Source organism: Perognathus longimembris, chromosome 9 (genome assembly GCF_023159225.1).
Source record: "Perognathus longimembris pacificus isolate PPM17 chromosome 9, ASM2315922v1, whole genome shotgun sequence".
Classification (NCBI taxonomy): Eukaryota; Metazoa; Chordata; class Mammalia; order Rodentia; family Heteromyidae; genus Perognathus; species Perognathus longimembris.
The window spans coordinates 12,895,926-12,967,690 of NC_063169.1; the positions used below are offsets into that span (position 1 = coordinate 12,895,926).

The 71,765-nt window shown below is 44.7% G+C and overlaps 1 protein-coding gene and 1 long non-coding RNA gene across 2 annotated transcripts in view; one reads left to right on the forward strand and one right to left on the reverse strand.

Annotated features, from left to right (window-relative positions):
• The window catches only part of LOC125357092, a 15,166-nt gene extending 14,034 nt beyond the window's left edge, over positions 1-1,132 (reverse strand). Inside the window, exon 1 of the long non-coding RNA XR_007212063.1 lies at positions 940-1,132. This is a non-coding gene — a long non-coding RNA (uncharacterized LOC125357092). The remainder of the gene's footprint in view (positions 1-939) is intronic.
• Positions 1,133-16,763: 15,631 nt separating this feature from the next.
• LOC125357089 (low molecular weight phosphotyrosine protein phosphatase-like) lies at positions 16,764-17,405 on the forward strand. The gene has a single exon (XM_048353749.1). The coding sequence runs from the start codon at positions 16,787-16,789 to the stop codon at positions 17,246-17,248; it is 462 nt and encodes a 153-aa protein (XP_048209706.1). The 5' UTR covers positions 16,764-16,786; the 3' UTR covers positions 17,249-17,405.
• The last annotated feature ends 54,360 nt before the right edge of the window (positions 17,406-71,765 follow it).

Sequence of the window (71,765 nt, forward strand, 5' to 3'; positions counted from 1 at the left end):
TATCTAGCAAGAGCTTTTCCTAAGCCTCCTTTGTTGCTTACATCTGGCCAAAAGACTCTCACCTGCGTTGCCTGTCATTGCACTCTAACATGGAATCAGACCAACTGGTACGACTCAGCAAGGAGGAAAGACCTACCGGGTAACGAGGGACTGTTCAAAGACAAATAGGAGGGAAGACAAACTAGACAGACAAGAGAGTGCCCACCTTTCCCCCAACTAACAAAAGCTGAGAAGTTGAAAAGAAAAGGCCCATAGGTATGAATGCCTGCTGCTGGTGCCCATCTGTCTTCCCACTGGGCAGGAACTTGCACCTGGCCTTTCTATAGCACCAGCTATTTTTATAGCTCTAGGAGAAACCTAGAGGTTCCTTCTCCTTATTGAACCTCACATTAGCTCGTTTCCTCTTGCTTCCAAGGTGTGAAATTAAAAATGGTACAGGGCTGACTCTACTGAAGAGCTGATTGCTAAACTCTGAGTGTAGCTCCTCCACCTTGTTCACGGCTACTACTGGTTACCATCTCTAAAGGCCGCACTCCTACAGCGGTCCCCTGAATCACCTGTGACCCCATCAACAGAGAGCAAGGACAAGGACTCCTAACCTAGGGAGGCCTGTGCCCCGTTCTGCAGGAAGGAGTCCATGACTGGCTCCCACTTGCCATTCCCTGAACGATTTCAGTCTTGAGTCCTTGTGGGGAGGAGCTTGGCGTGTTGGCGAGACTGAAGTGGAGACTTCTTCAGGGCCTCTAGCCCAAGAGGTGGAAAACAAGTTAGACAGCAAGTAACTAGCCTCTGTTAAGATCAAAATAGCCCACCAAGGTTATGGAATGCCACAAGGTGGGTGTTTTCACTACCTCACCCATTTGAGGATTAAAGAAATGTTTCATTCCAGCCTAAAGTAGGTCAACAGATAGTTCCTGGAGCAATAGATCATTCACTTACCCTTGCAAGCAAACTGTGCTCTTGAGGTCAAATGGAATTCTGTAAATCTCCCTCAGACTTGGGACAGTACCTCTGCCCCACTCTATCCTGTGGATTAGACCTGAAGAGGGAATCCAGTACACCAAGCCCTTTCTTCTAAAGCAGCCCTGTATCCCAGTGAAACGCTGAGGCCTGGTGTGTCCTCTCCCCCACAGGCCCCGCCTCGGCCTCCCCCTCCTGCCCACCTGGGCTTCAGCGCCTGACTGAATAGCAGTCAAACCTTGGAATGCAGTTTCACCCAGGTGCCTCATTTCCTGGCCCTGAAGGCAGGCATGTGACACTTGGCTCCTGCTCCCTTTGGGGCGGGGGGAGGGGGGGCGGGGGGGGGGAGGAGGCGGAAGGGGGTACCCATGGATTTGCAGGGACTGTTTTAGAGCTGAGGGTATTTGGAAGTAGGATTGGGGGCCTGACTCTTGAGAGGTTCTGCTGAACAGCCTGATGGGAAATCAAGGCAAGGGATGGCTTCTCCCAGGGCTAAGAGAAAGGCTCAGCTCTTGCCCCTCACAAGGTCACAGGGGAGTGGGGTGAGGGGAACCCAGCCAGGCTCCTCTGCCTCTCGCCTCTAACCTGCCCTCGGCAGTTCCTCCTGCAAACAGGCAGTGAGAGGGGAAAGACGTGCCTCTGAGGGTCTGGACCAAGGCTGAGACCCTGGAGAGGTGGGCAGAAGTCAGTCTATTTCTGATTGCATACTACTCTGAGCACTTCGCATGCTTACATGTAACCTTGACACCAGGAGGCAGCTACTCTGAATATGTATGTATTTTAGCTCTAGCTTCCACACATGAGCAAAACATGACATTTGGCTTTTTGAGCTTGGCTTGTCTCCCTCAAGATGACGTTCTCCAATGACATCCATTTTCTTGCAAATGACTTGATTTCAGCTTTATTATGGGTGTGTAATATTTCACGGTGTTTCCTTGCGTGTGTGTATGTGTTTGCACATATATGTGTGTATATGTATATATATTGTATATATATGTATATTCTACATCTTCTTTATCCATTCATCTGTTGTTGTTGGACACCTTGGCTGATTCCACTGGCTATTGTGAACTGCCATACAATCAACATTCACGCCTCTTTCTTACACATTGATATATTCTTCTTAAGATATACACTCAGTAATAGTGTTGGAGGTGGCTATTCTGATCTCTGTTTTTTAATAAGATAAATGAGACTCAGAGAGGATAGATCACCTGGTAGTCACATAGAAAGTTATGGAGCCATACTGTCTACTATCTGCCTAATGCCCACAGTCTTAACCATTTAATAATTGCTCCACAGAAACCCCATACGTAGAAGGCTCCTTTCAATGTTTGCTTCTTTGCCCCATCTAATTTTTTTTTTTTGGCAGGGGGAGGAGAGACCAGCCAGAAATATCTGTTCTCTTAGGAGATCTAATGCATAGTAGAACGTGGTCAGCTCTCTTTTCTTTTTTGAGGGTGGGGAGAGGAACAACACTGGGAATGAATCCCAGGGCCTCGCAGCTGCTGTGCATGCAGCTCTTTTGTTTTTGAGATAGGCTCTCATTAACTTTGCAGGTCCTGGTGTGAAGGTGCGATCCTCTTGCTTCCACTTCGCAAGTAGTGAGGATCAAAGATGTGTCTTTCTTTGAATTATTGATGAAGTTTTACTTGAGGTAATTTTATACAAGATTAATCAGATCTAGTCTTTCTATTCCCACAATCACTCTGGGGGACTTAGGAAATCTGCTCCTTTTAACAAGCAGTTACATTCTGGACAGAGATATGTTACATCCACCAGTCAGTATTCAGGGTCTTTGAGACTGTCTGGGCTCTTAACTTCTAGGTGGCTTCCGCAATCACTGACTCTCTCTGAGATGTCTCATTGGCTCATCGTAGGAAGGTTTGGGCTGGGCCTTTTTATTTTTAGCTTATTTATTTAAATTTATATTTTATTTTATTTTTTTTTACTTTGTCAGTTCTGGGGCTTGAACTTAGGTAGGACCCAGGTACTCTTTGTGCTCAAGGCTAGCACTCTACCACTTTGAGCCACAGCGCCACTTCTGGTGTTCTGGTGGTTAATTGGAGATGAATTTTTGCAGACTTCCCCACCTGGGCTGGCTTTGAACTGGGATCCTCAGATCTCAGCCTCCTGAGTAGATAAGATTACAGGTGTGAGCCACCAGCACCTGGCACATTTTTTTTTTTTTTGTCCCTGCTAATCCTCTTCTACCATTCACCGCAGGCCTTGATAAAAAAAATTACCTAAGTTCTTAATTTCATCTCAAATTTCATATGAAAGCAGAAGTGCAGATCTGCCTCGGGCCCTGGCACTTGCTGGCCTGTGGCACGTGAGTGCTACCCCTTCCTTCCTTCTGCCTGGCACGCCTGCCTCCCTTGGCTTTTCTGGGTTAGACCAACAAAAGGTGGAGCCATATTTGGCTCAGGCCGGAAACCTGTGATACTCGTTTGGCAGAAGGTAGAGCTGGGCTTGCGGGTAGGAGCAGAAGACACACTGGGTTGTGGAAGAGTTTCAGAGGGTGGAGGAAAAGTGGGAGCTTGGGTACAGGAGACAGACAGGCTCACTGGGTGACAAAACTGGACCCAGTTTGCTGATGGCCTCTGGGCCTGCTTTATCATCTGGAAAACCAAGCCGAAACCATCCAGCTGGTCGTGGTGCTGTGCACAATAAATGAGAGGGACTGAGTGTGGTTTACACACCTGTAATCCCAGTGACTCGTGACGAGGAGGTAGGAGATGGCAGTTTGAAGCTGGCCTAGGTAAAAGTGAGAGAACTTGCCAGAAAAACATGTAAAGTCTAAAAGGTGAGTGGTGGCTTCAGTAGTAACGTGCTTCCCTGAGTTTGAATTTCAGTATAACTGACAAACAAACAGACAAATAAACGACTAAAGCGGAAGAGGAGGTTTTCAGAATTGAGGGCCGAGAGGTTCTAGTGCTAGCTTACTCAGAGGCATTGTCCTAGAACGAGAGCTCCACATCCCAGGAAACGGTAAGGAAATGTCCACACAGGTTTTCTCTTAAACAGTAAACTTCAGTGCCAGCTCCTAGGAAAGTGTGCTATAGGAGCTGTAGAACTGAAATTATAATCACATCGTGGCCTGATTCTTAGAACAACGCCCCCCCCCAAGCTTGACAATTGAAGTTTTGATTATTTTTCTTTGCCCAATTATTTTCTGACAGACTTGTAGAGGGCCATGGTTCATTCCTCTGCCTTGTATTTAATTTTCACAGTACATGCATAAACAAGGTCATTTCTTTGCAAAAATATTCCCTGGCTTTCTCTGTTTTCCCAAGAGTTGCAGCTCCATCCTTTGATATTCAAATGATCTCCTTTGAAGCTCCTGTCTTCCTCTCGCTCAGCTGTTCTCTCCACTTGTGAACCCAGAAAGCTTCCCAGATTCTCATATGCTAATCACTTCATGTGTCTGATTTTAGCAGTTTACCAATAACACTTTCACCCACTTCACAAAAAGTTCATATTTTCCAAAATATGTGTCCCTTTGGCATTTTTTGCACTTACACTATGCAAACCAACATAGTGATTCAGTGTGTGTGCTTGTGTATAACTGTTCTGAGGCTTGAAGTCAGGGCCTGAATCCTGTCCCTTAGCCTTTTTCATTCAAAGCTAGCGGTCTACCATTTAAGCCACAGCTCCATGTCTGGCTATTTTTCCATTGGCTAATTGGAGAAAAGTGTCTCATTTTTGCCCAAGCTGGCTTTGAACTTCCATCCTAGATCTCTGTCTCCTGTGAGTAGCTAGGATTATAGGCATGAGCCACTAGCATCTGACTCCGTGATTTAAAAAATAGATTAAAAAATTTTTTTGAGGCAGGGTCTCCTCCTGACTTGACTTCAGAGTGCTGGGATTATGGGTGTGTACCAATGAGCCCAGTTTAAAAAAATTGTACCGAGCATAACTGATAGCTAGTATAAAAGAAGGCTAAGGAAGGGATTGAAATAGGAAAGTGGTGTGTCCTTTACTGATTTCCTTCCTTCCTTCCTTCTTTCCTTCCTTCCTTCCTTCCTTCCTTCCTTCCTTCCTTCCTTCCTTCCTTCCTTCCTTCCTTCCTTCCTTTCTTCCTTCCTTCTTTCCTTCCTTCCTTCTTTCCTTCCTTCTTTTTTGAACTCAGGACATAGGTGTTGCCCCTTAGCTCTTTAGTTCAAGCCTGGTCCTCTGTCACTTGAGCCACACTTCTACTTCTGACTTTTTGCTGGTAAATTGGAGAGAAGTGTCTCACTGGTTTTTCTGCCCAGACTGGTTTGGAATCTTGCTCTTCAGATCTCAGCCTCCTCCTTAGTAGGTCGGAGTACAGGGGTGAGCTACTAGTGCTTGGCTTTTTTAATATATATATATATATTTATTTATTATCAAACTGAATTACAGAGAGGTTACAGTTTCATACATTAGGCATTGGATACATTTCTTGTACTGTTTGTTACCTCGTCCCTCATTCAGTGCTTGGCTTTTTACTGAATATTTTTGTATTGTGATAGCCTTTGTCTGCTCTGGGCAGCCTTATAACTAAAACTTGAGTAGTGAATGCTCATATAACAAAGACTAAGGGGAAAGTACTCCGCTGAAAATTTAGAGAGGAAGAGCAGATAGATTACAGACCATATCCACCCAGACTGTAGCTATCTGATGCATCCTGTAGAGAGAGGTCCTGAGACTCTTGGGCCTTACTAGGCAAGAAAGTAGCATGTTGGTTGTGGAAAGGGTAAGGGGATACCTATGTAGTAAAGCTGACATAATGCACTGTAAATGGACAGCAAGTAACAATTGTTTTCTCTAAAAATTTGTCAGTATTGAGAGAGATATAAAAATGGAAAAAAAGATTACTATGCAGAGGTGTTTACAATCTGAGGAAAGATAAGGAGAAAACAGAGTTGTGGTAGATACTGCTTGGCCACTAGATTAGCCTCGTGGTTCTTAGGAACACCCGTGTCATTGCTCTGCTGGTTTTTGCTTCTCTGATGCCTTGTTTGGTGGAAATGAAGGTGTAAAACAAGAGCTCTAGGGCTGGGATGTAGCTCAGTGGCAAAGTGCTTGCCTAGCAAGTGCAATGTCCTGGGTTCAATCCCTAGTACCAAAAAAGAAAAGACAAAAAAATAGAGTTAAAAACAAGGGCTCTAAGGAGACGTGTTAACCTCTTATTATAGCTTTGGCTTGGAGTCTAAGGGGTTGGAGATCAGTTCATTGCAGCCCCCGTCCTTCCTGTGTGCTATTGGGAATGTTACTATCTCTCTTCAGCTGTCATTTCCGCATCAGCAAAATGGGAAAAATAATAATGTGAGCATGCCTCCCTGATATGAGAATCACACACTTCTCTCCCAGGAAAGGAGCAGGGTGCCTAGCAAAAAGTGCTAGAAGAGGATGTGTTACGTAGCCCTGGGGTCACCCAGATGTCACTGGGCCAGAGAGGTGATTGACAGATGCAAAAGAGGCTGGAGATCAGTGAGGTTCCAGCTCAGGATGCTCTGCTCCTCCCTAGGCTTCTCTAGGAATGCCATTGTTGCTCATTTCCATTAATTATCTTCAAAGCTAATCAGACGATAGCAGGAAACGCAGCATTCCCCGCATGCCTAACCTTTGCTGAACTCTCTTAAAGCTTTTGTTTGAGAGAAAGTAGTATTAATTCAAATCTATTCCAGCATAGTTTCGGGCTTCTCTGTTGCACCCAAGTTCAGGGTGCACTGATTCTCCCGCCTGTGGGGAGCCTGGGCCATTTAGGGCAGTGGGAGGGAGAGGAAGAAGGAGAGGAGGAGCTGGAAGGAGGGGGGAAGGAGAGGGTTCATTATTTTATAATCTGAGAGTCTGGTGGTGTGTGTGTTTTACTCTCACGTTGAGATTTTTCATGTTAATGTGGAGAATGGAGGGAAGGTATGAAAATTAAGTGGTCAGGAGCAAAGGAGAGAAAAGCTTAAACAGGACACAATTTAAAATACCAGTCATCACTGTTTACAGTCAGAAGGGTCGAAAGATGAATTATGTGAACACTGATTCCTCTCACAACATACATTGTAGATGAGTAGTGCCCTTTGTGGATTGGGTGCACTTACAATTCCATCTTAACAGGTGAGAGTGACAATTATGGTCCACCGTAGAAGGCACTTGGAGGGGGAGGACACTGTGAGTATGTGGAGGCGATGGGATGAGATTTCGCCATCTTCTGGGCTCTTGAGAGGGACAGACCTAGCACCCACTAGTCTGGGCTCTGTCACTTCTAGCTGTTTTACCCACAGGCCATGCCTCTCTAAGCTTTGGCTTCCTTGCCCTTGTCAGTGGAGCCAGACTAAGCTATACCGCCATGCTTCCACTCAATAATGCATACTTGATTGTAATTAGCACTCAGCATTTTATAGTGTCTTGTCTTTGTTTCAGGATAAAACACTTGCCTAGCATCATTTTTGGAAGTAGAATAGCCAGCACTCCAAGCATAGCTTTGTCTATTCAAAATCTCCCTCTCCCTCTTCCTCTCTCCTCCTTCTCCCTCTCCCTCTCCTTCTCCCCCTCCTCCTCCCCTCCACCACCACCGCCCCCCCCCCCCCATTCTGGGGCTTAAACTCAGGGCTTGGGTGCTGTTCCTGAGCTACAGCTCGACTTCCAGCTTTCTGGTGATTAATGGGAGCTAAGTGCTTGAGTAACTCTCTCACAGGCGGAAGCCACGGGCACCATGAAGAGTAAGAGTGGCTGATCAACCAGACTGAAAGCAAGTAATTACCTTGGAGAGTCCCGTGCAGCCTCTTTGGAAAAGTAAACAAAAGGAACATTATTTATGTGGCATATACAACTCTGCACCATTTGTAGCAAGTGTCCATTGCCCTTTGTTAATTGGAGGGATGACTCTTCTTGTACGTTGTGTGGGCTTCCTTTGCATAATCTTACCCACATGGGCTCTGCCTTGAGTGCACGTCATTGGCCCGGCAGCTGTGCTGTGCTTTTAGTCCTGCGCACAAGCCCCTCCCTCTTCCCCCACACCCCATTGCTGTCTAACCCTTTTGGCTGAGACTTAAGAAATGGTGGTTGTCCTGCCCAGAGGAAGTAGCGGGTGCTGGACTGGCTCTCCTACTTCTAAACACACTCTCAGTTACCCAGTCTTCTCAGCTCTGCCTTTTGCCTAATTGCTCTAAAGCTGTGCCCTTTCTTTCTATTTTCTTTCTTTCTTTTGGTGCCAGTACTGTGGCTTGAACTCAGGGCCTCATACTTGGCTTTTTCACTCAAGGCTGGTACTCTGCTTTTATTTGGCTAGTTAATTGGAGAAGAGCCGCATGGATGTTTCTGTCTAAGTAGTCTTTGAACTGGGGTCCCTGGATCTCAACCTTCTAAGTAGCTAGGATTACAGGCCTGAGCCCCCAGTGCTAGTCAGAGCTGTGCATCTTAAACTTATTGTGCATGCGAAGCTTCTAGCAATCTTGTTGAGTGCAAATGCTGGGCTGGGTTTCGGTGTGAGATTCTGTAAGTCCGTCAGGATCTTGAGGGATGCCAGTGCAGCTAGTCCTCAGAGCATGCCCAGATTACAAGACAACACCTAGCAGCATTTCCTTCTGAGGAAACATGGCGCATTCTGAAGCTGCGCAATTCTACAAGAGATTTTAAAAAACAATAATACATGACAAAAAATCTGTCAGCTATCTATGCATAAATAATTTGCTAAAACAATCCACTTCTTAAAAATGCTCTTCCTATGGATGGACCTTGAAAAAAGTCATGTTAAATGATGTGAGCCAAGCTCAGGGAGACAAATGGCGTGTGTTTTCTCTCATATGCAGAAGCTGGATCTTAATACACTGGGACAGGATAATTATATAGGGCTCTAAGCATTCACACACAGTGAGACCAAAGGAGGATACTCTTAGGAAAGGGTCATTCAGGGGCAATGCCTATGTGTATCTGATCATACAAAATAATATTTATCAAAGAAATTCCAGGAAATGGAAACAAGAGGTTTCTTCTTCTTCTTCTTCTTCTTTTTTTTTTTTTTTTGCTCTTTTCATTTTCTTTCCTTTTTTGCCTTGTTTGTTCATTTATCTGTTTGGGGGAGAGAACAAGGGGAGGCAAAGAAATAGTGGGATAAAGAGTAAACAAATGCAGCAGTGGTACTCACTAGACACTATATTGAAAATTAACTATACAACTTGGGGGTAGAGATGAAATGGAAGAACCGGGAGAGAGCGTGGGAAGGGGTTACATTGTCCAAAAAGAAATATTCTCTTTACCTGATTTATGTAATGGTAGCCCCTCAGTATATCACCTTTTATAATAATGATTTTTTTATAAAAGTGAAAAAAATTAAAAATAAAACCACAAACCCAATAGGAAGAAAAATGCCCTTCCTCCCAATATCCAGATAGTACGTTTCGAGTCAGCTGCCATGCCAAGACTTTTTTCTGGGCTCTCTCACCCTGTGTTTTATTTTCACGTGTGCTTAGGTTAGCTTTTGCCTAGTGCCTCCAATGTAGGCCTTTCAGAAAGCAGCGCCTCGAATCTAACCTCCAAATTACCATCAACTGCTCGGGATGGAGAAAGAGCCTGGCGGGAAGATACAAGATGAAGGGCGGGCCCTCTCCTGCCTGCGCCTTGGCAGCTGGTGACAGGTGAAGTGTGGCTCACGGGATGGCTTCCTGAAGAGGAACTCCGCGTCACCTGTTTTTAACCCTGGTAACAAGTTCTATCCGGTACCTGACAGCCGGGCTTTACTTGGAGCCTTCACCTTCTGCTTGCTTCTGTGACTCAGTGGGCTTTGTTTGTCAGCAGGCACTCAGGAGGTTTAGTCCTCTTGTGCTTTTCATATTTTTATTTCCTTCCCCGCACATTTAAGCGACGACCGGCCTGTTTCTGTCAGTCAGACACTCAGCTCCCTCCAAGGGGAAGTGTGGGAAGTTCAGTCACTTTGATGCTCATTTTCTTTACCTGTCTCCCCTCTGACTCATCCCAGCTGGGGATCGGTTGAAAAGGGAACCAGAAGTGAGAAGACCCTCAGAGAGAAACCTGCGCTATGGCTTTTGGGATATTATCTGCCTGGGAGTTTCTTGCTGAGTCTCAAAGCTGCCATCAACCCCTTTACCGCCAGCATTGTGATTGTGGATGTGCAGACTCTCAGCCCTGCAGGGACGGAGAAGGAAGGCTGTGCCAAGTGCTCTGTATGGCCCTGGCACCAAGCTAGGTGTCATGGCAACCCCTTGACACTGGAGATGGGTCGACCAAGGCCTCCTATAGGCCAGCAGCACCCACATTGGTAGCTGCAGGGACAAGGTAATGATAATAATGATAAAAGAATGTTTTCACTCTAGAGGCTGGAAGTCCAAGATCAAGAGGTTGGGGTGCAGGGTTGGCTTCTCCCAGGGCCCCTCTCTTTGGCCTGCACATGGCTGCCCTCCAGGTGTGTGCGTAGTCCAAACCTGGCGTGCTTCGGACCTTAATCCTCCATGTCTCAGCCTCCTGAGTAGCTTGGACCACAGGTGTGAACTGCAGATACTCAGTTTCAATTGTTGACCTTTGAAAGAGTCTTTGCTATTAATTTCTTTTTCAGATTAAAAAAGAGTCTATTTCTAACTTGAACTAGTTTAGACTGAGTAAAGGCTTTACAAGCGATTAGAAAAAAAAAAAAAAGAAAAGAAAGACACCCAAATGTTCATGGTTATAGCCTAAGGAAAGCGCTGGCAGCTTTCTAGACCAGTGGAAGTAACCTGTAACAGCACGCAGGCCTCCCGTGTTCTCATCTGTAAAATGGACTGCTACATCTCCCTTCTTTGGGGTTGTGAGAACTATGAGAACAAACCAACCGGACCCCGGACTCTTCTTCTAAAGGTTTGACTTCACCTGTGGTTTCCGCTCCTTCAAAGCACTGGGGATTAGCTACCATTTAGCCAGGAATGCAGCTCTTTGAGTATTGTGGTGTCTGTTTTCACAGGCATTGAACTTGAACCCCACAGCCTGGGCCTCTCTTCTCCTCGGCAAGCAGGCCCGGCTGATACCAGACACCACCACAGGGCCAGCTCCTACCACATGCCACTACCATGAAACCCCATCTTGTTGCTTTCTGGGTGTGTGGCCTTGGTTAACCACAAACCCGCCTCTAGGCCTCACTAGCAGCTTAGCTGGAAGCCGTTGCTTCTTATCCAGCCCCTCAGGGATATGATTAAGAGAGTTACTTAAATGGTAAGATGTCGGATTCCTCTGGCTCTGGCGGTAACCCAGAGGGACTCGCGGCAAGATGGCTGGTCCAGGGTGCTTCCCTCCTGGGTGAAACAGAAGTCACCCAGGATGGTGAGGTAGCAGGCATGGTGGTGGGAAGAATGGCAGGTGAAACTTGAGCTTTCTGGGCAATTCACTGAGGCGCTCCAAGCAGGTGGCAAAGGAGGAAAACCTTGGCTTTACTTAAAGGGGCAAGTAAAGTTCAAGGAGGAAGGGAAGTGTTGTTATTCTTAATTTTTTATACTCTCTCTGACCCCGGCTTCATTCTACAAATAGCCCAGGATACCGTTTGCTGCCAGCAGAAGTCTATAGATACTGCTGGAACGCCATGAATGATTTACAAGCTGGGTCAATAATTAAGTTGCCTGGGAATGTCTGCAATACATGACTAGTTTTAACTCCATAAATCTTGGAAGATGCTCTCCCCCAGCCTGACAAGAGACCCAATGACAGGAAATAAAACGCTACCTCCACAGGGACGGAAAATGCTTCAGGGGAGTAACATGTTTTCAGTCCATTCTTGGGCTGAGAGATAGATGTTTCCCATCTTGGTCAGTGATGAATTAGTTTTAAGACAAAAGAAACACAGTTGATGGATCAGAGTGTACCCCCTCCCCTTGCCCCCTTTTCCCCCACTCTAGATTTCCTCGGTTCTGGATTTGGAGGGCTGGTGTCTCAGGATCTGACTATAGTCCCCTCAAAGATCTTTCGGGCAAGCCTTTTGTGTTGTGGGTGGCACAGCCCCCCACATTTCCTCTAGCAAATGGCTCAAAAGCGAAAACTCCTGCAAGAGTTGTGCATAGGACGTGGTACCTACATGTAAACTAGAGGAGAGAAGGTCTCGAGGCTGAGACTTGAGAAGGCCTCTCAGGCAGGGCGGGGCCTGGGCTGGAGGACCCTTAGGTAAAGAGCAGGACATAGAGGCAATGTTGTTATTACACAGCCGTTCAGCCGTGGTGCTAGGTGCTGGGCTGTACTGGAAAGAAGGAAGGACAGTGCCTGTATGTCCCTCAAAATTCATATGCCGAAACCTTAACGCTCATTCCTCAGAATATGACTACTTGGTGGTGACTGAGTTTAAGAAGACTTGACAGTGTGGGCCCCCATCCAGTCTTACCTGAAGAGGAACTCTGCACACTCTGAGACACAAGGAACGCGCCGCATCTCCCAGATAACAAGCAAAGAACTCGAGCAAGTGCTAGCCTAGTAAACAGAACAATCATGAAGCCTCTCAGTGCAAGCCCTGGTAGTGGGGAGGGGAAAGCAAATAGTTGGACATTAAAAATGCCCAAAAGCTGTTGTGATTTACCAGTGTTAGAGGCAAATCACTCTCATTGCTGTCCATGGGGAGCCCTGCTGGAATAGCTTGCAGCTACTTTGTGGTTTTGAGTTTTCTCTTCTTTTCCCTGGGCTGTGCAGTAGCTCATTGGTGTGGAGAGGGAAAGAAATCTGCGGGGGACCTTTCAGTAAGTTCTGATTGCTTTCGAAGACCAGATTGTAATGCGTGGTGCTTTACAGACCATCTTGCAATATGTGGTGTTATGGCCTGTGTACCGTGAGGGTTCCAAACCAAACTTGCAGGCAGGCAAGCTCAACCCCTCTCATAAACCAGCCGCCACCTTGCCCACTCAATTAAGCCTCACCTTTGGAAGATTTTAATTAGAGAGGCAAGCATATCCTTTTCCCAAATTCTGCCCTTGTTCATGACCATTTCCACCAGCTGCTTTTTACATATAATTCCATTTAAGATTCATAAAACTCTACCTGGCAGGTTTCCTCATGTTCAATTTTTAAATAAGGAAACGGAAGCTCGGAGCAGATCTGTGTCTCTCTCAAGCACATGCAATTAGTAGAATCAGTGCTACTGACATCATTCTTTGGCAAAACAGAGTGTCCAGGTGAACACCTGTAATCCCAGCTATTAGGGAGTTGTAGATAGGATTGTGGTCTGTGACCAACCCAGGAAAAAATTACCTGCCCAGCCGCATGCTGGTGGCTCACATCTGTAAGCCTAGCTACTCAGGAGGCTGAGATCTGAGGATCACAGTATGAAGCCAGCCCAGGCTGGAAAGTCCCCATGAGACTCTTATCTTCAATAGCCACCAGAATACCAGAAGTAGTAGAGCTATTGCTCAAAGTGGTAGAGCACTAGCCTTGAGTGAAAGAATCAGGGACAGCATTTAGGCCCTGAGTTCAAACCCCATGACTGATTAAGAACAAAACAAAACAAAACAACAACAACAACAATCAACACCAAAAATCAAAAGACAAAAAAACTACCTGCCCAGGGACACTACCTAAAAGATAAACTAAAAGTGTAAAGGCTGGGAGAGGATCTGCCTAGCAACCATAAGATTCTGCGTTCAAACCCCAGTACCACCAAAACCTCAAAATAACAACCAAGAATCCCGATGTGGTGGTCCACGCTTGTTACTGGAACAGTGACTATCAGGAGAATTGTGGTTAAACACCAGCCTGGTTCAAGAAAACTTCATCTCAGGGGCTGGGGATATAGCCTAGTGGCAAGAGTGCCTGCCTCGGATACACGAGGCCCTAGGTTCGATTCCCCAGCACCACATATACAGAAAAATGGCCAGAAGCGGCGCTGTGGCTCAAGTGGCAGAGTGCTAGCCTTGAGCGGGAAGAAGCCAGGGACAGTGCTCAGGCCTGAGTCCAAGGCCCAGGACTGGCCAAAAAAAAAAAAAAAAAAAGAAAAGAAAACTTCATCTCAACAAATGAAAAGTTGGTTGCAGTGGCTTGTACCTATCATCCCAGTTATAGCACAAACATAAATAGAAGAGTCTTGGTCCAGGCTGGCCTGGGCAAAGACTGAGACCCTATTTAGAAAAGTAATAAAAGCAAAAAGGCTGGGGAATGGTCTAATTAATAGAAGAACACCTTGTCTAACAAGGACAAGGTCTTGAGTTCAAACCTTAGTACTACCAGAAAGAAATAAAAAGAAAAACAGTGTCCTGTAGTTTTAAAAAGGAAAAAAACATTTCTCTTAATTCTAGTATAGAACTCCATTTAGATGAGCAGGTGACCAGAGAACACATTGCTTATGTCAAAAGAATTCACCGTGTGAGTTTCGAGTTCTGTGCTTTGTAAACCCCACCCCCATCCTGGTGTGTGTGTGTGTGTGTGTGTGTGTGTGTGTGTGTGTGTATCATTATTTCTAGGATAAGGTCCTTATCTGGCTTGAAGGCAAAGTTTGGCTGCTGGCTGCAGAGCTGTGGTGATGTTTCGGTGCTTCACAGAGAGTTTTGTGAACATTGCTTTACAGAAGCAGGGTTCAAAAGCTTCCTGAACATAGAACCGCCCTACGCGGTCCCTGCGATTCTCTCTCCCACACCTTTCTTGGCCCCTGCAATTTGAAGGGGTGGCAGCTGTAGGTCCTTATAAGCGCCCCCCCCCCTCCAGTGTGCTTTTAGGATTTGGGGTGAGCTGAATAGAGGACCCAGCAACCCTCATTCCTCCAGGGGTCTTGTGTCACTCTAGCCCTCACCTGGATCTGAAAACTGAAATCCACCCGAAGCTGAATGCACAAGAAAAAAGATTTGACTTAACCTTTTTTTTTTGTTGTTGTTCTGGGGCTTGAACTCAGGGCCTGGATGATATTCCAGAGCTTCTTTGTGTCAAGGGTAACACTTTACCAATTGAGCAACAGTACCACTGCCAGCTTTTTCTGAGTAGTTTGTTGGAAATAAGAGTCTCATGGACATTTCTGCCTAGGCTGGCTTTGAACCATGGTCCTTAGATCTTAGCCTCCCAAGTAGCTAGGATTACAAGTTGAGCCATTGGTGCCTGGCTTGTTTTAAAAAAGAAGTGATAAACCTGGCCTCCTAGGTATGAAAATACTGGTAGGTCCCTAAGAGATGGCAGAGTACCTACGCTTTGCAAGGGAGAATTCTATGATGCTTTCCCACGGCAGAGTGAGGGTGTAGGCTTTGTATGGGAGGAGGAAATCCTTTTATCTAAGCCTCCTGCAAATTATCTAACATGACATCTCTATTATTCATACTTACTTCCCATTGTTAAGTACTAAGAAATATAATTGTATGGATGTCAGTATTTCTAGTACATATTTTATTATTTTTATGTGTTGCTTTTATTAACTCCAGTATATTGCTTCATTCTAATATCATACATGTATTCTCTTGCTATAAAGAAATAACACTAGCCAATAAAAGATGGCTGAACTATCAAGATTTTTTTTAATGACTGAGTGACACCAGCTCTATTTGAGCTTCTGAACTGGGCTCCTTGTCCTGGCGGGAATGCAAATGAAGTCCCCTTATCTCTGCCTGGCAGAGGGACTCTATGTGGAGTAGACAGTTACCGTGGGAGGTTTGCAGCAGAGCCTACAGAATGTCATCATGCTTGCTTTAATTTCCTCAATCCTCTCCCTTCTCAAGGAAGACGACTTTCTATTCTATCAATGCCTATACTGAAGGGATAGAAGGAAGAAGGAAAGTTTAAATAAAAAACCACCCTAAAAAAGGAAGTCAAATCACAGGTGAGGAGCTCAGCTTTCTAGAAAGGCCTGGGGGACTATGGGAAGAGATGCCCACTGAAAGGACATGGGGCAGGGGAGGAGGAATTGCTCATGTTGCTGAGTACCAGGTCTTTGTGTCTCTTTCCGGTGATCCAGAACCTCAAGAAAGATTTTTTTTTTTTGTACATGTTCTTATTGAGTGGGGCTCGAACTCCAGGCCTTGAGCTCTTACTGGGCTTTCTTACTCATTGCTGACACTCATCGCTTGAGCCGCTGACATTTTGCTTGTTAGTTGGAGATGGAGTCTTGTGGATTTTTCTCCCCAAAGCTTCAAACCATAGTCCTCCAGTTCTCAGCCTCTTGAGTAGCTAAGAGTCAAAGAGTCATTGGTGCCCAGCTCAAAAACGTTTTTGAATCTTTGAAATTTGTTGCATAGCATTATATTCTTTTGATTATCACATCACCCTAAGACTGGACCCAGTGAATGAATCTTCCTTTATGTAGGTTATATCTGAAAAATATTCCTATGTGCCCTCCATTTCTGGGGCTTTCGATTTGACTCCATTTCTAGGTGTAACATTCTGACCACAGGCACCAGGATTCATGTGGAGTTCCTAAGGTGGATCGTAGTAGCTGGGCTGCATTTACAGTAAGTTTAGACACAACTTGCCTTCAGTTTACTTAACCAAACTGATGTATCAGAGAACTATTGCATTACTGTGAAACAGAAACTTTTAAATTGGAGTTTATTTAAATAGGACATGGTTGGTGATGACAGTGTATGAACTAGAATGATACTTATTAATTAAGCTTTAAACTGTTGCAAGTTTGCTCAGTCCTCTTGTTCAGAGAGCATCAGAAGAAGATCCACTTGGCTTATGGAAGTATAGATGGAACACTTTCTTTCTTTCTTTTTTTTTTTTTAAAGAGTGGCAGTGATGTTTTCCTTTGTCCCTTTCTTGGTGCCTGTCCTGGGCCTTAAACTCAAGACCTAGGCATTGTCCTTGAGCTTCTTTTGCTCAAAGCTAGCACTCTACCACTTGAGCCAGAATTCTACTTCCAGCTTTTTCTGGTGGTTAATTGGACATAAGAGTCTCAACTGAGGTCTTTAGGCGCCAGCGACCACCCAGGAAGATGGTGGAACAGAGTCCCAAATCCGTACTATTTGTGTGTCTGGGTAACATTTGCCGGTCACCCATCGCAGAAGCAGTTTTCAGAAAACTTGTAGCTGACCAAAATGTTTCAGATAATTGGAGGATAGACAGTGCGGCCACATCCGCGTATGAAGTGGGAAATCCCCCTGACTATCGAGGGCAGAGCTGCGTGAGGAAGCATGGCATCCCCATGAGTCACATTGCCCGACAGGTCACCAAAGAAGACTTCATGCTGTGTATGGATGAAAGCAATCTGAGAGATTTGAATAGAAAAAGTAATCACGTTAAAAACTGCAAAGCTAAAATTGAACTACTTGGGAGCTATGATCCACAAAAACAACTCATTGTTGAAGATCCCTATTATGCAAACGACTCCGACTTCGAGCTGGTGTATCAGCAGTGCCTCCGGTGTGGCAAGGCCTTCCTAGAGAAGGCCCACTAGGTTAGCACTGCCCACAGCCAAGCCAACAACTCGCCCACTAGTCCTGTGCCTAAGTGTAGAAGCTTTCCTTAGCCCCAGCCCCTGTTGTTTCTTCAGCTGACTTACTCTTATCTTAAACATAATTGTAGGAGACAAGTTAGTTTTATTTACCCAAGAAGTCAATTGACTTCTTATTTTTTCCTGATTACAAAACAGTGGAACAAGGAAATAGGGAAGAACAAAATACAATCCCGTGAAGTAATAATGACCTGAGCTCAGGAAGACCTGGACAGTGTGGTCTACCTGGCATGTTGCATGCCTAGCACTGCCCAGTGCACCTGCTTACCTTGTACCCTGCTGACCTGGGCTCTTGTAGAGTCACAATAGCTCTATTGATAGCAGCTCCTCTGTACTCAGAAATGTTTTAACTCAGTTTACTCATAGAGCACACTTGTATGTTTAAGATGCAAGGCATGGTGGTGCCTGTAAATCCAGCACTAGGGAGGCTGAGGCAGGAGGATCATAAGTTCAAGGCCAGCCTGGGCTATAACATGCCTCAAAATACAAAATAACAACACAAAATAAGAGGAAGACTGGTGGAATAAATCTTTAGTATTCTTACTACTTGTTGCTTTGTATTTAGTTTATTTCATGGGAGTCAGCTTATTTGCTCCAATTTGAGCCACTTTGCCTTTAAGAATTGAATTCTATACTGGAAGTACACTTGTATGCAGGTTACCTTCAGTCAGTGGAAAGAATGTTTTCCATACACATGCAACTCAAGTGTCCAACCAAAATTGACCAGCCATGAAGTTTTAAAAATTGCAGGGTCCCATTAGGTTGGTGTGCTGTAATGATATGTTGCTAACTATTCTTTCATCAGCATTTAGTAACTTCCAGGCAAACAGGTAACGTTGGTGTACCACCAATTAGCTCACCTCAAATTATAAGGATATTTCAGAAAAGATTGTTTTCAAAATAAACAACTATGGAGTTATATTAAAAAAAAAAAAGAGTCTCACTGACTCACTGGGCTAACTTTGAAGCACGATTCTCAGATTCTCAGATCTCAGCCTCTGGAGTAGCTAGGATAATTGGAATGAGCCACTGGAAAACCTCCAAAGTCTTATGCCTTCAGAAGAATGTGGTGCGGTATTTATTTATAACAGAAATATCTTCAGTAATCCTACCCCCCCCCCCCCACTCGGTGGCTTTTATTAGAGAAGTTGTTCATGCGATGGGTCAGGTACCACCATGCAGCTGGCTCAGCCTGTCAGGAGCGCGCATGGAGTCCGGAATAAATATGTACTTCCCCAAGCTGCCAGGTTGGGGTGTCTCTTTGTTCCTTACTCGAAATGATGTACACTTAATTTGGGAGCAACACGACTCAAATTTTATGTTCACCCAGCTTTTTTTCCTCTCACTCACTATTCTGTTACTTCAACAAGAAGCTTAGGAAAGATGAGGTATTTTATTTTGTTGGCAATACTGGAGTTTGAACTTGGGGTTTGATACTTGCTAGGCAGGTGCTGCCTCTCTGAGCCATGCCTCCAGTCCATTTTTATGCTGGTTCTTTTGAGACAGGGTTTTGCTGTGTGCTTATCCATGCCTGGATAGCCATCTCTCTATTTTATGTTTTCTGCCAAAGCTGGGATGACAGACACTCAGCACCTAGTTTCTTCTATGGAGATGGAGTCTCATCAACTTTTTGCCTCAGAGGTGGAATGACAGGCACATGCCATTGCACTTAGTCACTGATGGTGAAGGGGACTCAGGATCCTCCCAATCTCAGGCTCCCAAGTAGCTGGGATGACAGGTGTCAGCCACCACAACCATTCACAAACTAGAGGCTTGTATGTGGTGGTCACAGCTTCCCTATGGTTTTGAGAGAAACAATAACATATTTCTTTTTTTTTGGAGTCATGTCTTCGCTGCACTCTTTTCATCATTTAGCTGATTCTCACCTCAGTCATCATGCTCCAAAAGATCTGACTTTTTCCCTACTATCCAAAACATTTTTCTCCTCCCACGTTTCCCACTATCTTAGTGTGCATTGTGTTGTGATGCCAGACTCACTGAGTGTGGGTCATTCACAAAGATTTATGTCTGTCTTACCGTTCTGAAGGCTTGGTCATCTTAACGTTGAAGCTGTATCTGCTGAGGGCTTGTGGGAGCTCAAGGGGTTGAACACGCATTTTATAAAAGCTCGCTCTTGCAATAATGAACACATGAATGGGTCATGAGGGCTCACCCAGCACCGTCACACTGGGAAAGGAGTTGATCATTCAGTCTACAACACTGGTCCATTTCCTGGACTTTGAAATTTAGCTGGGGTTTTGCGATTTCTTTTTTTCATTCCTGGTGCTTGAAATCAGGGCCCGAGCACTATCTCTAAGGGTTTTGTTTTTTTGCTCAAGGCTAGTGCTTTACTACAGAGCCACTTCCAGTGTTCCGGTGATTAATTGGAGATAAGAGTCTCATGGGGACTTTTCTACCAGGGCTGGCTTGGAACCGTGATCCTCAGATCTCAGCTTCTGAGTAGCTAGGATTACAGATGTGAGTCTCCAGCGCCCGGATCCTAAATTTTTTTTTTTTTTTTTCAGTCCTGGGGCTTGGACTCAGGGCCTGAGCACTGTCCCTGGCTTCTTTTTGCTCAAGGCTAGCACTCTGCCACTTGAGCCACAGCGCCACTTCTGGCCGTTTTCTGTATATGTGGTGCTGGGGAATTGAACCCAGGGCCTCATGTATAGGAGGCAAGCACTCTTGCCACTAGGCCATATCCCCAGCCCCCTAAATTATTTTTTATGCTGAATTTTTACTGGCACTTCAGAGGACTACAAGACTTTCCCAATGACCTTGGCTTGGGTCAGAGGGACCACATCACTCCCTGCATCCTCGTTTCGTACTTTGTGAGTAACTTATCTCCTCCAGGTTGTTTGCTGGGGCTGGGCTCCTGCCCAGATCAACGAAGGGGCTACAGCTTCAAGGACCAGCTGTGACAGCATCCCAGGTCCACTGGGAGGGTTCGCCTGGATTGTACCTTGGTGAGATAGAGGCAGTGCATTAGTAAAGTACACCCCAGAGCGAGTCTATCTGAGCATTTCCATTTTTTGTGGCACATGCCATTGCAGTCAGTCACTGATCGTGAAGGGGACTCAGGATCCTCCCAATCTCAGGCTCCCAAGTAGCTGGGATTACAGGTGTCAGCTACCGCACCCTGTTGTGAAAGACAAGTCTTAAACCATTAACAAACTAGATGGGTTTATATAATATTCTGGGAGATAAAAGGTAGGAGGTGAGACCTAACGGGAGAAAGTAGCTCACTGGGGGCATGTCTTTGGGGGCTATAATATCTTACCTTGCTTTCTCCCTATGGCCCCTCCCTCTGCTTCCTGTCAGCCACATGACATACATGTTTTGTTTCTGTCTGATCCTGGAGCTTAAACTCAGGGCCTGGGCACTGTCCCTGAGCTGTTTGGTTGTTTTTTTTTTTACTCAAGGCTATTATTCTACCACTTGATTCAAAGTTCCACTTCCTACATTTTGGAAGTTCACTGGAGATAAGAGTCTCATGCACTTTCCTGCCCAGGCTAGCTTTGAACCAGAATCCTTAGACCTCAGCTGCCTGAGTAGCTAGGACTACAGGTGTGAGCTATCAGTACCCAGCAAGGTAATGGATTTGTATCAGATGTTAACCTCATGGTAGATGGGGCCTGTCTGAATGATGTAAACATCTTCTGATGAGTGTTTCAAAATAGAGAACTATTTTAAAACAAAGACTAAGGAAACCACTAGATCAGACATAAGGAATACCAGGGTGTTGAGGATGGAACTCAGGGCCTCAGGTATGCTAGGCATGTATCAGTGTTTCTTTTCCTTTTTTTTAATTTTAATTTTTTTTGCTAGTACTGAGAATTGAGCTCAGGGCCTGTGCTTGCTGTATAAGTGCTCTATCACTTGAACCATGCAGCCAAGGTCCTCTTGTGTCTTAGTCTGTTTTTCAAGTAGGGTTTCATTAACTTTTGCCCAGGCTGCCCTTCTGTATTTCTAGAAGTCAAGAAAACAAGTCTACAAACATAGTCAAGCAAAAATAGTCAGGCAAAATGATTCTTGTTTTGAGATCTAACTAGATGGTAGGCACTTTTTTTTTCTTTTCACTTAATTCTTACAACAGCCCTATGAAATACAGGTTAGTATCCACGTTCTAGGTAAAGAAACTGAGTCTCCCTGAAGAGAAGGTGAGAACTAGGCGGAATGACTTTAGCACCAGGATTCGGACACTGTAATCCTCCAGGAAAAGGTTTGAGGGCAGCGGCATGGGGAATGAGGCGGCAGTAGAGTTAGCAGGAAAAGGGACTTCCTAGCTCGCCTGGGTGGGAACAGAGCAAGCTTGCTGGCAGGGTGCAGTCCTCCGGGAAAGGGCAACTCTCAGAGCTGAACAGGGCAGAAGCAGGCTGGGTCATGGCCTTGGCCTTCTGGTTCCAGACAGTTCCACCTCTTACACGATATACACAAACAGGAAAACAATTTATTTCGAATTATGACTGTTCAGATTATAGTAAGTATACAAAAAAAAAACCCAAGCCATTAGCCTTTGGTGACTCACATTTTTCTTTAATATCCAGGTTGGAGCAAGCCTTCATCCCAAGTTACACGTGGAAGCAAGCTACCACCACCTTTCCAGATTCTTAGGGCTCTTGCACTCGCATGGCTTCCTTGTTCTCCTGGTGTCTGCTCGCATCACAAACACTGCTCTGCTTCCCCTTACTCACTAGCAAACACATCTGGCCACTAATGTTCTGGCAGCACATCTGGCTGACTTTCCCCTAACATTTGACAGTAGCAAGAGGGAATTACAGTTCTGTTGAACCTAGCCAGAAAACATGATCACAAAGTCATACTTGACAAGGTCTTGTAATTACGGTTCTAGCATGTGGTGTTAAGTAACAAACTGCTTTCTCTCTTCCCTGGAAACTCCCTCATCTTGTCATCAAGCACCCTTTTCCTGTAAGTTCTGGGGGCCCTTCGGCCCGCCCCACCCCCCCCTCATTCTTTCTTGGTTCGCTCCTGCTTCCAGACCAAGCTCTGGAGACCTTTCTGCCTAAAACAAACGATGACAGACATGTCAAGTCAGTTTCAAGTCACATGGCAAGTCTTGTGGGTTTCTTTGGCCTCAGTGACAATGGATGAGTTGTGGAGACATTCTGAGCTGAGCACTTTTCCCCTCTTTAATGCTGAAGATCGAACCCAGAATCTCATGTGTGCTAAGCAAGCACCCTATCACTGAGCTGCAGACCCCCAGCCTCAAGGCCTCAGTTTACTTGTCTGTATGGATGTGGGGAAGATGATAACAGCCTTTACTTAACCTTCAGGATTCAAGTGAAGATTTGGTGATCATAAATCATGTTGTACAGGGTCAGAGGTCAATGTCGGATTGTCAGTGTTATTTGCTTGACTTCATAACTTCTGGGGACTTGTCACATAACCTTGGTTTCTCTTTCCTGTGAGGTCCCTCAACCCATCTCCTGCTGGCTGCAGGGAGGTGAGATCTGTGCTAAGTCGTGTAATGACCCCACAGAGGAGGGGGTTGCAGCCAGTCTCATGGCCTGAATGTTTAGCCCATAGTTTGCTCTGGGAGGAAATGGGATGGTGAGGAAGGAAGGAAGGAAATGGATTTTAGCAGTCAAAACTACTAAAGTGAGTTGTGGGAGAGAACTGGTTCATATGAATAAACACAACAGTGTTGGTGGAGACCTTTAGGGAAATGGGGAACAGGACGAGGGGAAGCCCAGTGTCCTTGCTGAGGTGATGGGGGGCGGGGAGTGGGCCCACCAGAGCCAGAGTCAAGGGCTGTAAATCCCCTGCAGGTTCTTCAGAGAAGTTGGATGGCTTCACCAAGTCCTGAAATCTTCCGGGGCTCCTCTCATCCTTCTGAGGCTGGGGGGGGGGGGGTGGGGGGGAGTGTTCCCATCCCCAGGGTCTGTCCTTGGCTGCCTCTCCCAGATATGGAAGGGCATTGTCAACTCAGCCCGTTTCTGCCCTTGCCCTGCTCTGTGGAGGTGACACTCCTCAAACCCTGGGCGTCCGCGTCCAGCAAGGGTTTGTCGGTTCCCGGGCACCTGACCTTCCTGTATGAACACTGGAGGAGAAGGACGGGGCTCCAGTCACCTCTGAAGCCAGGAACCCATAAAATTGGTCTTCTTTCCAGATACTGGCCATCTGTATTTCCTGGAGGGACAGAATACCAGGTGCAGTGCTCTGATACGAGAATAGAGCCAGGAATGACATGCAGGGGCCCCGTTGGGCCGGGATCTCTAACTACACAGAGCAGAAATCCCCTTCTTCTTGTGTATGAAGAGTCAGGGAGTCTGCATACTCCCAGCTGACCTGTGGAAGAAAAGGAGGTTCTGCGGAGAGGACAGCGACCCTATATAGGACCACATATTGGTCCCAAAGTCCTATGTGAATTAGGGAAGGGAAGAGAAAGAAGAAAAGAAGGAAGAAGAGGAGATAGGCTGTTGAGCAACAGCTCTGGGCCAGGCACCAAGGCTGGGCTTCGTGAAAACATATAAAAGATGACATGGCACCTGGTATATCCAAGTCCCTTGGTTTTATAATTATCATTGGCATTACTACAACATGTTGGTCCTCGGGCTTGAACTCAGGGCCCGACCATTGTCCCTGAGCTTTTGTGGCTCAAGGTTAGTGCTTTACCACTTGAGCCATACTCCACTTGTGCCTTTTATTTCTGGTGGTTAATTGGAGATAAAAGTCTCATGGAGTTTCCTGTCCAGACTGGCTTCGAACTGCAATCTTCAGGTCTCGGCCTCCCGAGTAGCTAGAGTTACAGTCACAAGCTACCAGCCTCCAGCAAGGTGAGTATTCTTATCTGTGTTTTACAGATGACAAAGGTTCATTCAGAAAGGGGAAGGTTGATGAGACTGAAATGCAGCACAGCTTGTCTGACTCCAAATCCTGTGGCAGGGAATCAAGTCCCTGCTGGTTCCTGCTAGGCTAGAGCTGGGGGTGGCCAGGGGTCAGTCTGAGATGGGGTAGGGAGAGATGGGGTAAAGTGCGATTTCGTGGGGAGCTAGGAAGGGAGAGAAACTCCCTGGCCAAGTTTCCCACACGGGCTGCACATGAAGCAGGGCGTCCTGAGTGAGGCCCTCTCCCGGCTCTTCAGGAAGCAGGTGTTGGGCGTGGGGGAGCAGTGGCCTCGGAGAGATCACCGAGCCAATGGAGAGCTACGGAAGCTGCAGGACTCCCCCAAGTCTGCGGGACATGTGTCTGGGGCTGTTGCTGCCAGTGTTGTGATTGCGTTCTCTAATTTTTATGCCTTTAGGTTAAAGGAATCTAACAGAACAGACGAGTCAAAATAAAAATGGGCTCACCTTTCCAGGTCAGAGTTACAAGTGTCAAAACTCTCAGGCCTGCTCGGCCAGTGACACGTGACCACATGCAAGGGAAGCGGTGTGTGTTTCTCTCAGCAGTGGAAACACAAATGACTCACTCTGGAAACCTTGGCTGTTCCACTCATTTATTTGATGATGAATGATTACACAAGATCGAGACTCAGAAACCAAATGGCAACCGTGTGTATGTGTGTGTGTGTGTGTGTGTGTGTGTGTGTGTGTGTGTATGCTGAAACTGGGTCTTGAACTCAAGGCCTCCCATTATTGTTTGGCTTTTTCCACTCAAGACTGGTGTTCTACCATTTGGGTTATACTTCCTCTTCTGGCTTTTTGCTGGTTAATTGGAGATAAGCATCTCACGGACTTTCCTGCCTGGGCTGGCTTCCAACTGTGATCCTGAGAAATCAGCTTGCTGAGTAGCTAGGATGACAGGCATGAGCCACCATGCCTGACAATCTGCAAGAATGATTACTATCCATTTCTCTGAGGGTTGGGGGTGAAGCGCAAGTGCTAGAAGCACAAAGCACAAGTGCAAACTATAGTACCACTATTAGAAAGAAGAACAGCTGGGCACTGGTGGCTCACACCTATCATCCTAGCTACTCAGGAGTCTGAGATCTGAGGATCTCAGTTCAAAGCCAGCCTGGGTAGGTAAGTCTGTGAGACTCTTATCTCCAATTAACCAGGAAACCAGAAGTGGCACTGTGGTCCAAAGTGGTAGAGTACTAGCCTTGAGTGAGAAAGCTCAGGGACAGCACCCAGGCCCTGAGTTCAATCCCCAGGACAGGAGGAAGAGGAGGAGGAGGAGGAGGGGGAGGACAAGAAGAAGAAGAAAAGGAGGTGGGGGAGGAGGAGATGTCTTTGTATTTAGATCAGTATGTTGACTGATTAGGAATGCTACAAGGAAGGTGAGTTTATAGTGACTGAAAGGTGAGTTTATAGACTGAAACGGGGAGGAGAAAAACAAATTGTTCTTTCCTTATGATACTCGTGTCAGGCATTTTTTCATAGCAAGACAACATCTGAGTAACACAAATGGGATCGGGCATTGGTTGGAGGAGAGATCAAAGCTAGGTTTTGGGAAACTGTTGGTGTTGTTCCCAGGAGCCAATGCTTTCATGGCTGATGATTCCACACGAATGTTTCCCTCACCCAGGCAAATAGTAAAGACTCACTTCACTTCTCCGGGAGACTCGGGTCGATCCTGTACTGCGGTTGGAGTCAACGTGGAGTCACTGGAGGATCCGAACCACACATGCATCTTGGCGAGAGAATTCTCTCACTTGAAACCATGTTTAAAGCTCAGTTACTGTCATGGCTGGGTATGAGCTTCCGAGTCCTAGTTTTCTTCTGCTGTGCTATGTGGCTCCAAGGAGGCCCCCACTGAGGAAAAGCATGAATGCTCAAGGGTGCCCAGAGCTCATACTATACCGCAGATGCTTGATTCAGCCACCCCGCAGTTTACACCACCTTTCAACTCATCTAACGTCTTTATCGCTTCAATCAAGAATATTTTACCTTGCTTTGGGAGTACGCGGGGCTTTGGGGAGAGGCATATTTTTCACAAAATGAAGGGTAGGAATCACTCAGCAGGTCTCATGGTGCTTTAAGCACAACCAGTGGTGGTGAGGGACTGACTGAGAGCTTCACTCATCCACGTGGGATTGAGCCAGGGAAGAGCAAATGTTTGATTTGGAAAGTTCTTTTTCTTTTTTTTTTTGGCCAGTCCTGGGCCTTGAACTCAGGGCCTGAGCACTGTCCCTGGCTTCTTTTTGCTCAAGGCTAGCACTCTGCCACCTGAGCCACAGCGCCACTTCTGGCCGTTTTCTGTATATGTGGTACTGGGGAATCGAGCCCAGGGCCTTATGTATACAAGGCAAGCACTCTTGCCACTAGGCCATATTCCCAGCCCCAGTTCTTTTACTTTTGACTGAGTTTAAGCAAAACTATGTGTAGCTGGGGGCAGATGGCTCATGCCTGTAGTCCTAGTTACTCAGGAGGCTGAGATCTGTGGATCAATGGTCTGAAGCCAGCCTGGGCAGGAAAGACTCTTAGCTCTAATTAGCTACCAAAAGGAAAAAAAAAAGCCAGAAGTGAGCTGTGGCTTCAGTGGTAGAGCACTAGCCTTGAGCAGAAAAGCTCAAAGACAGCGCCCAGGGCCCAGATTCAAACCTAGAACTGCCATAAAACAAAAACAAGCAAAAAAAATGCCCCCCCAGCCCTATGTGTAATGTATCTGCTAATTTAGTAGGTTTGCTGTATCTCTTTTTCAACCCTCTCACTCACTTCTTAACACCTGTTCCTTTAAGCAAGTCTAGTTTCTGCTCCTTGCCTCAGCGAAGGGCAGGGGAGCAGAAAGCTGGGATACAAAGAGCCATTTGCCCAGCCTCAGAGTTTCTGAGCCTCTGTGGGTGACGAACTCCTGTGTCCGCGGGAGATGTAGAAGATTTCATGTGTATTCACTTGAAGTTCCTTGAGGAAAGGGGGACAGAGGGGTTCACAGGGACAGTCAGAACTGTATAGTCACTAGGGAACTATTTTTTAATGTCAGTTGTGGGGCTTGAACGCAGGGCCTGGGCACTGTCCTTTAATTCTTTTCATCAAGGCTAGCACTCTACCACTTTACCACTCTACCATCGCACCACTTCCAGTTTTTGAGTGGCTAATTGGAGATAAGAGTCTCACAGACCTTCCTGCCCCCGCTGGCTTTGAACTATGATCTTCAAATCACGCCTTAAAGAGGGATTGTGTGTCCCAAGTGAGCGGATGTCAGTTAGTGATAGAGCTCAGTCAGTGAACCTGGAGATGCAAGAGGATGGTCTCAACTCTAGGGCAGAGCCTGAGAGTGTCAGGATGGAAAGAAATGGATTTGGGGTATGTTTAGACAGATGGATCTTTAATGTGTGTTTCTCACACATACCCTCAGTGCAGACTAAAGGCAAATAAAGTGGTCTCTGAGACCCCTGAGAATGGAAGGGATGGGGTGGCTGGTTTTAATGGGCTTAATGGGTAGGATGGAGGGACAGCTCAATTTTTATCTGTATGGATGGATATTATGTTAATGACGTTTCTTGTGGCTGGGACAAACTACCTGGCAGAAATAACTAAAGGGAGGAAATATTTATTTTGGTTCATGATTTCAAAAGGTTCAGCCCATGGCCACTTGGCCCCATGCCCTTGGGCAGAATATTATGGCAGCAGGAACATGTGTGGTGGAATTTCCCCCACTTCATAGCAGAAAGAGAGCTAGGAGAGGGCCAGGGACAAGATATGACTAAAGAGCCACCCTCTGCTTACCTACTTACTCTATCTAGCTTCTACCTCCTCCTACAGTTTCTAGAAGCACTTAAAAGAGTGCCATCCAACACGAGCTTGTGTGGGATATTTCAGATGTCCAAGGCAATGAGAGAACATTGGCTTCAGCAGAAACCAATCTAATGTGGATAGATCACACACACATACACACACACACACGTACACACATGCATGCACACACACGTACCTCGAAATACCTGAACAAAGAGATAACCTTGAATTGATTACTATAAAATTTGGACTCCTTCGGTTAAATGAAAGCTGAGAGGGAAATTAAGTGAAGTTAGAGGGAAAACAATAAAGAAAAAGGTGTGTATCTATAGACTGTGGTTTATGCTGCTACTCTCTAGTGCTAAATGCTGTTGTTTTCTTGAATTTGCTGTAACTCAGGGACCAGCAGATTAAAGACTTAATTAAGCTCTCAAGATTTGAATGCTACAAGTTGTATTTCTGAGGCTGCTTTGGGGCACACTTGCCTTCCCATGTCCTGAGAACGCCGGCCAGCAATGATTAGAGTAGCCCTTGTTTCTAGGAAGAGCAAAGGGCTGGGAAATGAGCATGCAGTGTCTCAGGGCCAGGCCTGCCCTTGAAAATCCCCTAAGAGGATGTCCACAGAAAGTGCTTAGATCCCCTAGCAGAAGAACAGATAAAGCGAAGTTGTTCAACATGTCGATCGGGCACAGAAAAGCAGAGAAATTGCATAAATATTGTGTAGAAAATATCCTGGAATCCCAAACCTGGGCATAGGCCTGGGACATGAGGTTTGCTGAGTGAAAGAGGAACTGCTTGCTGAGCATGGTGATACATGCTGTAATCCCAGCCCTCAGAGGCAGAGGCAGGAGAATTTAAAGTTCAAGGCCAGCCTGGGCTATATAGTGAGACTATCTTTAAAAGGAAGGAAGGAAGGAAAGAAGGAAGGAAGGAAGGAAGAAGGAAGGAAAGAAGGAAGGAGGGGAAGGAAGGAAGGAAGGAAGGGAAGAAGGAAGGAAGGAAGGAGGGGAAGGAAGGAAGGAAGGAAGGAGGGGAAGGAAGGAAGGAAGGAAGGAAGGAGGGGAAGGGAAGGAGGAAAGGAGGAAATGAGGGAGGGAGGAAAGGAGAAAAGGAGGGAAGGAAGGAAGGAAGGAAGGGAAGGAGGGAAGGATGGAGGGAGGGACGGAGGGAAGGAGGGAGGGAAGGAGGGAAGGAGGGAGAGAGGAAAAAGGAATAATTGCTGGATTCAGTTTTACAGGTTGTCTCTTTGTGCTTGCATGCCCTTCGTCTGAGCTCCTGAGGCACTCATTCCATGGACTTCCAGAGTCACCACCCGAGTTGCATATGGTTTAGAAAGGAAGTGGGGATGCTGGGAGGTTAACTGTTATGCTATATTTGTAATCCTTTCTTTTTCAATATTCCCACATAGCTTATGTAATACATGGACATACATATTGACCCTAATCTTTTTGTGATCTTTATGATGTGTTAGTTTGTGGCTAAAAGCACAAATCAGTTCTGGTCTGTATTAACAATTTTAGCTATTGTGTTTACATATCGAAATATTATAAGTACTCTTACCAGGTGCTGGTGACTCATACCTGTAATCTTGGCTACTCAGAAGACTGAGATTGGAGGATCACTGTTCAAAGCCAGCCCAGGTGGGAAAGTTCATGAGACTCTCATTTACAATTAACCACCAAAAAGCCACAAGTAGAGTGGTGGCTCAAGTAGTGGAGTGCTAGTCTTGTTTTGTTTTGTTTTTTTGCCAGTCCTGGGCCTTGGACTCAGGGCCTGAGCACTGTCCCTGGCTTCTTTTTGCTCAAGGCTAGCACTCTGCCACTTGAGCCACAGGGCCACTTCTGGCCGTTTTCTATATATGTGGTGCTAGGGAATCGAACCCAGGGCTTCATGTATACAGGGCAAGCACTCTTGCCTCTAGGCCATATTCCAAGCCCTGGAGTGCTAGTCTTAAGCACAAAAGCTCAGGGACAGTGTCCAGACCCTGAATTCAAGGACTGTTACACACAAAATTATCTGTGTCTGTCTGTCTATATCTTGATTCAGTGGAAGCTTTAAATTCTTTGTTTGGCTAGAAATCATCGAATAGGACCAGTTTCCTTGCACTGATAAGGAATAAAAAATTAGTAAGCAATCAAGGTGTGGTAGTACAACCTGTAATACCAGCACTGGAGAAACTGAGGCAGAAGGATCATGAGTTTGACAGCCTCGGCTACACAGGAAATCTTGGTTTCAATTTTTAAAAATGGCATACCTACTAATTATGTCATTAGTGTAGGGATGGGGCATCTAGAAACCACTTATGTGATGATTAGTGTAGAGATGGGGCATCTAGAAACCACTTCTGTGATGCCATCAGGGAAAAGACCATTGCCCACTTGCTACTGTCATCTAACCATAGGAACCTACTCTACTTTACCATCTGTAGGCTGGGACAGGGTGCAAATGGACACCTACATACTAGGTGTCTAAATATTTAAATGTTGTAAATCCAGCTAAGCAACTAATATAGACTATGTTCTATGGGGACTCCTCTCTGAAACCCCTTTCTGGGTGGAGAGTTTCATTATTTTCATGGCTTTCCTTTCACTTTCAAATAAACTTACTGTCTACCTTAAAAGAAATATTACCAGGCGTCATTACTCATGCCTGTAATCTCATCAATGGATTAATCTATTGAATGTTTCGATAGGCTGTTAGGAAGTGGGACTTAGTACTGGGAAGTACGACCTTAGTTTGGGACTCTGGTCCCTTTTCTCAACCTTGGTTTCTTGGCTGCAAAGAGGTGAGAACTTTCCTTTACCATGAATGTCCACCATGATGGATTATGATAACCTCACTGTAGGTCTAAAAGCCACAGAGCTAAGTGAACTTGGACTGAATCCATGGGCAAAAACAGACTCATTCTCCTTGAAGTTGATTTTTCTAGGTATTTTGTCATAGTAATGGAAAACTAACAAATACACCCCAGTAAAGTTTTATGAATCTTCTTTCCTTGTTTCGACTTCCTTATCTGTAAGGTGACACATATGAATTAAATGCCTTTAAGTTCCTTTTGGTGACAATGTTCTTCATTCAGTGGCTCTCATTGATCATGATGCCCTGGAATATAAACAAGAGTAAAATGCCCTTTCCCATATCCACACAAATGGACTTCAGTCTCTATGTGCAACAGGGAGGCTTTGCTTCGGGTTCATTTGTTTCTGAATCTCTAGGGACAGAAGCCCTGCTACTCCTCCATGAGTGGTCAGCCTCCACTGCCCTGCTCAGCCACGCAGTCTTCCTGCAAGGCCTTCATGGACCCAATGATTCCTTTTGCTCTCACAGGAGTTAAGTGAGTGTTCATTCACGTTTGCGTCTGCATGCCACTGATCTCCAGTAGGTCATGTGGTCTGTAGATGTGTAGATATAGTTTAAATCTGCTTTCTCTGATCTCAATAACCCAGGTTTGTTCCCTTCTCCTCTGCTCTCCTCCCTTTTCAGGAAAAAAAAAATTAAAGATTAAGAGGCATGAGAGGGAAGTTGCTATAGCAAGCCTCTCCCAGCTTGAATGACCTGTAGATGTCCAGTCTGTCCTCTGCTCACAGAGATTGTTCCAGGATGCAGAAAGCTCACCATGCTCAAAGGCAAAGCAGGCTGGGCAGCAGCTACTTGAAAAGATCCTCGAGTCGGATGTGGTGAGGCTTACAAGTTGTCAGGGAGACTGAGAAAATACTTCAGCCTTATTTACATGTCAGTCTGACAGTCTTGACCTCTTGGTGAGTTACTGGAAAGTATGAGGAGGTAGCATGGCTGAGATGAGCCTGAGCAGAACAAGCCTAGTGTCATGGCGGGGAGTGGTCCTTCTCTCAGGGTTCTTCCTGTCCCTCACTTCTCCTTTTCCCCTCCCCTCCTCTTTCACCTCCTTCTCCTCCCTCCCCCCCCTTTGTGTGTGTGTGTGTGTGTGTGTGTGTGTGTGTGTGTGTGTTAGTAATGGCCAGGTCACTCTCCCTTAGTTAGCTTTTTCACTCAAGACTGGCACTTTACTATTTGAGCTATACCTCTACCTCCAGCTTTCGCTGGCTAATTGGAGATAAAACTCTCACGAGGGCTGGGGATATAGCCTAGTGGCAAGAGTGCCTGCCTCGGATACACGAGGCCCTAGGTTCGATTCCCCAGCACCACATATACAGAAAACGGCCAGAAGCGGCGCTGTGGCTCAAGTGGCAGAGTGCTAGCCTTGAGCGGGAAGAAGCCAGGGACAGTGCTCAGGCCCTGAGTCCAAGGCCCAGGACTGGCCAAAAAAAAAAAAGAAAAACTCTCACGGATTTTCTTGCCTGAGCTGGTTTGAACCGGATCCTCAGATCTCAGCCTCCTGAGTAGTGAGGATTACAGGCGTGAGCCACCCACACCCGGCTTGCTCCCCTTCCTGTTTAAGGGTCCACGTTCAGTTTCCCAAGGTCAGTGACCCTCTTCTTCTCTGGGTCACCTTGACCTGCTCAGCCCACAAGCATTTCATGCCTGACTTTTCTCCTCCTAGGATGCCTCCTACAGCCCTACTTCTTCTGGGAGGGGGGTGGAAGCTGTTAGAAGAAGAAAGTCTTTGGAACGAACATGCCGGCCACTCATCATTTATGCTGCTGTATGAAAATACTTGATATTGGCAAATTGATAACTGACAATTTTATTTCTCATAATTTTGAAGCCAGAGAAGTCTCAGACAAGGGTGTTGAATGGGGGCTGCTGTATACTTAAAGATGGCACGTTGAATGCCATGTCTTCACATGGCTAAGATAGAAGAATAAAGCCTCCTTTATAAGAACCTTAATCCCATTCTTGAGCGAGGGCTCCTCAGGACCCAGGCACTTCATTAAGACCCCACCCCACCTTTTAATATACTACCCAGGGATGACTAAGCGTCTATCACCACTGTGGTTAGGAGAGGCACCAACATTCAAGCCATAGTACAGAGGAATGGGAGGCAGGGAGGAGGCCTGCTTTTCAGGAAGGCAGTTAAGCTTGCCAACCTGCCTTTGACAAAGGTAGGAATGAGGTTGTGTGTGCTGTGTGCTGGAGCTCCTGGGTCTGAAATCGATTTCTCAGTCTTGGCTTCAGCCAGTCACCACAACTCTTTCCCATGAGAACCTCTTTCCAAGAAAGTCTCCTCCATCATCTGTTCAGTCTACTAAGAGTGTAACCGTGCTTCACACTTCCCAGGGGTGTGTCACTAATGATGAAGTGGGTGAAAGACTATCTCCTGTTAATGGAATTCCGGGCCTATGCCAGCCCATGGAGAGGGTCTGAGAAGAGAGAGTGCCTCTTTCGACACTGAGATCAATCTGGCATTGAGTTTCCTGGGCCACTAAAGGTCACTCTAACTCTTGCTGAGTGGCCAAAACTAGTTTTTCTCATGTAAAGATTAAAAAAAAATACCCCACAAAACTCTTTTCTCAAAATTGGTTTCTGAGGTAATTAAGGAAAATAGATGATAGGTCATTTTAAAATAGCATTTTAAAATACAAGCAAAAGAAATGATTTCACATCTTACCATGACAATTGGATTTAACTAGGTAGTCTTGGGGTAGCCATATAATATTACTTGCTGGCAGTTGATTGAGAATATGTACTTGGGAGACATAACAGTCTTCCATTCCTGGCTGCTGAAAGTTGCTTATGGACCGGTGCTGGCATCGCTTGAACATTCTTCAGAGCTGGGCACTGGAGGCTCACACCTGTAATCCTAGCTTCTCAGGAGGCTGAGATTCAAGGACTGAGGTTTGAAGCCAGCCCAAGCAGACAGATCTGAGAGACTCTTATCTCCAACTAACTAGCAAAAAGCCAGAAATGGACCTGCAGCTCAAATGACAGCGTACCAGCCTTGTGTAAAAAAAGCTAAGGGAGAGCACCCAGACTGAGTTTAAACTCTGTATTGGCTCAGATGTGCTCTCTCTCTCTCTCCTCTCTCTCTCCCTCTCTCTCTCTCTCTTTCTCTCTCTCTCACTCACAGAATGATGTGGAGCCAAAGTTCAAAGTCTTCAACCTTATCAGACCTAGTTTCCTCTTTTTATAATAGGTAGTTTTAAATGACTGTGTTTCATGAGGAATTAACTGACATGTACAACATAACTAGTTCAAAAGCAGGATAATGACTTCAAAGTGCTCAGGGAAATCAGTTACTACATGTCATGATAAAACCTCCTACTATGTACAATTTTCTACATACTAACTAAAAACTTAAAAAATAATAAAAGAAAATAAAATGATATATTGCAGAAACAAAAGCTGTCGTTCAGAATGTGTGTTTGGCCTGCTAGGGCTCCAGATTTGATCCTAGCACTTCAAAAGAAAAAAAATATTCACTGAAGTTGGGATGGCTATGAATGCAGAGTAATACAGATGTCCTATGAAAAGTAGCATTGAGATGTCTCATGGCAATATTATATGTGATGGAAATGTCCAAAGGGGTGAGCACAGGTAAAATTCTGAATCTCATAGAACAGTTTTCCCTGAAATTTTATGAAGTTGAATTCTTAGAAAATCTAGTGTATATTAACATTGTGTAAGCAACATTTTATGTCTATATAAAGAAGAAGCTAGGTCCTAGGCTCAGATAATTATTAACCATCATTTTTTTTCCTTTTTAGGCAGCACAAGAGAAATTTCAGACACTAAACACACAGACATAGGTTTAAAAAGCTGGCTGCTTTAATTCTACCCCCCCCCCCCCACGTTTTTCTTATCATATATGAATTGCACCACGTGAGATATTTCACTGTGGTACATTCCTATCATATACTTTAATTATATTCTTTGATTACTCTTTCTTATGCTCCCTCGCCCAACCCCTTCTTTGAAGAAAAAAAATTTTTTTTAATGAGTTTCATTACATTCTTTTCATACATGCTAACAAAGTGCCTTGGTCCTATTGTGCCTCTGGCTATTTTACTATGTACCAAAACTATAACTTTTTATTTTGCAGTACTGAACATTAAACCCACAAAGGGTCAGGGCCTTGCGAATGCCAGTGTTCTATCCCTTGAACCACAGCCCTGCCTTTTTGTTTTTACTTTGTTTTTTGAGACAGGTCTTGCTTTGCCAATTCTCCATCCCCTGGATTCTACCTCCCACCAAGCTGGAATTACAGGTCTGTGCCATTGCACAGGAGAAAAACCTGACATGTGGGCCAATGTTTCCTTATTTGTACTGCAGGTTGTCCAGAATCATCCCTGACGACTGAATTCAGTATTACAGTAGCATGGCATCCCCCATTTTAACAGCCACAGTCATCTGTATACATGTGGAATACATCTGAAGACTCCTAGAGAGAGGTGAGGGTAGAGCAGAGCTCTCACACTTCTGTGTGCCACGAATTCCATAGAGACCTTGCTGAAATGCAGATTCAGGGCCCCCATCTCTGCCACAGCCCACTGTCCTGCTGTCTGTCTCTACACCAAGACCGGCGAGATCAAAGGAAGAAGAAACAGCCTTGGGTTTATGGAGCAAAGACTTCACAGAAAAGAAGGGAACATGTGCAGGCCCGGAAGACAGTGTGGCCAGGAGCTAATGACATCCCCTGAGGCAGGGCTGCGCGAGCGAGGCCTGCAGGCTGCGGGAGGCAGCGGGAGCAGGCAGTGCCCACAGCCAGTAAACAGCCTTGAGCCAGCAGCGACAGCATGGATAAAAATAACAACTCACTATCGGGGTTGAGTGTGCCAGGCCCCGGTGAAGTGCATTTCTTCCAATAAATCCAGCAGCTTCCCTTTTGATACATACTGCCAAGGCTGGAACATGGGGTGCTAACAAAATATGGTTTTAATTTGGGGCCCGCAGAACTCATGGCTAAATACTGTGTGTGTGTTGCATACACACACACACACACACACACACACACACACACACACACAGAGCTCACAGCCAGCCGCCAAGTTAATATGCCTGGGCTGAAAATGGCTAAGCCCATGAGGATTCAGTTATACAGATTTTGCTGCCCTGAAAGGCAACTTAATCACCATCATCAATTTTAATGCTCTAAGACATGGAAGCTTTTAAAGATTGGCCATTTCTGTGCTTGCACCCAGTGCAGAAGCAATCCGACATTGGTTTTCCTGATATTTTATACCCACTTTATTGTCATATGTTGTTTGACATTCAGCAACTAACAGGCGGTTTTAATCAACAACTCAACACTGCATTAAAACTTGATGGTCCATAGCTTTGTAGCTAAGGGAGGTGGGGGGTGGGGTGGAAATGAGAATTGGAGTTTAGTAACAGAGCCAGGCTTGTTGTGCTGGTGGGGGGGGGGGGGGAAGGGGGGAGGTTCAGTCCTGGGAACACAGAAACACTCAGTGTTTTTGTCAGTCTGAGTATGTCAGTCTTGGAACAGCTCAGGGAAAGAAGGAAACCGGCTGAACAAGTTTCTGTCTGGTTCCTGCAGTGGACACTGCTGGTAACTGGACCTCTGGATGGTCATGAATAATGAAGAATCCAGAGTGTGGCTCACAGACAGTGTCTAGGCAATGGCCCAGCAAACCAAAGATTACAGCACCTGACCAGCCATCTTATGGGGAAACAAAGCTGAGCATGCGAATCAGCAGGTGTCCTGGGGGCTGGGAGGAGGAGGAGAAGACATGGGTGGGGTGGGAGGCAGCAATCACCAGCAAAGCATTTTCTAAGGCTAGGAAACAGTGTAGGCTTCCCTAAACGCTCATTCATTCATCCATTCATTTTCAGGGCTGGAATTGAACCCAGGGTGGTCCATATACGAGGCAGGTGCTCTACTCCGGAGCTATAACCCCAGCCCTTAAACTTAGGATATGCGTATTTATTTTTCTCTCTGTGTGCCCCAAACAAGGCATGTTTATGGCAGAAAACTGTGAGATTCTGAAACTTGTAGATATTGCTTTAAAAAAAAAAATCAGGGTCTGTCCTCTTAATGACTGAGGAAAGTAATTTCTTTGGGCTATGTAAAATGATCAGGCTCAAGTCAGAAGGTGCTTAGGAGCAAGCCATGAGGAGACAGGGAGCAGACAGGGAGGCTCCCAGGGTATTTTCCGGTGGTTTCTGGGGTCCTGGTTATTTGCTCTAGTTTTCTGTGTGGAGAGGAATAAGGCCATGTCTTTCCTCACCTCAAAAGCTGCTGGTTAGTTGGTACAGACTGGAGAGATATGTTGTCAAGTCAGGTGAACATACTGGGGCATTGCTGTATTTTCGTTTTGGCTTCTTTTTCCATTGGATTGCTTCCTTACTATGGAAGGATTTGAGGAGTGGGAAAAGGAACCTTATACCCCTCTAGAGCTATAGAGATTACATACCATTAGAAGGGGGGAGGGGCTGGCTCCCTGTATCCATCCAAATGATGAAATGCTATAGGCACAAGAGGCCAGTAGGCAGTTAACCCAAACCAAATTTAGCAAGTGGAAACAAGCCTCTAATTGGAGGACTGGGTTCCACATTAAAAGCCGTTCTCCACCTGATACCGTTTTAAGACACCGCTGCGGGATCTAAATTTCATGGATTTCACTCATTGCAGGTCTCCAAGCACACGAACCATGAAGCAGTGACAGCAGGGCCCCTGCAGCCAGCAGACCTGAGCCAAGAGGCCAAGGGCAAAAGGGGTCAGTCAGCATTTCTGTTTCAGGCCCCCCTGCTTTCTCATTTGTAAGCATTTAACCCCATCCAGGCACTGCAGCTTCCATTCGCCTATGATATCTCTTTTAGCAAGCTTCTGTGGTTTCTGTTCCCTTCTAGAAACTAAGAATCAACGAAGATTTTCATCTGGGCAACTTCTCTCTCCCTCCCGGCTCTGGTGGGTCATGAGAAACTGACCCGTCCACCCCCTGCACTGAATGTGGGTGGAGTCTGTGAGCCATGCCTAGCCAATCATTTCATTCTGTCTCTTGGCCACATGATTGGTCTAGGTAGAGGCTACAAGAAGCAGTGATGTTTCCTTAGGTTCTGTAAGGAAACTGAGTCCTGAGGGTATCAGAATAAGGAAAGGGCAAAAAGCAAACTCAAGAAGAGACCAACAGACTGGGAGACCAAGCCTGGGAGCGATGCCACAGTCCTCCAGCCAGACTGGAGATGCGCTCCAGCCAGTCAGTGTTGCGCTCTCTTACATCGGAGGTCTCCTTTTACTAGGCAGAGAGAGTGAAGTCAGGTGGGGCAGGGGTCTGGGGTAGTTTGTCACCGAGGGGGGTGGAGGAGGATGGGAACAAGGGAAGGGGCTCTTCTTAGAAGGAGGCCCTGAGTTATTCCTTTGTGTCTGACACCTAAGCAGGTGCAAGGCTGAAGTATCTACCATATACATGGGGCAGTAGGAGGCTGAGATTAAGTCTGGCAGTGCATTAGGTAGAACTGAAAAAGTGGAAACAAAAACAGCCCACACATCTGTGCTCTTGTTACATGTATGTATGTAAATGTTACAATGAAACCCTTTCCTTCTGCCCTGCCCTGCCCTGCCTTGGCTTGAATTTAGGGACTCAGGGCCTGGCTCTCTTGTTTTATCTATGAACGATAGCCCTCTACCCCTTTACCACTTGAGCCCCACCTTCACTTCCTGCTTTTTTTTTTCTAGTTAATTGGAGAAAAGAACCTCAAATTTTGACTGCCTGGCAGGCTTCAAGCTGGGATCCTCAAATCTTATCCTCCTGAGTAACTAGGATTACAGACATGAGCTACTGGTGCTCTACTAAAACTCTATATTTTGTACAATTAATATATACTAATATGTATCGGTGTTCTAGTAATACAGAATCTTAAATCTAGCTATGCTTGGAGTCAATTCTACCATGGAATTTTAACCTTGGTTAATCAATACATTCTCTTACCTTTTGCTGAAGCTAAAATTGTGTCAGGTTTTCTGCTATTTATATATAGAAAACAGATAATACCTGAGAACCACTTCTTCTTTCTCATTAACATATATCAAAACCTACTTTTAGGAAAGGATCATCTACTCTAAATTATGACAATTCTAATGATGCTTCAAAGTATGACTCCTTCAAGAACATTTTTAGAATACATTGAACAGGTACCGAGCAATATTTTGGTGCAGAGAAAGACGGAAGAATGCATTAGGAAGGAAGGGTAGCCCAGGTTTCCCACTAAATCCAGCTTTTCAATGGACAACTTGAGCCATCAGTTCCAGTTTTGGGTGATGGCAGAGGAAATTGCATCTTCTGCCAGAGACAATAATACAGAATTTAAAACAAGATAATTACAATAAAACCTGTTTGCTTGAAGGTCTTGGAAAATAACCAACATAGTTTGGCTGTGCAGACCAACACTGGTGAAGATATAACCTCTGCAAAAGGGAGTGGGATCCACATTCCTCTGGCTTTGCCTTGAACAGCAGTGCCCACTTACCTGGGGGACGGAGCTTCAACTGAAGCAGGAATTGTCAGTGAGCCTGCATTGAGACAGAGGTTGGGGTTTGGGGATTCCACATCAGTGTGACATCGGGGAGGAAGGAATCCCACAAAGAAGAGAGTCTTACAGGAGAAGCTCTCAGATTGATGTACAAACTTCCCTTGCTCCTGAGCTGTGAATCTGCAGGGTAAGTACAAGGAGCCCAGGGAAAAATAACAGCTTCAAAGCTAAAAAGAGCTGCTGTCCTGTGCGGGGCAGATGGAGTTTACAGTTCAAGCTACCATCAAGTTACAGATGCCTGAGAAGCATCTAGGGCTTTCCACTGAGGTGACAAAAGTTGGCATAAGGAGTACTTCTAAGGACTAATGATTATCTCCTAGGAATAAAGGCAACACCGAAGCCTAAAAATAAGTCTTCGCAGATGAATTACTCCATACAGCTCTAGGAATACATGATCTTTAAAATTAAATGCAATTAATGAAGGGGTGGATAATAATGTTGAAAGGAGTAACATTGATCAAGACTCAGTATATTCATAAATGACTTTGGTGCAGGGTAAATTCTTTGCAAAACTACTTAATGATAATAACAATAGCCAAAAATGCACAGGGAATGAAAATAATAATAAAATAAAAATAAATGCAATTCCTCAGTTATACTAGCCACATTTCCAAGATGTAGTACCACATATGGTCAATGACTATTGGATTGGCCTCCACAAATGATAGATTTCTGGTATCACAGACGTTGTACTGAATGTTGTAGCTTCATAGGATCAAGACATTATGCAAGTAATTTCACTACTTGCTAGAATAAAAGTCAGCTTTCTTCAAAGGCAGATCTAACTTATCCTCAAATCTCAGAAATAAAAATTTTGAAGTTGCTAAATTGTTCAAATAAGCAGGAAGTTGTAACCTATAGTGAAAAGAAAAAAAAATAGCAACAAACACAGATCTATAGAAGATCCACCTGTTAGGATGAAAGAGGATTTAGTAACTATGATATTTTTTTAAATCTATGGGAAAATACACATATTGTAAATGAAGAGAGGAACCATTTCAAGAGAGATATGGAAATTTTAAGGAAGAGCTAAAGAGAATCAGGAAATGAAATACTTTAAAATGAAACATTCATAATGTTAGGAAGTGACACGTAAAACCAGCACAACATTTGACTCCAGCTTGAGGTAACTGTTATATTCAGATGGCTAAAAATGGATTTCTGAGAGCTAGAGAAAATGGGAAAAGCTAACGAGTTGATAGAAAGCTCACTCAAAGCCCCTTGGAATCAGGTTCAAAGGAGTGAAGAAATGATTGGCAAGAGTGACCCCCAAAGACACATCTATTTCTGCAGAGTTCTTAATTACACAGCTCAGGCCACTTATGAGATAGGTGGGTCTTTGCAGGGAAATCTGGACGGAAGTCATTTCAATATAAGTAATTACCTTACTTTGCTAAACTGAAATTGTAGAAGTTCCGTGTGCTCCAGAGCTGGTTGAGTCAGCCGCTCCACTGCGCCCATTTTAAATCCCTTTTGTTATTTGTTTTTATTTCCCCCTTTTCCCCTTGCTAGTCCGTTCTTCTAGCCCACAGTATCATCTCAAGATTGGTTCCCTGAAAGTTTCCAGAAGGCTCCTGAGGCACAGGCTACGTGTGTCTACTTGTTTGTATGTAGCAGGGAAAGGAGTAAGAAAGAAAACTTCCTACAGCTGAGGAATACAAGACTTTACTCTGATGTAGCCAACTTAATTTGTAGCCATAGGAAAAGGCAATTACCTTAGATGATAGCAAAATACCTTCAAAACAGGTGTGGGTTGGGTAGTTTCCGTTAGACATAACTACCTAGGTTCATAAAATGGTGCTCAGATATGGAGAAGGGGGCTTTGACATTATGTGTCTTTATAATTTCAAAGGAAATCTCCACTAGCAGTAGTTAACTGCCTTTTTACTTTGTCACTAAGAGTATAAACTAACAGGCTCATGAAGTTTTTCTTGAAACCTGGCCTGGTTGCCCAGGTCATAGGCTTTTCTCTATTATCAGACACACGTTTCTAGCCCCTTAAGAGAAGGAGAGAGGGGCTGGGGATATAGCCTAGTGGCAAGAGTGCCTGCCTCGGATACACGAGGCCCTAGGTTCGATTCCCCAGCACCACATATACAGAAAACGGCCAGAAGGGGCGCTGTGGCTCAAGTGGCAGAGTGCTAGCCTTGAGCGGGAAGAAGCCAGGGGACAGTGCTCAGGCCCTGAGTCCAAGGCCCAGGACTGGCCAAAAAAAAAAAAAGAGAAGGAGAGAGGGGCTGGGAATGTGGCCTAGTGGTAAAGTGTTCATCTTGTATACATGAAGCCCTGGGTTCGATTCCTCAGCACCACATATATAGAGAAAAAGCCGGAAGTGGCGCTGTGGCTCAAGTGGCAGAGTGTTAGCCTTGAGCAAAAAGAAGCCGGGGTAGTGTTCAAGCCCTGAGTTCAAGCCCCAGGACTGGCAACAAAAACAAAACCAAACAAAGAGAAGGAGAGAGGCAGCAATTTATATATTGAGGTAGTTTAAAAACATTTAGGATGACACTAAACATGACATCAATAATAGAACAAATTCATTTGCTGTATCTCCACACACACACACACACACACACACACCTGCCCCGAAGGCTCTATACTGAAGGCTCTTAAAAAAAAAAAAGCAATAGCAAAATCCAGAACAACAATAACAACACAAAATGGAAAACAGCATTGATTTTATAGGATGAGTTGTGACTGAAAAAAAGAAAAATCTCTAGCTGGCAATAACTTGTCACGTGGTGACCCTGTAGCAGAGTGAGGCCACTTTAGGATCCTGTTTTCTTCACATTCTACATTCACATTTGTATTCTCAGTTGGCTTACCTGCTATAAGGCCATAAATGAATTTCTGGGGAGTAATAAGACAATGGCAAACAGTTGTGATCTGTTCATCAATAAGAAATCACAGGTCGTAGTCAAAAAATTAGCAATCGGGTGATAATGAAAGGAAAAAAGACTTTCTGTAAGTTCAGTTTTACTCTTTACATGTTGACTTTTGTTTTCCTCCCCACTTGTTGAATAGGGTCTGCCCGTGTAGCCATGGCTGGCCTTAAACTTACAGTCCTCTTGCCTCAGTCTCCTGTGTGCTGGGATTACAAGTGTGCACCACTGTGCCCAGGCTGGCTTTTGTTTTCTTCTTAGTGATAATTATGGAATCTGTTTGCTATCCTAGGTACAATTGCAATTTCTAAAAGCTTAGCCCTCTTTATTTTATTTTATTTTTTTATTTTTATTAATAGATGTTAGTCACACTGTCACGCGGCTGGTGGCTCTCTGCTGTCTATTAACCTCATTCGTTGCTTCAGCTGCCTTTAGAATAAGTGAAAGCAGAGTATGGAAAGCCCAGTAGACATGAAGAGGGAATAGAAGCACACGGAGCCAATCACATGAAGCACAAGGTCGAATGATGTGGTGAGAGGTGACATAGGAAACCACCCAGTGAATACTAGCCTAAAAAGCCAGCTTTAGGTGCAGTGGGGATTATTTTAAAGCACAGTATTCGGCAAAGTAGGAACTAATGAGACAAAAGTAAATAACATGCCAGCCTCAGCAAACAGCAGCTGGAACCAAAGAAACCCAAGGACAGCCCTGAGCATAGAGAAAATCCTGCTGCTTAGGCATTGTTCTCCAGAGCCAGCTTCCCCCCCCCCCCCCCCCCGCCCCCAGGGCACCACTGAAAGTGAAGGAAAGGACAGTGAGAGTAGGAGTAAGTCTGTAAGACCTTTGAAAAGCAGGCATCACACTTTCTGAGCCTGGACATTGGTTTTGAAATCATTTTAATGGCAATTCTTTTCAAATCCATGACTCAAAACTGTTCCAGTTGACATCTTCCCCTCTATCTCTAGCTGCATCTGGACATGTGCAGATAGAAGGGTGAAATAGGGTCTTGGACTATGGCCTAGAGGTAAAGCGCTCGCCTCGTATCCATGAAGCCCTGGGTTCGATTCCTCAGCACCATGTATATAGAAAAAAGCCGGAAGTGGTGCTGTGGCTCAAGTGGTATGTGGGGCATGCCCACCTGCATCATTAAGAGGCTGTTCTGGCTGGCCCGGCCTCTTTTCCCAGCCCCGAGGCCGTGTGGCTGCTAGCCCCGCCCCTTAGGGAGTTCCCTCGGAGCTCCACCCTGATGGACAGCTCAGGCATCAAATAGGTGCATGTATCCCTCCCCTTCCGCTGCCCTCCCACCCGACCCATGTAAAAGAACAGCTCATTGCCTCCATTAAACGAGTCTTAGCGTTGACTGGCTCCCGGACTGTCTGTGGATCCTCCGACAAAAGGGGGGACTGGGGTGGCAGTTCGTCTTTCCTCTTCTTGGCCCATTCGGGCATGCTTTCCCGTCTCTCCTGCAGGGCAGGAGAGCTCGGGAGGCTAAAAGCCCCCGACAGTGGTAGTGTTGGCCTTGAGCAAAAAGAAGCCAGGGGACAGTGCTCAGGCCCTGAGTTCGAGCCCCAGGACTGGCAAAAACCAAATCAAAAAAGAAGGGTGGAAAATAATTACACCCCCGCTACCTGATTTCCATGGAGTGCCTCCATCTCCCTGCCTTAGGTCAGGAAGCAGGATGTCTGCTTCCTCCAACACTGCTGAATGAGTGGCCGCAGCTGCAGAGGTCAAGCTTTATTGAGTGAGAGACACTGCTCTCTCACTCCAGCAATTTTGCCTCCTAATGCTCCTCATTCTCCTAACCTCCAACTTACCTCGTGTGAGATGTCACTGCATCCATGATGAGCTAGTTAACACTGGCCTCTCAGTTCCTAAATCTACTCCACCACCTCCAGCACCTAGTTTTCAGGTACACTCTGACCTCTCTCGCATCTCCTATCTGAGTATAGCTCCCCAATTATTCCAGTCTGCTCGCTCTGCATCTTGCCACACCGAGGCCCTCAGTGCTCTGGCCAGAGTACTTTTTTGCATTTATTACCTGACTCTATTTCCCTTTGCGGCCATGTTAGATGCTATGGTCCAATATGTCCATAGCTATCTTGCCAGTATCCTATATTCACTGCCCTATTTAGTCCTTTTGTGGTAACCTCCTAGGAGGAAAAAGATCCTGGAGCTCATTTTCGACTTTCCTAAGTCTCTTCCTAGGAAATTCTAAGAAGGGGAGTAATTCATGCCTGGAGAGACACCCCCCCCCCCATCCCCACTCCCAGCCTAGCAACATGCCCTGATCATCATAGCTGCTGACTCTCAAGTCACATCCACTAAAGAAAATCTCACTGTCTATTTCTTATCCTTCACTTCAATCTCTCAAATGACCATTTCAAAGTTTCTCTCCTTGCCAAGTTTTGAGCGCCAATCTCATCCATTACTATCCGTTACTCTCAGAAGGTATCTTTTATGGCCAGAGGAAAAGAGGAGCCTTCCCTTCCTGCATGTTTGCTCTTGCACCTACTCTCTGCTCTGGCAAAGTAGAAGTATTGCCTGTCTTCCCCACGCATTGGCTCCCAGCCTCTTCTGAAAAGGTATGTCACCCCTTATCTTCTTTTCCATCTTTCACCTGCTCATCATCTCTGATGAGTTCTTTTTCTCAGCATCTAAATATAGTCTTATCACTCCCATTTAAAAAATAAACAGCTGGATAAACAAATAAATATATATTAAAAATATCCATCCCTAGAGTCCAAATTTTCTTTCTAGTTCTCCTTTTTTTTTTTTTTTTCCTCCCAGACAGGGGAAGAGCTGTGCATGGTCATTGTTTGCCCTTTTCAACATCTGTTTACTTCTTAGGCTTCCCAAGCTGGCTTTCTTCCCGACTCTCTTAAGATTGTTTCTGTTGAAACACCAATGTCCCTAAATCTCATATACACGCCTCAGTTTTCTTGTTCTTGAACCTCTCAACAGAAGCTGACAAAGTTGACTCTTTCTTCTTTTGAAAAAAAGTTGTTTTTATGATACCTAAAGCCACCTTGGCTCCTGAGTTTGCTTTCTCCTCCCTGACTTTCTCTGCATGTCCCTTTGCCAGCATTTCTACTTCTGCCTGACCTTTAAATGTTGGAACTCCTCAGGCTCAACCTTTCCTCATTCTATCTGCTTGAGTCATCTCATCCACTTACCTGGCTCTGCTCTGTGCTGAGAGCTGTCAGATTTATACGAGAGCCCCAGACTTTAATCTCCTGAGCCATGCAAGTACCTGTTTTACATGAGCATATCATACTGTTTGTTTAGAGTTATGCTCCTGGTATTACTCTGGTAAAGACTTTGGAGAAGAGGAGGAGAATGCAGTCAAGAACACAATGTACAGTCTACAAAGTTAGAAGAATGAAGGAAGGGGAAGGAGAGGGGTGGGAATTTTTGAAAGGGGTGACATTGGTCAAGATTTGTTGTGTTCATAAACTGATTTGTTAAACGGAAACTCTGTGTACAACCACTTAAAGATAATACTAATAGACGAAAAAGTAAAATAGTTACTAACAACAAAACTAAAAGAGTTTTACATTTTTTCCATCCATCTTTATTCTCCATCTAGTGGTTGTCTTGGAGGAGATTGAAACCTTGCAAAGTGAGGTCAAGGTCTTTCTTCCCTTAGCTCCTCCTCAGTGAGGTTGCCATAAGCTATCTGAGATGCTGTATTGAATATCTTTATTGTGTGTGTGTTTGTATGTGTGTGCACATATGTGTGCATGCGTGTGTGTTTGTGCCAATCCTGGGGATTGAACTCAGGGCCTGAGCACTGTCCCTGAGCTTAAAGCTAGCACGCTACCGCTAAACCCACAGCTCCACTCCTCACTTTTTGGTGGTTAATTAGAGATAAGAATCACAGGAACTTCCTGCCCAGAATAGCTTCAAACTGTGATCCTCAGATCTTAGCCGCCTCCTTTATGGCTAGGGACTACAGACAGGAGCTACTGGTGTCCAGCTCATTTTGTTTCTTTATGGGGCCTTCCACACATGACCCTCCTCCTGAGGTCTAGGGTACTAACACTCAGCTGCCATGGGTTCCGGGTTATTGCTCTCTGTCTTGTGATTTCTCTCTACCCCCACCTATACCACTGTAACTGGTTCGCCTCTCTGTCCTAGTTTCAGCTTAAGATACCATCGGTCTTGTTTGTGCTTTAGGCAGATAATTGATACTAGAAGCTGCAATAAGAAATGGGTGCTCAAAAATGGGATTCTGAGATTGAGCTGATGTGTTTGTCAAGCTAAATGATATCCTGGAGAAGAGAGAAAGATTAAAATAATGGACAAGGCCACTTGTAATCTGCATGCAGTAGTATCACGCCATCAGTGGTTATAGCCTGGGTAGGAGAGTAAACAGAAAACAAGACACTGAGAGATCAAGTGACTTGATCTCTTACCAGTGGCTAAGTACAACCTCGCTAAGGGGAAAACCAAGGATCCTTGAAGAGCTCAGAGGTCGTTCTCCTTTGGACAGTACTAGTGCTACTGGGGAATCAATTTCTATGGTCTTCATGGGACCAGCAGAGATGTGGGTAAATACATTCCTGTGCCCTTTTCCTGGGTCTCAGCAATTGTAGCATCTTGCAAAGTTACAGAATAATATCATCCCTAACATACTGACATTGATCCAACCCATTTGCTTTCTCTTAGTCTTCCCCAGTTTTATTTGTACTCATTTGTGTGTGTGTGTGTGTGTGTGTGTGTGTTTTCTATGCAATTTTTATCGTGTGTGGTCTCAGATACTAATCATTACAGTCAATTCCATCATTGTAGGTATCCTTTTATTGTTGCTTTTTTATGGGAACATTCATTTTTTTGCCTCAACCCTAAGCCTCAACAATGGTTCATCTCTTCTCCATTTTTGTATTTTGGTCATTTCTGAAGTGTCATGTAAGTAGAATCGTGTAGTTTAAAATTCTCTCTCTCTCTCTTTTTTTTTTTTTTTTTGGTGTGCACCAACATTTTTGTGAGGCCATTTTTGTGACCTTGTTGGCAGATGTCTGAGGTGACACAGAGCACCTGATAGTAAAAGAGGGAGTGCACATCGGGTGTGCAGGTGTGAGCCACCAATATTCAGTCATGAATATTGACCGCTAGCCTCGTCTAACCCCAACTCCTCCCAAGGGTCTTGCCTTTAAACACTATAGTTGGATTGTTTTCACCCTTACAATGGTGGTTTACTTTCAGCGTGAGTTTTTTTTTAAAATTTTTATTGCCAAACTGATGTACAGAGAGGTTACAGTTTCACACATTAGGCATTGGATACATTTCTTGTACTGTTTGTTACCTCCTCCCTCATCCCCCCACCTCCCCCTTCCATCCCCCCACCTCCCGCCATGAGTTGTTCAGTTCATTTACACCAAACAGTTTTGCAAGTATTGCTTTTGTAGTCGTTTGTCTTTTTTTACCCGGTGTCTCTTGATTTTGGTATTCCCTTTCAGTTTCCTCGTTCAAATACCAGTATACACAATTTCCAATGTACTCAGATAAGATAGAGATAGTGCAGGTACAACCACAGGAAGGGGATGCAAGAAGACCATCAATAATAGAAGCTACAGTTTACACATAGCATGTTGAAAGTAGTTACAACAGTGATATAACAATCGTTTCCATAACATGGAGTTCATTTCACTTAGCATCATCTATGTGTTCCTAAGGGCATAGCTATTGGGCTCTTGTGATCCTCTGCTGTGACTTGCCTAAACCTGTTCAGCATGAGTTTCAGAGGATGAACCATACACAGACATAAGGATGAGCATACTCAGATGCTTCATATGTAAGTCTAATATAGTACAATGTTTTTCAATGCATGTAAAACTCATTTTGCCTCTAGAAATCTATCTTAAAAAATATTTGTGAGGGCTGGGAATATGGCCTAGTGACAAGAGTGCTTGAGTTCCTCAGCACCACACATACAGAAATGGCCAAAAGTGGGGCTGTGGCTCAAGAGGCAGAGTGCTAGCCTTGCGCAAAAAGAAGCCAGGGACAGTGCTCAGGCCCTGAGTTCAAGCTCCAGGACTGGCAAAACAAAAACAAAAAACTGTGCACTTTCTAAAAGGTATATATATATAAGCTTATTGAAACATTTTTGCAGTAGAAAAACATTAATCTGTCCAATGTTCATATAGCACAATATTAAATCTTTTTCTACTTATTTCTTACTTTTGCTACTTGAGTGAAAACTGTCATATTGTCTCAGTTTGATGCTTCTGTAGGAATTAGAGCTATGTATATTTTTTCTTAACATCTTTTATTATTTGTGTTTCTTCTTTTAGCCTGATCATCACATTCTTGCCCAACCTATATACTGAGTGGCTATTTTATATGAATCTGGGTGCACGTTTTTTACAGTTGTGCATGCTAACCTTGTGTCTGTGGGCCTTCTTCTTGAGCTTCAAGCTAGAAATTTTAAGATTTCTATAGAATTAAACCTATTGCACTTCCTTATGCAGTTTTTTGGGAAGTTTTCTTTCCTTCTATTCTGGCTATCTTCCCATTTTATGATATATATTAGTATGTAAATTGCCTCAACTTTCTCTCTCTCTCTCTCTCTCTCTTTCTCTCTCTCTCTCTCTCTGCTGGTCCTGGGGCTTGAACTCAGGGCCTAGGCACTGTCCCTGAGCATCTTTGTGCTCAAGGCTAGTGCTCTACCACTTGAGCCACAACACCACTTCTGCCTTTTTCTGAATAGTTTATTGGAGCTAAGTGTTTGACAAACTTTTCTGCCCAGGCTGGCTTTGAACCATGATCCTCAGATCTCAGCCTCCTGAGTAGCTAGGATTACAGGCCTGAGCCACCAGTGCCCAGCTTCAAATTCCTTTTTGAGAGAGCTAAGGGATATATAGATCCCACATGAGACATAGTAAATATCTTCCATTTATTCACAACTGTCACGTTTCTTGACAAACGTTAATTCCTGCTATGCCACATATATTTTTAAGGAAGGAGTAATTATATCATAACTTTTAAAGGATTATGAACACCAAAGGAAAGGTACTGTTTAAACATGTTGCTAATAATGTGTTTGCACATTTTCAAACTGTTCAAATTACATTCATGTGGATCAGCAGCCTGGCTTGGACTGGCTTCCTCTGAGAAGGACAGACGCAGAGGAGGTCAGGTATTACTGTTTGGGACGCTGGTCAGACAAGGACATTGTTCAGCTTGCTATGAACGGAAGGAAGAGCTCGCCGTTGACAATTGTTAGCAAATCACAGTTGTGTTGCTCAATGGTGGGACACAAAATGAAGCCAAGTATTTGGTCAACAAAATAAGCAGAAATATCATTGAGTAAAATCTGAAATTTAAGTCGATTTACCATTAGCAACAACAAAAAAAAATGAAGTCAATTGGAAAAACAAAGAGATGAAAATGGAGATTTAGTCCACATGTTGTAGATTGAGGTTTCCTTAGAAGGAATGGTCACAAATTTTTGATCCTTAAAAGCAACCACATATTAAAGTAATTTAGCTAATTCAGACATGCTTGTCGCTTACCACAAAGAAAATAAATGATAATAGGCTAGACTCATGGCTAACAAGTCAGTTCATCTAAAGTGGAAAGAGACTGAAGGTACTCACATTATATAATTGAAACAGTATGTCAGCTCCAGCGGTCTGGTAAACTTAGGGACCATCTTATTTGAAATGAATGTGCATTTAGTGAAATTTGGTATAATTTTTTTCCTAAAACTTCCCTGCTCAATTATGGCAAAGTAGATCCTACTAATTATAGGCTACATAACTTGGAGGTTGACAATGGTTTTTTGGATGAGATGCTCTATATTATGTTTTTGGTCTTTGATGGAGCATCAGGGAAGATGTGTCAGAGCAGATAATGTGATTCATTCCATATATATATATATATATATATATATATATTTTTTTTTTTTTTTTTTTTTTGCCAGTCCTGGGGCTTGAAATCAAGACCTGGGTTCTAGCCCTAAACTTCTTTTGCTCAAGGCTAGTGCTCTACCACTTGAGCCACAGCCCCACCTCTGGCTTTTTCTATGTGGTTTACAGGAGTCTCACAGACTTTCCCTGCCTGAGCTGGCTTTGAACTGCGATCCTCTACCTCCTGAGTAGCTAGGATTACAGGTGTGAGCCACCAGCACCGGGCTGTGATCATTTCTTTACTTCCATTGTTGATAAATGAATAAAGAATCTACTTAGGAATGCATGTGCTGGTGGAACTGATGAAACTTCAGTCCTTTTCAACAAATCCCTTTCATTTTACAGGGGAGGAAATGGAGAAAGGAGAGTTGTGACTTGTCTGGAGTCTTGTACTGAGTTCTTGTCAAAGCTGACCTCTAGACCACTTTTCTTTCTATTGTACAAAAATGTGTGCTCTGAAAGCCCAGGCTGGTCCAGTTCAGGGAATGCTGACATTTTCTTAATTTCCTCCCTATAAAGCTACCATGAGTAATTACTCGTCTCTGCTCTTGCCTAGCTCCCTTGTATATACTCTGTCTGTCTGTCTCTCTTTCAGTTTTTATTGATGGCTTTCTTATTTGAAATAGCAGAAGCTGAAGGCTCAGAGAGATTTTAGTTAAGGGCACAAGTGCTGCCAAAGAGGGAGAGGAAAAAAGGGGGAGTGTTAAAAAAAAATCCCCAAGTCTCAGGTCTTAGGCCGTTGAGAAGTTTCATCCACACTGTGCTAAGAAAGCCTAAAGGACACAGGAGCTGACCACCAATGCGATGACTATGCTGCGGTCTTTCTTCTTAGTTTTTGAAATGTTCACCTTCTACCACCTCTCCTCTGGATTCTTTCAGATGGGGCCTACCACAATTTAGAGAGCTCCTGGAGTGACACCAGCGCTTGCTAAAAATGTCACACAAATTAGGAAGCTTTGGGTCACATAATCTTGCGGGGAAGTGAGGGTGCAGTGCTAGGGGCTCACGCATGGTAAGCAAGGGCTCCAACACTAAGCTGTGTGCCCAGCATTCAACATTCTTATCTTACTTCAGTCCATTTGAGCACAGATCACTAACCTGGCTAAGTTTTATTGTCAATTTCAAATTCCCTTTCCTTGTTCACCCTAGAAGACTGGTCCGTTTTCTTCCTTCTCTTCTCTTACTATTAATATGCTCATGTGGAGTAAATGAAAGCCAGGCCGTATGAACGTGTAGCAATTCCTTGGCTGCTCGCCCTCTGTCTCCACTTCCTGATGGTAGTTGATTCTTCTTCGGAAGTCTATCTCTCAGATACACAGACTTCACATAGTCAGCCTATCTCAAATAATGAACAAAATGGCCCAACCAAACCAAAGAAGGTAAAATTATTTTTGAAAATATGCCTTCAAGGTTTTAATAAAGCTAAATAGTAATAGAGTACTATGCAATATTAGAAAGGAAAGGTCCCTCACACATGTCACAATATGTTTGCATCTCAAAAGAATTATATTGAATCCAAGGAGACAGGACTCCCTGTTATAGGGAATTTAAGAATAGATAAGGGCTGGGGATATAGCCTAGTGGCAAGAGTGCCTGCCTCGGATACACGAGGCCCTAGGTTCGATTCCCCAGCACCACATATACAGAAAACGGCCAGAAGCGGCGCTGTGGCTCAAGTGGCAGAGTGCTAGCCTTGAGCGGGAAGAAGCCAGGGACAGTGCTCAGGCCCTAGTCCAAGGCCCAGGACTGGCCAAAAAAAAAAAAAAAGAATAGATAAAAGGGGAGGGGGAAAGGTGGGAGAAAAATGAGGGAGGAGGTAACAAGTTGGATAAGAAATGTACTCACTGCCTTATGTATGAAACTGTAACCCCTCTGTACATCACTTTGACAATAAAAAGTAGACAAAATTAAACTATGGTCATATAAGTCAGAAAAGTAGTTATTCTTGGAGGAATATAGGCTCAAAGAGGTACAGGGTGGTCTTGGGATATTGGAAATATATTTAATCTGGATGGTTACAAGAGCAACCTTGGCATATGTGCCTACAGAAAAATTAAGCTATACCAGTAAGAGATTTTTTTTAAAACTGTGCTGCATCTGTGTTATTGTTCAATGAAAAATATAAAAGCTAAAAAGAAAAGGCCTAAATGGACATCAAAATTCCTCTAACCTAGTTAATTCTGTACCCAGTCAAAATTAGATTTGTACCCCAATCAGAGCAGAAGAGTTTGAAAAACCTTTTTGAGCTTTTCCCTTCCATCCTTCATTTGCATTAAGGCATTGGGAAGCCACAGGATTTTCCCTCCCAGGAGTATTTTTATGTTCAAAGGAAGATCATTAGGAGGAAGTAATGATTAACACAAAGAAATGACTAGCTTAAAGGGTGGGCTTTTAAGCACCAGTAGAGGAGGGAGTTCAGGTCAAAGAAAGGTCAAAAGAAGCTTCCAGAGTATTCCACACTGAATGGGTAGAAATGAGTAATAAACTCCCCAGTGGGCATTTATGTTCTTCCACCAGTGTAGACAACAAACAACCTTTGGTGTTCTGCTCTTGTGATGGAAAGAGAAATCAGCTTCCTTCTTTCCAAGAGGCAAGAGAAACGTTTCCTCTTCTAGTTTCAGTCCTCCTTTTCCCCACCCCCCCCAAAAAAAATTGGTAGGGAGGGAATTCTCTGGAACAGTGTTCCCTGCCTATTGCAAACCAAAGCAGAAATCAGGGAAAAGTCATGGTGCTAAAGTGAGAGTGACAGTGGAAAAGCACACAGGAAGCACCCACGAGGGAACAGACAGAAGACACAGGAAAAACAAGCAAGGGAAGCTAGGAGAAACTAAAACAAAACCAGAAATGCAAGTGGAGGAGGCCTAGAGACTAGGGTCACTACACACTTGGCACCAACAGCCCGCCAAGCTCCCTGCCCCTTACTTTTGTTCTGTCTTGCTATTGCAGAGTGCCTAAGTCTGGGTAATTCATAAACAATGGAAGTCTATTTGACTTATATTTTGGGAGGCTGGGAAATCCAAGAACAAGGAGATGGCATATGTTTAGGGTCCTTTATATGTCCTCATCCCATGGCACAAGGCAGAAGGGCAAGAGAGTCAAGCTCAAGAATGCAGGGAGGGCAAACTCACTTTTATAGTAAGCCCGCTCTCCAGATAACTCATCTGCTCCCATGATGTCAACATGAAACCATTCACAAGGGTAGAGCCCTCTGACCCAAACTTCCTTCCCAGAATTGTTGGCACTGTTGACTTTTCTACAGAGGAGCACATTTAAACCATAGCATCCTTCCTGAAGCAATTGGCTTTCTGGCTCTTTCATCTTCCCATCCCTCCACTCCTTCCTCCATACTTACCATAGTGTAGCAGACTTCTCAGCCACATCTGATCACATTATCTTCCAGCTTAAAACTGTTCAATAGCTCAACATTATCTCTTTTAAAGTCCAAGGCCCTTAGCTGAGTGTGGTGGTGTAGTTACCTGTAATGCCGGCTTTTGGAAGGCTGAGGCAGAAAAATCAAGAATTCAAGAATAGTAAGTTCTAGGCTAGCCTGGCTACATAAAAAGACTGTTTTATTTTTTATTTTTATTTTTGCCAGTCCTGGGCCTTGAACTCAGAGCCTGAGCGCTGTCCCTGGCTTCTTTTTGTTCAAGGCTAGCACTCTACCACTTGCTACTTCTGGCCGTTTTCTGTATATGTGGTGCTGGGGAATCGAACCTAGGGCCTCGTGTATCCGAGGCAGGCACTCTTGCCACTAGACCATATTCCCAGCCCAAGACTGTGTTTTAAAAAAGAAAAAAAAAAGTTCAAACTCATCCATGTGGCTGTTAAGAGCCTTTCAGAACTGGTCTCTGCTTATTCCTCCTGCCTCATTTATTTTGCAAATAATGAGTATGTTTAGTAAATTTTAGTTTTAATCTCTTTCATTTTAAGAGCTCAAGGTGGTCATTGGTGATATTTACACAACCAAGTCCAAGAGGACTCTGGGAATAAAGATCTGGCAGGGCAACGGGGTGGCCCAGCTGGAGCTGATTCTTTCAACCAGGACATCCTGCATCTCTACTTGCTGAGTGAGTCACCTGTCACCGCCCTATGACTCTCTTGAAAGGTCTTGGTTTTGACAGAGAAAAGTCTTTTCTCTAAATCCTGGCTGCCCTTCAGGATCCACGTCAAATGCCACCCGTATCTCTCACGGCCTACTCGGGCTCAGGAAGAAGATTTTTGTTGTTGTTGTTATTATTGTTTGGTAATTTGAAAGCATCTGTGGCCTGTGAGGAATGAAGAATATGATACCAGGCGTTGGGATGGTCACATGAACTGGGGCTAGTGGTCCCAGATCCAGTCTTCAGAAGCCCACACAAACTTAGGTAACAGTCCATCAGTAGCTTAGGAACCCAACCTCCTGCTGCAACATGGAAATGGATAATTCTTTTGCCATGGACACTGGCTGAAATTAAGTGGGGGAAAAAATCCTATTCAGGTGGTTTTGAGAAACTAGCTCCTTTAGAGCAAGAACTCACCTTGAAGATATGAAACCGTTGATTTAGGTGCCTAGGAGAACACACAAGCAAGAGTAAGGCAGAGTGTCAGGGCCTTGGCCTGGAATAGAAAAGTGTATCAGATCCCAGTCATGCACAGTAAGCCCACCAAGGAGATCTCCTGGGAGGTGGAAATTCTGTGGGTCTCCCAGTGTGAAAGGCTCAGTGGATGCTGTATCTGTGAACAATCAACAAACTGTTGCTTCTGCCTGGCCAGGTGTGAGACGGATGGTGCTAATCTCATCCTGGCAGAGCTCACACAGGAGGCGTGGCTGGGCTGGAGGGGGAAGGGGGCTGTGGGCCCTAGTTACTCCTGGCTACAGGGAGAGAGGGATTGTACTTCCTCAAGAGATCATTCCTTGCTCTCCTCCTGTTCTCACTGTATTTGTTGAGACACCTCCTTACTTTTGCCATGGGTGGCACCAGGCCAGACACACATAGCAAATAAAAATTAAGTTAGAGCCAATTGCACATAGCTGCCTAACAGGACAAAACCTTGCTATAGGCTGTGTTTTCTAACCCAGCTTTTTCCCGTGTTTCTTATACACTGATCAGGACTCTTCTTCCTCCAGGGATAGTAGAGGGAGAAAGAGCCACTTCTCGTTCTCAGTGGGATGTAGCCTAGGGCCCGTCAGGAAATGGAGGCCAGTACTGTGTACCTCCCATTTACCTTCCTCTGTCATCTCAGGGCCCCAGCTCCTCAGCAAAAACCACTTCTTCCTTCGTCTCTCTGCCCCAACATCAGTGGAAAAACTTAATCTGGTTACTATGGAGACCAGCCACTGACTTCAGAGAGCCTGTTTATTAAAGATGAAAGTAATGTATGCCTGGCTGATCTGAGCAGCTGTCAGAGAAAGAGAGAGAGAGAGAGACAAAGAGAGAGAGAGAGCGAGAGAGAGAGAGCCTGCTGTTAGTAGAGGAAGTCACTAATTTCAGGGCATGATCATTCATTTACGAGAGCGAGAGACAGGCCCCTTATTCATCTGCTGAGGTGAGCTGGGCAGTGTAGCTAAGGTCTGCCTGAGGTGAACCTTTCTTGTTGAGGCTTTTCTTATTTTATGACTAGCCTGTAACTGTACTTCTTCCTGTTTTTGTTTCCTTTTGAAAATATATAGCCTTTCAGTGGTGTGATAGATTAATTAGGCTTTGTAGGCAGATCAGGAAACCCAAAGACTCTTATGACGTCCTTTCCTTTGGAAAATATATTCTGGCTTCTAAACCACCTCCTTACAAATGGGGTTGTCTGTTTATTCATTCCACAGTCTCTACCAGGTGTGCAAGAAGGGAAGCAGTGATATGTAGCAACCTGGAGCAAGAGCCTGATTTACACTGTGGTTGGACAAGCAAGAGAGAAAGTCATCTTTCAAAAAAGGCCATCAGTTAGGAGGGAGATGATTGTGAGCTGTGTGATCTTCAGAAAACTGGTCCAGTCAGTTCCTCTTTTTGTTCTTTTCATTGGTTCAATTGAAAGCCAGAGAAAAATTGAGTTCTGAGATTTGGTATTTTGACTCAGTAAGTATTTTCTCAAACCAGCAAAGGGGCCTAGGTTCATCCCTTGTGAGTTGTAAAGGCAAGTATATTCCCCACACAGCAGATCTTCAACAGGAACAAACCAGCCAGGGAGCTAGGTAGTTCAAGAAGAGGCTGCTGGCAGCTGGCATTTGGGTGCAGAAGTGAGAGTCCACTTCCATCAATCTTGGCATAGTCCAGTCAAGTCTCTCCTCCTCTCACTTCAGTTTCTTCGTGAAAATGAAGTAAGGAGTAAGCTCATCCTTCCCAATTCAGCATATGCCTTTATTCTGGGTAGAGACTGTCAGTGCAGATTTCAATAGCCAGAAAGGGCTCCTGACCTTTTACAGCTGAAGAAGGATGAACGCTGGGGCCAGCGTTGTTGTACTAAATAAGTACAACAAGTGCTGCTGGTCAGAAATGTCTTGGGCCAGAGCAGAGTGTGACTGCCATCAGTCTCTCCCTGACAGAGAGCACAGTGGTGTCCAGGCATTTGAGTGGTGGGCTAGCAGGAGCCGCTACCCCGCTTTTCCTCAACAGCCTGGTATTTGAAAACAAAGGTGGAGAATGAAGCTGAGAAATGGACACTTCCAGAGTTCAGATCAGCCAGAGGCTCCCGAATGAAATCATGGTGGCAGGGTTCCTTAGAATTTCAGTCCTTACAATTATCCCCCTGTAGCATGTCTTTCTCACCTCCCCTGAGCCTGGGGCAAGCAAAGCTGCTGTGTCTGTCACATTTCATGTCACTCTAAGGCTTCCTCATTTTCCTAAGTTCCCCACCCTGCAGCCATTTCCCCCTAGATAATATGTGGGTAGATATCAGGTTTTCAAGGTTCAATGAAAAAAGAAGATTGAATCCTATTCATGAAATGCCACCGTAGCCTCTTCCCTCACATACATTAAAAAAAAAAGTATGCCAGTAGTAGAAAACAACACGAACCAGTGCTGGAGGCTCACGCCTATAATCCTAGCTACTCAGGAGGCTGACATGTGAGGATTACAGTTCAAAGCCATCCCAGGCAGGAAACCCTGTGAGACTCTTATCTCCAATTAACAACCAAAAAGCTGGAAGTGGCGCTGTGGCTCAAGTGACAGAGTGGTGGCCTTGAGCAAAAAGAAGCCCAGGGACAGCGCCTATACCCTGAGCTTAAGCTCTAGGACTGGCACAATTTTTTTAAAAAAAAATTAAAAACTATATGTGTGTACATATATATGTATGTTTGTGATGTTTGTGTATACACACATACATATGAGAAAGGGAATAGTACTTATTTGTTTAATAGTTACCTCATGGAGCATTTGCTGTGGGCCAGACACTCATCCAAGTGTAAATCATCCTCAAGAAACACATACTAACTTTGCTGAAAACCAACTTTGTTGTAGTTTTCTTTCCTCCTTCCCTCCCTCCCTCCCTCCCTCCTTCCCTCCTTCCCTCCCTCCCTCACTCCCTCCCTTCCTCCCTCCCTCCTTTCCTTCCTCCTTCCCTCTCTCCTTCCCTCTCTCCCTCCCTCCCTTCCTCCCTCCCTCCCTCCCTTCCTCCCTCCCTCCCTTTCCTTCTCTCTCTCTTCCTTTCTGTTTTTATGATGGTACTAAGGCTTGAACTCAGGGCCTCGTGAACTTGGTTTTTCTCACTTAAGGCTGGTGATTTACCACTTGAGCTACAGCTCTGCTTCTGGCTTTTTGCTGGTAAGTTAAAAGTAAGAATCTTAGACTTTTCTGCCCAGGCAATCCTCAGATCTCAGCCTCCTGAATAGCTAGAATTACAAGATGAACCACAGGACCCCAACTTCAATTCATCTATCTTAAGTGTACAGTTTGGGTTTGGACAAAAGTGCTGGGCAGAGTAACCCCCACCACAACAAACATTGCCATCACCCAAAGAAATTTGCTTGGGTAGTTTTGCAGTCAGTTTCCAACCCTCCCCCTTCAATTCCCCAATCTGATTTCTGTCACTATAGTTTTAATTTTCCTAAAGTGTCATATAGGGAACATATGTTTTATAGCAAATACAGCTAAATAAACAAATAGACATTTACATCTCAAGGGAGGCAAGAGCTTTGAAACAGGACATGCAGGCTGGAGCACGAAAACGAAGTCAAGAAAGGGCTTTGAAGTTCATATCTGAAGGCCCAGCCACAGTTAATCAGGTGAGGAGAGAAAGTAAAGAGCATCTCAAGCCTTGGGAAGAGTATGTACCAAGGTTCATCTGGGACTTCAAAATGTTCATAGTCATAGTCCTTCTGGTAATGGGTCCTATGAGGGCCCAAACAACACAAAAAGATGGAGAAAGAGTGAGCTTGCTCTCTATTTGAGCCAGCAAAGCCTCCTTTTCCTGTCTTTGGACATCAGTCCCCCTGATTTGGGGGCCTCCAGACTTAGCTGGGACGTACACACTGCAGTTCATGGGACTTCTAGCCTCCATATAGTGTGAGCCAATTCCTATTACCAGCTCAAAGCACTCCTTGCTTACCTCAGTCAAACTGACACATAAAGGGAACTGTCACAAAAACTCATTTCCATGTTGATAAAAAATTGAAAAATGGGCTGGGGATATGGCCTAGTGGCAAGAGAGCCTGCCTCGTATACATGAGGCCCTGGGTTCGATTCCCCAGCACCACATATACAGAAAACGGCCAGAAGTGGCGCTGTGGCTCAAGTGGCAGAGTGCTAGCCTTGAGCAAAAGGAAGCCAGGGACAGTGCTCAGGCCCTGAGTCCAAGGCCCAGGACTGGCCAAAAAAAAAATTTTTTTTAAAAATTGAAAAAAACCTAGTCTTCCTAGATGGTGCCATTGAGGCAAAGAATGTCCAGGAAGCAGCTCGGCCACTGTTTTGATGTAGGGCGGCCTGTGTAGAGGGAAACCAATACTGCCGCTCTTAAAAGAGTCTCTGCCAGAAGTTCCACCTAAAACAAATTCAATATAGAATCCTGTAAGGGCTGGGAATATGGCCTAGTGGCAACAGTGCTAGCCTTGTATACACGAGGCCCTGGGTTCGATTCCTCAGCACCACATATACAGAAAATGGCCAGAAGTGGCGCTGTGGCTCAAGTGGCAGAGTGCTAGCCTTGAGCAAAAAAGAAGTCAGGGACAGTGCTTAGGCCCTGAGTTCACGGCCTAGGACTGGCCACAAAAAAAAAAAAAAAAAAAGAATCCTGTAAGGAATATCTTTCTTTTTAGTATCCACACTTTAAAACTTAAAAACCTATTCCTGAATCATTCCCACAGAAGTTTGAAGTAAGTCACTCTTCTGTCATCCCAACAAAATACATGAGATAATCAGCTTACAAAGAGAAAAGCTTTATTGCAGCTCACAGTTTCAGAGGTTTCCCTGTTTACCTTGTGGCTAGGCATTAAGAGGAAGAAGAGGAAAGAGAAGAGACTGGGTTTGGAGGCACAGTTATCTTTGAGGGCATAACCCTCCTAACCCCAATAATTTAAGGATTCCCCACAAGGTCCTACTGCCCATAGGCCTACACTATCTCACAATAGCATCACTCTCGGGACAGGGCTGTCAACACGTGGATCTTTGGAGGGACAGTCACGTCAAAATGATAGCCAGGGCTCAGGAGATGGATAGGACCCAGGCCAGGCTTTTTCTTGCTTCTCTTTCTTTGACAAATAGAGAAGTGAATCATAGGTCCCCTTTCCCAAAGGCAGGTATCATTTTCTCCCATCTCAATAAGAATTTAGGCAACATGATTTCCTCTAGCATGCCATTAGTTCACCCACCATACTCTCAAGTAGGACTACTCCTAAAGATCTGTGTTTAAGCCTGGCACCCATGGCTCAGGCCTATAATCCTAGCTTCTCAGGAAGCTGAGATCTGATGATCATGGTTCAAAGCCAGCCTGGGCAGAACTAATCTTGAGACTCTTATCTTTAATTTACCAACAAAAAGGCAGAAGTAGAAGTGTGGCCCAAGTAGGAGAGCAACAAGCCTTGAGTAAAAAGCTAAGCCAAGTGCTCTGAGTTCAAGTTTCAGTATTGGCATACATGTATTTGCACAAGAACATGCACACACATATACACAATCTATATCTATATTTGTCTATTTATAGCTGTCTCTATTTATTTAGATATATGTATATCTAGATGTAGAACTACAGGTATCTATATCTATCGATCATCTATCTACCTATCTCTTGTAGATCTATTGTAGGTAGGTAGGTAGATAAATAAATAGATATCTGTGTTTAAAATGTCTCCAGCGGGGTATGGTTCAGTAGTAGAGAACTTGCCTTGGGGTGAACCTTTATCACTACCAAAAAAAATTAAAACTCCCTCATACCTCTTAATAACTAAGAGACACTGGACTGGCTATATTAAAAACTGTAAATTGTAAGCATCATCTTGTGTAACTTGGAAAACTACAATATTGTATGTTTCATTCTTTCTTTGCTCTCCTTTAGGCTGATATACATAGCCAGGCCTCCTGTTTGTTAGCTTCTGTGGGAATTTTAAAAATAATTTTGCTTTCATTATAACCGAAGTCACATTCTTCCTGTACCCTCGCTGCATTTTCCAAAGGAGTTCTCGCAAGGGAAATTCGATACCCACTCTTCTCTGTTTGCTCCAAAGTTTGCTCACTCATCGAAACACCAGAGCTATTTGATACTTCAAAAGATTGTTTCCCCCTTAGGTGATGTGGAAGGCAAGGGGAGCTGACCACAGCTCAGGTGACTGGGTTCTGTTCCCATTTCTACCTCGGACTCTGTAAATGCCCTTGGGAAAGTCACTGCGATTCTTCATGCTTCAGCCTCTGGGGATGAAATCTGCCAACTGCATCCTGTGGATTTGAACCCCATTGCCCTCTGGGATAAAAATGGGGGTGGAGAGGGCAGGTATCCACGAGGCCCCATGCTGATGGGCAGAGGATAACCCAGGGACCTGAAAGATACCCTTGAGCTGCACATTCTGTAATAAGATCATGGGACACCAGTGGCCTGTGGGATAAATTCCAGCACTTAAAGATTCCTAGCCCAAACAGGGAGTTATATTAGCCTTCCACTCCCAGAAATACTGCCTATCTCTGTGGCAACTTCTCTGCATTTCCCCTGCCATAATGTTTGCCCTTGGTGATTATTATCTGCTTGGTCACTAACCTCCTAGACTGGACACTTCTTGAACGAGAGGATCACATCTGCCTTATGCAACATCAACCCCATCAAGGACACAAAAAAAGAAGTTGTGCAAAAATTTACTTTGTCAAATGGACAAGTGAAATGAATGCTACCTAGCCTTCATAGAGCAATCTATTTCAGTATCATCATGGTCCTCTACTCCTGGCCGCAATGCAGCGGGACCATATTATGACAAAAGCAGGTCTAACCGCCCAATACTATTGCATGTACATATTTACTAATATGAAGATTCAAAAAGCATGTGTGGGCTGGGGATATGGCCTAGTGGCAAGAGTGCTTGCCTCGTATACATGAGGCCCTGGGTTCAATTCCCCAGCACCACATATATAGAAAATGGCCAGAAGGGGCGCTGTGGCTCAAGTGGCAGAGTGCTAGCCTTGAGCAAAAAGAAGCCAGGGACAGTGCTCAGGCCCTGAGTCCAAGCCCAGCACTGGAAGCATGGCACCAGATAGAATTGTCTGGATTATGGCTGAACACAGGGCCCATTTAGAATCATACTTCTGATGTCATTCTAAAAGGTGATGACTAAAGGGCTAGCCAGAATTTTATACTCAGTTTATATAAGAATCAGGTGGCCTTAGAGTTTTAGCCAGTCCACTTGACTTGAACACCATCAGATTCCATAACGAAAGCATCCTTTTCTTCTGACATCCTTTTATTATGAACAAATGAAAAGCCATTTCTGTCATTTGTTGTTTTTTTTTTGGCCAGTCCTGGGCCTTGGACTCAGGGCCTGAGCACTGTCCCTGGCTTCTTCCCACTCAAGGCTAGCACTCTGCCACCTGAGCCACAGCGCCCCTTCTGGCCGTTTTCCATATATGTGGTGCTGGGGAATCGAACCGAGAGCTTCATGTGTAGAAGGCAAGCACTCTTGCCACTAGGCCATATTCCCAGCCCTCTGTCATTTGTTTTGCTCATTGTCCAAGTTTCTGCTGCTATGGATTATAGATACAGCTAGTTAAAGTAGTTAGGGCAACTATCTAAATAAAACTTTCACAGTAGCTGGGCACCAGTAGCTCTTGCCTATAGTTCTAGCTACTCAGGAGGCTGAGATTTGATGATCATGGCTTAAAGCCAGCCCCGGTAGGAAAGTCTGTGAGACTTTTATTTCCAAGTAACCACCATGAAACTGGAAATGGAGCTGTAGCTCAAAGTGGTAGTACACTTGCTTTGAGTGAAAGAGCTCAGGGACAGCATCCGGGCCCAGAAAAAACCTTTCACAGTTAACTAATGGACACAAGTGAAGTACCACAGACATTATGAAAGCAATGTAAGAGATCCGGGAGCCCTTGCTCTTCGAAAATGAAAGGAAGGATGACTTAACCTAAGGGGCCTTCCTCCAGGCTTCCTCAGCCCTCAGGGAACATGTGGCCTGCCAGCTAGCTGGCTTTCTAAGGTGAGCCTCGGTGCAGGGGATGTAACCTGGAGCACTTACAGGTTTCCTACCACCTCCTTCTCTATGTAAGTAATTGCAGGTGGAAGGGAAAGAGAGCTGAGAGACACAGAATATTTTAGATTTATCTCTTCCCTCTTTTTGTCCCAGATAAATACTCGGGGAAGGTCAGTTGAAGATTTATCTTTGATTTCCCCATGTTCTCACTCAGCCTTCTTGCCTCTCCGCTATGACCACAATTGCCCTTTGCTGATGACTCACCCCACACAGGTCAGGAACATGTACCTTGTTGCAGGTGGCAGTCTTAAGTTACTACTGACCTACTGATACTCTGTGATAGTATAGTTAATGTGTCCCCAGAATTGTATCAGTGTTCTCTCTCTCTCACACACACACACATATGCACACACACACACACACACACACACACACTTCTATCTGTGTGTCTGCTTAGCCTTCTAGTTTTTCCTTGGAATTCATGGTTTTCTCTGTATTTCAGGCCATTAGGAGGTCTTGTTTAGCTCTTGTTTTTCTGATCTGTGACTAGAACCTGTCCCCGGCATGACAAGCTTCCATAAAACTCTGGATACAATACACAGATTGGTGCTGCTAACTCCTGGCATACTCCTGGGTTAGCACCCTCCTGGCCACTCCTGAAGGGCAAGGCCTTCAATCGAATCCTGCCTGGTTATGGGATCTTCTACAGTCTCTGCTTCCAAGTTTGCCCTGTGAATTTGGTTCAGAGTGTTATCATGGCATCAGGATAATTTTTTTATGAGCCTTTTCCCATAATAAACAAGTTATTCTCATCATCTATCCCTTGCGAGGGGAAACCCGAAGGAAAAGCTTTAAGTTTTCAGACTTTGCCCCTTGTGACTGTGCCCCTAACAGATTGCTTCAAGACCAGACAATCAATTGGTTGGTCAGCAACTGATTTTATAACCTGGCACATATACACATAACAGCTGGAAATTTCTTGAAACTTTCAGCCAGAATGAGTAAAGGAAAAAAGACTTGGTAGGATGCTTAGAAAAAAAAAAAGAGGGCTACAGTTGGATCAGAGCAAGCCCCAGTTGCAAAATACAGAAACTCAAAGCAAGCAGAAGTGATAAGAACAAATTTCATGGAGAAACTCTGAGGAGAATGAACTGCATGAGTGTTGAAAGGCAGTGGTCTAACTCGAGTGGCCACTGGGCTTCTGGTAGAAATGGTTCCCATCCATACCCCTCCATACTGAGAGCAAGAGAAGCAATACATAGCAGCCAGGACACGCAGAAGTCAACCTGGATCAGGGTGGGCCCCAAACCGTTTTTCTTTTCTTTCTTTTTTTTTTTTTTTTGGCCAGTCCTGGGCCATGGACTCAGGGCCTGAGCACTGTCCCTGGCTTCCTTTTGCTCAAGGCTAGCACTCTGCCACTTGAGCCACAGCGCCACTTCTGGCCATTTTCTGTATACGTGGTGCTGGGGAATCGAACCCAGGGCCTCATGTATACGAGGCAAGCTCTCTTGCCACTAGGCCATATCCCCAGCCCCGTTTTTCTTTTCTTTAAAAAATAATTTATTGTCAAGGTGATGTACAGAGGAGCTACAGTTACATACTTAAGGTAGTGAGTAGATTTCTTGTCAAACTTGTTACCTCCTCCCTCATTTTTTCTCCCACCCCCTCCTTCCCACCCTGCCCCCTACAGTTGGACAGTTGGTTTATGACATATTGTCTTCTAAGTATTGCTGTTGCATTGGTTCACCTTTTATTGCAAAGGGCCAGATAGTAAATACTGGAGGCAAAAGCAGTAGATGTGATGTAAATGAATAAGCATGGCTATATGCCAATAAAACTTTATGGACACAAAAACTTGAATTTTATATATGTTTCATGAGTTCCTCAAGTATTCCCCCCCTTTATTTATTTAGTTTTTTAAACAATTTGAGATAACACTCTCACCATACACACTAGGTGGGTCTGGAAATCAAGTTCTTCCTACCTCTACCTATTAAGTGCTAGGAGTACAGACATGTGCCACCATGCTCAACTTTTAAAATTTCCTTTCAGTCAATTATAAAGTAAAGCCTATTCTTGCTCGTCAGAAGATGAGACCGTGTAGGTTTAGGGCTGCTGCTTCCTTATCTACTTGCATGCTGGGGAACCAGCCCCAAGATGTTTAAAAACTATGCCATAATCCTCTTTGTAGCAGGGTGTCATGAAGCCACTGCAGGAACCCAGACAGCCTTGGTGTGCTAGATGTGGGGCAGTAACATCACTCTGGAGATGGAGAGCTGCACCAAGGAGCCTCTTCCACTCCACGGTGCCGCTTCCCTGACCCAGAAGAGCTCTGTGAGTGGGGTTATAGTCTCAGGGGGAATATTCCAGACTTCTCTCAAAGTTCTGGTTCACATTCAGAGCCAGAGTAAGCCCTGGAATGCTAAAATTATCTGCCATTAATTCATGGGCAAGGGAAGGAAGCTGATAAATTTTGGGGGTGGGGGGCAGTGCTCTGCTCAGACTTAAACTCAGGGCCTGGTACATGCTAGGCGGGCACTCTGACGCTGAGCCACACCTCCAGCTACTGACTTCTTTATGCCTCATTTTCTTTACCTACCTTACTGCAGTTACATTATCTTTATTTGTTTAGTTCTTTAAGCCACTCTTTACGGGACTTTTTTCCTTTAAATTTTTTATTGTGATTATAGAGGTTGATGTACAGAGAAGTTACAGTTACATAAGTCGGATAAAGAGGACATTTCTTTCTGGACGCTATCACCCCCTGCCTGGCTCTCGCTCAGTTTTTCCCTCCCATCCCCACTCACAAGTTGGAGAGTTCATTTTCAGCACAATGTCCAGTGAGGACCATTGCTGGATCTGCTCACTCTTTCTCCCTCCATTCCCGTGCCTCCCTTACCCTCCCAAAGACATAGCAGACTTTTTTTTTCTAATGCTGAAATCCAGTCTGTAGATACCAACCACTGTGTAGTCGATGTGCAGGTTATATTACCACCACAGCTGAACATCTTAGGTAACATTAAATGCAATTTTTTTGGTTTGTTTTTTAAATAAGGAGGCTGGGAATGTGGCTTAGCAGTAGAGTGCTTGCCTAGCATGCACGAAGCCCTGGGTTTGATTCCTCAGCACCACCTACACAGAAAAAGCCAGAAGTGGTGCTGTGGCTCAAGAGGTAGAGTGCTAGCCTTGCGCATGCCCTGAGTATAAGCCCCAGGATTAGGAAAAAAAATATATATATATATGTATATATATATATATTCTTATACAGAGGGGTTGTAGTTACATAAGTCAGGTAATGAGTACATTTCTTTTTCTTTTTTTTTTTAAAGAATCAGTCATTGGGGCTTGATTGACCTCAGGTCCTGGACACTGCCCCTGAACTTTTCTGCTCAAGGCTAGCACTCTACCACTTTGAGCCGCAGTGCCCACTTCTGGTTTTCTGGCCATTAATTGGAAATAAGAGCCCCAAGATTTTCCTGCCCAGGCTGGCTTTGAACTGTGATCCTCATATCTCAGCCTCCTGAGTAGCTAGAATTACAGACATGAGCCCCCAGTGCCCAGTTACATTTCTTTTTCTTTTTATTGTGGGACAATGCTGAAATGGTTTCTATATCCACCAAATGGGACCTATCAATTCAAGATTAATTTTGACTTTACCTCTTCAGCACCTGTGTTAGATTCTGGATTTGGCTGTCTGGGTCATCTTCCTGGAGACCACTGCACGCTCAGCCCTCCACAGAGAGCTGAGATGGCAGCACCCACGCACTGGTGCGAGGCAGTTTCTGGCTCACTACTGTCCTCTATCTGCCACTGGTATCGACTCAGCCGAAACTTGGCATGTGATGTGCTCATAGTCCTTTGCTGGCAGCTACATTCCTACCCCAAGTCTCACTTGGGCCTCCAGTCACCAGGCCCATGTATTCTCTTGATCTCAGGCTTCACTGCTTGTGGCTCTGTCCTCCAGCACTGCTGGGCCTCTTGTTTGCACATGTGTGACTGCTTCTTTACCCCACCTGCCAGGGAGCCGGTGGTGTTTGAGACATTCACATCCTTCCACCCTTGCTGGTGCCTTCTCAGAAGAGGGTTCTCATATGCTTACTGAGTCCTGGCCCAATCCCAGGGTTAGCGAACCATGGCCCGAGTCCTCCTTGCCCAGTGTGGGTCTGGTTGCTCCAACTGCTTGGACTCAAGCAAAGCAGTCAGCACATTGGGTGTTTACAGCCCTCCTTTCAAGGCCATTAATAATGTCTATGTCAATTTCGTCTCACAAATGTTCTCTCCTCAGATGTACAGTTCTTGATTAAATGGCTTAAACAATAAAGATGTCACGTATTCCAAAGTAAAATGTAAAAGAATGCAATTCACATCTGGAAGCCCAGCACTTGGAAGGCAGAGACGAGAGGATCATAAATTTGAGATCAGCCTAGGCTACATTACAAGATCCTGTCTTCAAAAGTAAACAAGAAATTGCCTACCCATACTTTATTTTAGGAAAAACTTGAAATGTTTATTCTAAAATGTAAGGAGAAATTAGTTCCACAGGTAGTTAAATCTTGAAATGTTAGAATTAAAGAGAGAAAACTTTCTCCCAGATACCAAAACATCCTATTCAGTTGTCTTTAGTGAAGCAATGGAGTAGAATAGGGCAACAAGCAATCTAGTTTCTCAGTTGCTATAGTTCAACTTGTTTTTGAGGCACAGGGTCTCACTATGTAGCCCAGGCTGGCCTCTTAACTTTCCTGCTTGGCCTCCCAAGGGCTAGGATTACAGGTGGGTGTCACCATACCTGGTCTATAGTTTGAGTCTTGAATGTCCCCCAAAGGCTACAGGCCTAAAGCAAAGGGCCAAATGAGCTTGGACTAGCATTCCTGAAACAAAATAGGCTTGCTTTTCCTTTCTATTTATTTTCTCTTTCTTTCAATTCATACTACAAGAATTGGCTCTATGAAACAGAAGGCAGATTAGAATGTGTGAATGTGACAAGTGACTGGTAAGTGTGATATACAAAAAAAAATTTCATATAGTCAATAAGAAAAGACAGTACACTTCTCCCACAAAAGAAAGCAATTTGTAAGAACAGCTCAAAAATGATACGAAAATAACTGCAAATTAATAATGAAGGAAATACATATTAAAGCATCAGTGAGAGGTGGCTTTGCATGCTAAGGTCACGTAAAGCTAGAAGATTCTGACAGCCATTACTGTGGAAGTCAGAAAGCTGAGTAAAGCCAGGCTCTGGTGAGTGATTCTTCTTGATTCTGTCAGTAATAAACTGGCTTAGCTAATCAAAGTAAGTGCATAGGTACTGTGTGGTCCAGCAGTTCTACTCCGGTAAAGGACTCAAATTCTCACATAGGTCCATTAAAGTATGACATAGGAGCAACGATCAATCCAGGAATTGTGTGATTAAGACTGGATATAATGCAGGGAAGTGATTGTTCTATTATGATATAGTAACAAATGTGTATTTGGTCTCTGTCCCTAGTTTTTGGGCACACAGCTCCTAAAACCCTTTAAATCCCTAATTATAAGCATCTTTTTTTTTTTTTCATGAATGAAATGACTGGTGGCTGAGAGCCTTCAGGCAGGCTCTGGGTGGGAGCTGACCACTGGAAAGATCAAAGCAGGGCTAGAGGGCCACCTGTCCCTCCCTCCTCCATGCCCTCCTAGCTTCCTAAGAGGGACTGAAAGTTGAGCTGCTCATCAGTGGCCAATGATTTAATCAATTATGACCACATAATGAGAGAGAGAGAGAGAGAGAGAGAGAGAGAGAGAGAGAGAGAGAGATTTTGATTGATTTCCTGTGAGCTTCTGGGCAGCAAAATAGGTAAAGGTAGCTGAGGAGGTGTGCCCAGAAAAGGCCTAGTCCCATGTGCTTTGTCCTGGGCACCAATTTTCCTTGGTTTTCATCTAAATCGTTGGTAATTTCCTTTGGGATAAGTGAGTAATTCTAAGCTTTTTCCCCCTTAGTTCTGTGACCCGCTCTGGCAAATTAATGAACCCAAAGAGTAAGTCATAGGGACCCCAATTTATAGCCAGCTGATCAATCTGAACTTGAGAGGTGATATCTGAAATGAGAGGCAGTCTATGAGACAGAATGTCTAACTTGTGGGTTCTGAGGCTGTCTCCAGGGAGGTAGTGTCAGGACCAAATTAAATTAGAACACACACACAGCTGGTATTTGCTAGAAAATTTCCGGGTATATAGGGAACAATTGCCACAGATCTGGTCAAAGAAGGGTTTTGTGTTGAGAGAGGAGGAGGAGGAAGAAAGAGTTGTTGCTGTTGGACCTGTGTCCTAAGAGAAAGAATACAAATGATGAAGGTAAAATTAGGCACAGAACTTTGAATGGAACTTATACAAGAGGCAGCCCTAAAGCTTAACTTTACTGGCCTCTTAGTGCCTTTGCCTTCAAATATGGGGCCATGTAGTAAGCCTCTTGAGGGAAACTACAAGGCTCAGCTGTTTGGCTATTTGGGGGAGATAAGAGGCAACGTTATCTCGTCACTGTTTCTATTGCTGAGATATTTCTGTAAAGCATTTGCTTAAACTTAAAACGTGTAAGTCCTAGTGATTCAGGAAGATCTATTTAGGTCTTCAGATCACGCACGGTTCAAAGCCAGAGTAGGCAGGAAAGTCTGGGAGACTTTTCAATTAAGTGTATGTGCATGTGTATGTATACACACACACACACATACACACACATACACACACACACACACACACACACACACACACACACACGGGAGAAGTGGCTCTATGGCTCAAGTAGTAGAGTACCAACCTTGAATGAAAGCTCAGGTATAGTACCCAGGCCCTGAGTTCAAGCCCCAGGAATAGTAAAAATAAATAAATAAAATAAAGTAAGTGCTAGAGATGTGTCTCAGTGGTAGAGGACATTCTTAGCATGTGCAATGCCCTGGATTTGATCACCAGCACAAAACAAAAAAGAAAAGCAAAGCTGTGTGTGACACAAGTAATCCCAGTTCTTTAGGAGGATGAAGCAGGAGCATTGTGAAACCAGCCTGGGCTACAGAACTAGACCCTCTCTCAAAAAAAGGGAGTGGAGGAGCAATCCCCTAATAATGGACTAACGTGGCTCTAAAATCTGTCTCGCAGGGGAGGAGTGCGTGCCGTAAAAACCTGCAGATAGACCATATAGATAAAGTCAGGAAGTCCCCCTGCCTCTGGCATGGCTGGCACTGGCTAGAGAGAATATTTTGCAATGCTTCCTGGTGTGTTTGTTTATTTTTAGACATGCCTGTCTACTAGGGAGACTGCTTGAATGAAGAGGCTCCTTGAGATTTGCTGGGATGTGCTGGGGCTTGCCCTGCTCTGGACGGAGGTTGAGGGTGTGCTCCTGGGCGGTTGTTGGTTTTCTCTGCCCCAGACAGATTTCTGGGAGGAGAACTCCAAACTATTCCTAGTGAGGTGGTGGAAGCCCCCAGCAGGAGCACCTAGTCTGTTTCAAGTGGCACTCACTATAGCAATGGGCACTGCAGACCACCACGAGATGCCACCTCACAGGGTAGCACTTTGGCATGATGGTTCTTTGGATTGAAGACAATGAAGAAATAACAGACTCCACAGAAGGCTCTCTCCCTCCTTCCACATTTGCCTAAAAGCAGGCTTAGACTCTTAATCACCAGGCTCTTTGATCAGCCCAGAGGAAGAATGAGAGGAATCTATACAACAAACATGAAAACAGCCTTTCCTTCTAGCCGGTTCCCCCATGCATTTACCTTCCCACAGCTTGCGCCCTTGGAAGCCCAGACCCTTTCTTTTTCCTGCCCAACAAATTCATTGTCCTTTGTTAAAATGCCATCAAGGACTCAAGTTTGAACATTCCTTTTTTGAGTTATTTCTCCCTGAGCTTCTCTGGTCTGTATACGGGCTATACCTGTTAATAAAGTTTCTCCCTCTTTCTTCCCCTTCTCCCTCTCCCTTCCCTGTGCCCTCCTTTTCTCTGGCTGACTTTAGTTAATCTGCAAAGCCCCAAGTGAGGAACCAAAAAGGCAAAGGTAAAAGCTTCCTACCCACTCAGAAAGAGCAAGAGCTGGCAGCACAAGGATGTGAGTAAGGCTAGCCGTGCCTGGTGAACCTGGCTCATTTGATGCCACAATAGTACATTTTTACTAATCTTCTTCCGTGCAACAATTATTGATCATTCCCAATAAAATGGAATAGATGATAATAGTGTTCAGAAGAGAAACAGCAGGTTTTATTGTTGTTTAGATCTATTGTTTTGGTCTCAAATTCTTGAGCTCAAGTGAGCTTACTCGCTCGCCTCCCAAGTGCTAGAACCAACATGCTCAGCTCAGTAGTTCTGAGACAGGATAGGCAGCTGAGGAGATGGGAAAATAATCGTTGTTGTTTTTAACAAATATCAAACGGGCCAGACTCAGACGCAACCGAAAAGTTAAGCTTTCTTCCCGCTCTGCCTCCTTTTAGATGGATGCTAAGATACACAAGAATGAGGAGATCAAAGCGGGGCTGTCTGCCCTCTCCTTTAAAATGCTTAAAGCCTGCCAGATCTCTATAACTGAGTGGAGAGAGAAATATGGAAAGTGTATCTGGAAAGAAGTTTCTTTTCTTTTTTTTTTTTTTTTTTTTTTTGGCCAGTCCTGGGCCTTGGACTCAGGGCCTGAGCACTGTCCCTGGCTTCCTTTTTGCTCAAGGCTAGCACTCTGCCACTTGAGCCACAGCGCCACTTCTGGCCGTTTTCTGTATATGTGGTGCTGGGGAATCAAACCCAGGGCTTCATGTATACGAGGCAAGCTCTCTTGCCACTAGGCCATATCCCCAGCCCCTGGAAAGAAGTTTTAAAACTCACTATTTCAATGTTTTGGGACAATATTGAAAAAACATCTTCAATATTTTAGAATAGTAAGCAGCATCCATCTCGGCTACCCAGATCCGTGGTCTAATGTTTGGGGACTGCTAGAGGAGATGACCATGACTATCCCCCAGCTCAGGAAGGATAATGGCTGCAGGTTATAGCTGTCATTTGGAGTCTTTAACTCCCATTTCCTGTATGGGGAGCAAGAACTG

Coding starts and splice junctions, on each gene's coding strand:
- LOC125357089 (XM_048353749.1), top strand. CDS start 16,787: ATGGTGGAACAGAGTCCCAAATCCGTACTATTTGTGTGTCTGGGTAAC.